The sequence below is a fragment of the Hirsutella rhossiliensis genome (genome assembly GCF_020360975.1).
Source record: "Hirsutella rhossiliensis strain HR02 chromosome Unknown scaffold00006, whole genome shotgun sequence".
Taxonomy (NCBI): Eukaryota; Fungi; Ascomycota; class Sordariomycetes; order Hypocreales; family Ophiocordycipitaceae; genus Hirsutella; species Hirsutella rhossiliensis.
The window spans coordinates 3375288-3440659 of record NW_025408672.1 but is presented as its reverse complement, the minus strand read 5'-3'; the positions used below and the strand labels follow the sequence as shown (position 1 = coordinate 3440659).

The 65372-nt window shown below is 54.1% G+C and overlaps 14 protein-coding genes across 14 annotated transcripts in view; 3 read left to right on the top strand and 11 right to left on the bottom strand.

The window, feature by feature from the left end:
* Nucleotides 1-12025: 12025 nt before the first annotated feature.
* On the bottom strand, nucleotides 12026-16548 carry HRG_06661 (endonuclease-reverse transcriptase domain-containing protein; the record flags this gene model as incomplete). Its single annotated transcript, XM_044865132.1, has 13 exons — nucleotides 12026-12074; nucleotides 12396-12778; nucleotides 12850-13010; nucleotides 13082-13249; nucleotides 13316-13417; nucleotides 13566-13692; nucleotides 13966-14191; nucleotides 14270-14502; nucleotides 14580-14983; nucleotides 15111-15407; nucleotides 15465-15949; nucleotides 16007-16295; nucleotides 16371-16548. 13 exons carry the CDS (start codon nucleotides 16546-16548, stop codon nucleotides 12026-12028), a joined length of 3102 nt encoding a protein of 1033 aa, XP_044720072.1.
* A 3049-nt stretch (nucleotides 16549-19597) lies between these two features.
* Nucleotides 19598-21312, top strand: HRG_06660 (lipase (class 3) domain-containing protein; the record flags this gene model as incomplete). Its single annotated transcript, XM_044865131.1, has 3 exons — nucleotides 19598-20603; nucleotides 20647-21089; nucleotides 21133-21312. 3 exons carry the CDS (start codon nucleotides 19598-19600, stop codon nucleotides 21310-21312), a joined length of 1629 nt encoding a protein of 542 aa, XP_044720071.1.
* A 675-nt stretch (nucleotides 21313-21987) lies between these two features.
* HRG_06659 (reverse transcriptase (RNA-dependent DNA polymerase) domain-containing protein) lies at nucleotides 21988-22459 on the bottom strand (the record flags this gene model as incomplete). Its single annotated transcript, XM_044865130.1, has 2 exons — nucleotides 21988-22216; nucleotides 22398-22459. 2 exons carry the CDS (start codon nucleotides 22457-22459, stop codon nucleotides 21988-21990), a joined length of 291 nt encoding a protein of 96 aa, XP_044720070.1.
* A 4519-nt stretch (nucleotides 22460-26978) lies between these two features.
* Nucleotides 26979-27359, top strand: HRG_06658 (MULE transposase domain-containing protein; the record flags this gene model as incomplete). The annotated part of the gene is made up of 1 exon (XM_044865129.1): nucleotides 26979-27359. The coding sequence occupies one exon, from the start codon at nucleotides 26979-26981 to the stop codon at nucleotides 27357-27359; it is 381 nt and encodes a 126-aa protein (XP_044720069.1).
* A 41-nt stretch (nucleotides 27360-27400) lies between these two features.
* HRG_06657 (hydrophobic surface binding protein A domain-containing protein) lies at nucleotides 27401-27913 on the bottom strand (the record flags this gene model as incomplete). Its single annotated transcript, XM_044865128.1, has 1 exon — nucleotides 27401-27913. The coding sequence occupies one exon, from the start codon at nucleotides 27911-27913 to the stop codon at nucleotides 27401-27403; it is 513 nt and encodes a 170-aa protein (XP_044720068.1).
* A 4571-nt stretch (nucleotides 27914-32484) lies between these two features.
* HRG_06656 (uncharacterized protein) lies at nucleotides 32485-33000 on the top strand (the record flags this gene model as incomplete). The annotated part of the gene is made up of 1 exon (XM_044865127.1): nucleotides 32485-33000. The coding sequence occupies one exon, from the start codon at nucleotides 32485-32487 to the stop codon at nucleotides 32998-33000; it is 516 nt and encodes a 171-aa protein (XP_044720067.1).
* Nucleotides 33001-34688: 1688 nt separating this feature from the next.
* On the bottom strand, nucleotides 34689-39035 carry HRG_06655 (PIF1-like helicase domain-containing protein; the record flags this gene model as incomplete). The annotated part of the gene is made up of 9 exons (XM_044865126.1): nucleotides 34689-34956; nucleotides 35133-36239; nucleotides 36487-36865; nucleotides 36909-37003; nucleotides 37076-37170; nucleotides 37371-38168; nucleotides 38249-38351; nucleotides 38404-38675; nucleotides 38796-39035. The coding sequence occupies 9 exons, from the start codon at nucleotides 39033-39035 to the stop codon at nucleotides 34689-34691; spliced, it is 3357 nt and encodes a 1118-aa protein (XP_044720066.1).
* A 2296-nt stretch (nucleotides 39036-41331) lies between these two features.
* HRG_06654 (MULE transposase domain-containing protein) lies at nucleotides 41332-41891 on the bottom strand (the record flags this gene model as incomplete). Its single annotated transcript, XM_044865125.1, has 2 exons — nucleotides 41332-41437; nucleotides 41632-41891. 2 exons carry the CDS (start codon nucleotides 41889-41891, stop codon nucleotides 41332-41334), a joined length of 366 nt encoding a protein of 121 aa, XP_044720065.1.
* Nucleotides 41892-44454: 2563 nt separating this feature from the next.
* HRG_06653 (uncharacterized protein) lies at nucleotides 44455-44829 on the bottom strand (the record flags this gene model as incomplete). Its single annotated transcript, XM_044865124.1, has 1 exon — nucleotides 44455-44829. One exon carries the CDS (start codon nucleotides 44827-44829, stop codon nucleotides 44455-44457), a length of 375 nt encoding a protein of 124 aa, XP_044720064.1.
* Nucleotides 44830-47287: 2458 nt separating this feature from the next.
* HRG_06652 (PIF1 protein) lies at nucleotides 47288-49062 on the bottom strand (the record flags this gene model as incomplete). Its single annotated transcript, XM_044865123.1, has 5 exons — nucleotides 47288-47665; nucleotides 47747-47817; nucleotides 47884-48438; nucleotides 48545-48626; nucleotides 48802-49062. 5 exons carry the CDS (start codon nucleotides 49060-49062, stop codon nucleotides 47288-47290), a joined length of 1347 nt encoding a protein of 448 aa, XP_044720063.1.
* A 1694-nt stretch (nucleotides 49063-50756) lies between these two features.
* Nucleotides 50757-54099, bottom strand: HRG_06651 (reverse transcriptase (RNA-dependent DNA polymerase) domain-containing protein; the record flags this gene model as incomplete). Its single annotated transcript, XM_044865122.1, has 9 exons — nucleotides 50757-50799; nucleotides 50870-50997; nucleotides 51079-51627; nucleotides 51688-51834; nucleotides 51928-52064; nucleotides 52204-52597; nucleotides 52664-53303; nucleotides 53747-53815; nucleotides 53912-54099. 9 exons carry the CDS (start codon nucleotides 54097-54099, stop codon nucleotides 50757-50759), a joined length of 2295 nt encoding a protein of 764 aa, XP_044720062.1.
* Nucleotides 54100-55100: 1001 nt separating this feature from the next.
* Nucleotides 55101-57274, bottom strand: HRG_06650 (reverse transcriptase (RNA-dependent DNA polymerase) domain-containing protein; the record flags this gene model as incomplete). Its single annotated transcript, XM_044865121.1, has 6 exons — nucleotides 55101-55177; nucleotides 55256-55567; nucleotides 55733-55877; nucleotides 55951-56291; nucleotides 56402-57150; nucleotides 57249-57274. 6 exons carry the CDS (start codon nucleotides 57272-57274, stop codon nucleotides 55101-55103), a joined length of 1650 nt encoding a protein of 549 aa, XP_044720061.1.
* Nucleotides 57275-62257: 4983 nt separating this feature from the next.
* On the bottom strand, nucleotides 62258-63298 carry HRG_06649 (Endonuclease/exonuclease/phosphatase; the record flags this gene model as incomplete). The annotated part of the gene is made up of 4 exons (XM_044865120.1): nucleotides 62258-62399; nucleotides 62459-62474; nucleotides 62566-62722; nucleotides 62810-63298. The coding sequence occupies 4 exons, from the start codon at nucleotides 63296-63298 to the stop codon at nucleotides 62258-62260; spliced, it is 804 nt and encodes a 267-aa protein (XP_044720060.1).
* Nucleotides 63299-64406: 1108 nt separating this feature from the next.
* HRG_06648 (endonuclease-reverse transcriptase domain-containing protein) overlaps nucleotides 64407-65372 on the bottom strand; it is a gene marked incomplete at both ends in the record, with an annotated part of 1572 nt that continues 606 nt past the window's right edge. Inside the window, one exon of the mRNA XM_044865119.1 lies at nucleotides 64407-65372. This exon is cut by the window's right edge and continues 606 nt beyond it. Within this exon, the coding sequence (XP_044720059.1) occupies nucleotides 64407-65372 (966 nt within the window).

Genomic DNA, 65372 nt, shown 5'->3' with positions numbered 1-65372 from the left:
AATGGAAATGTGGTCTGACGGCCCTGAGGAAGTCTCGTAGCCAGATTTCCTCGTTAAGAGCCTCGGGGAGTCCTCCCTCGAGCCCCTCGTTAATAGCTTTAATCCATATGTCGGACCAATTGGTCCAGTTGCGAGGCGGCTTTGCGGTCGGGGTAATAGCCTTCTCGTATTTCTGATGAAGGGTTCTCCTCACCTCCTTCTCGGACCCTTTTGCATTACTGTTCAGAAGCTCGTACCACTGCTTTAAGGACTGGTTCGCCTTGCAGCATGTTCTGTGGTATGTCTTGCATATAGTCTTGGCGACCCAGCTGCGTAGGTCTCGAATGCCTTCCTGTTGCTGCCCGAACAGGCGTAGATCTGACTGATAGATCGTATATTCGAATTGCTTCTCTCGAAGGCGACGATCTCTCTCGGCCACAGAGGCTGGCCTCGTAGTTGTTAAATGTGGCTCTCGCCGACAAACCCGACGATTCCCTTATTTGGAACCAGGTCTACAGCGCAGTCGCCGAATCCACCCCGCCTCCCCGACCGATACTCTCGTCAATCCAACAAACGCCGCTGAGTCAGAACACGAGCGGCCTCGTGAACTCGTCAGAATCCCGCCAGAATGTCGACCCGATACTGAAGTTGGAGCTCGAACATGTCTATGTCGGAGTTTCCAATTTCCACAAAGCCTTATTTGGAGACGTGCCAGACCTCGACGTGGTTTCTGAGGCAGTCTTCCGCAGCTGTACAGAAGGCGACAACCCACTCTTCAAGGACGGGTGGAGTGGATGGCCGGCAGGTGCCAAAGAGAGCGATGTGCTGACTTGGTTCGGCGGCCTAATCCCGAAGCTGGAAGAATTCGCAGGCGATCGCATTTCGCGTCCGGCGGCTCGGCGAAAGCTGCTGGCGCAGCCGAGGACACCACTAGTTGGCTCTATAGGCAAGCGCAGCATGGACATCGGTTTTGTCAATAACGACATCACATGTGATCCCAATCCTGAGGATTTGAGATATCGTTGGTCGCACATCCTCATTGCTGGCGAACTGAAAAGCAACGCTGCAACCCGAAGGCCGACATAGCATCGATTGCATGGATTGATCTCGCAAGGTATGCAAGAGAGGTATTCGCGGCTCAAGACACACGTCGATTCGTTTTGGGCTTCACCCTCTGCGGGTCGCTTATGAGGGTATGGGAGTTTGACCGGCTTGGGGGGATCGCCTCCGAACAATTCGACATCAACAAGAAGCATGGTGCGCTACAGTTTGCGACGACAATCCTGGGATTTCTGCGAATGAATAAGGAGATGCTTGGTTTTGATCCCACCATTATAACATCCGGCGGCCAGCAGTATATCGAGATCGAACGAAACGACAAAACAGAGCGTCTCATCATTGATGATGTTATGAAGCGAGCGCGGTGCATTGCCGGTCGGGCGACAACCTGTTGGAAAGCACATCGCAAAGAAGACCCCCAGACGCCGCTTGTTATCAAGGACTCCTGGCAGTACACGGACCGAGACGAAGAGGGTATACTTGTCCAAGAAGCGACTGAGAAAGGTGTTATTAATGTTGCCCGATACTACCACCACGAGACTGTACGCGTCCGCAGTGCGGATGACGACATCCAAAACAATGTTCGAAAGAGACTGGACGTCACCAAAGCTACAAATTACCGATCAGGACATGCGATGTTGCCATCAGGTACGAGCGCGTCAAGTGTGTCACGCAGAGGGCAAAGCAGCGGCGCTGGTGTGAAGCGACCGTCCAGCGAAACCGATGCCGCTCTGCCGCCTAACAAAAGATCCGGTTCAATATCTCCAGTCAAGGCAAGCACCGGAGCCCTGCCAAACCGTGTACATCGGCGACTCATTCTTCGTGACTTTGGAAAGCCAATCTACAAGGCAAAATCTCGCACGGCGCTGCTCGCTGCGCTGAGAGCTGCATTGAAGGTCACCAGTCGTTGCATGAGGCGGGCCTTCTCCACAGGGACATCTCCATCAACAACCTCATGATCAATGAAGATGATGAGAACCCTTCGTGGCAAGCTTTCTTGATTGATCTAGACCTTGCTATACGAGAACAACGACAAGGTGCCTCAGGAGCAAAAGGAATGACTGGTACGAGAGCATTTATGGCTATAGGAGCTTTATTGGGCGACCAGCACTCCTTCATGCATGACCTGGAGTCGTTTTTCTGGGTGCTCTTTTGAACATGCTAGGGTGATTGGTCGGTTTGACAAGTGGAACTACGTTGATGTGTGTGACGGTCACGGACTGAGCCAGAAGGCTGTGGACTCTATTACGAAGATTCTGCTCTGAAGAAGAGAAAGGAGAACCGAACAATACAACTGGGTGTCCTCTCCCTAAATATGCCTTCCGTACGTGTGGGCCGCTGGCCCAACAACATGTGGGTCATGTATGCAAGGGGGGTGTGACGGTGCTAGGCCGTCACAATGTGGAAGAGTTAGCAGAACTCAAGTCGGGCTTGGTGGGCAATGAACGGCATTTTCTCAACCGTATCGGCCAGTCATTTACCCCCTTATTTCGAGCCTCTGGCTCAATGGGTAAACCGGCTGCGACGGGAACTCTTTCCAGGGGATAAGCCGTGGCAGGGCCGAGAGGATCCTGGGCTATATGTTCGTGTTGGTGGAACGTTATGCCAATACACATCGGAATAAGAAGGGGGTCACACACGAAGGTTCAAGATGCATGTTCTATGTCTAAAGGGGCAGTCTGAAGGGGCTATTTATACAGGAGGTCTTAGGGACTTCTGGGGACCTCCTGAGTAATGGGCTCTACCCACGCATACGTGGCTGTGCCCACGCATAAAGGGTTGCCTTCCTTACTCAGGAAGTCCTCATGCGTTCCTGCTACATGGGCCAGGAATCCCTTCTCCGGGTCCCTCCCTAACAGGGCTACCCTGGTCCACTGACACACCCCCTTTTGTAGCAGGCTCTGACGGCCTGGTGCAAAACAGAAGAAGACAACTACTCGTCCCACAGACCCACGTAAAGTGGGTCCTCACCACCTGGCTGTGTCAACCACCTGGCTGTGTCACTTTACGGCTTCAACGCCAACTTAATTTAATAATAAAACGGCAAAAAAAGTTAAAAATTGATGCATACGATAATTGAATACTGGCCGCAATAGTCTACCTATTTTTGACCTTTGTAGCTTATAAAGCTGATCGTTGGGCTTCTTTTTCGGCTTTCTTAGCCGCCCGGGCTGCCGTCGCTCCTCGAGCTCAATCGCCCTTTTCTCCCTCTTTTGCTTCGCCAGTACCAACTTTTCTGCTTTTGCAATGCGAATATCTTCCTTTGACTTCGCAATAGCCCTCCCTTCGTCTATAGTCAGTACTCCACCGCTTTGAAGGTGGCGGTTCTTGTATTTCTTCCGGCCTTGGCGTTGCTGCTCGGCAAGCTTGGTATTGTACAGATCGACCATCGTTTGCTTTAACTCGTGGCCTTGGGAGATTGCACCTTTAACGTAGCGTTGAAGGTTATGTACGAAGACCTCCTTCTCAATATCATCAATTGGGTCAAACTCAAGGAGACGTTGGCCAACTGATTCAAACTTCCGTACGGTATGGGGTACCAAAGGGGATGAATACGGCTCTGCAGGTAGCTCTGTCGGCGGCGTCTGGTCCCGTACCCTCTCTTTGAGTCTCTCGAGGATTGGCTTTGGATTGAATGGGTGGATTCCTGTTTTTGAATGCCGAGAGGATTGTAGACTCCTTGAAGGCTTTGACGCGGATTGATTGGATCATAGCGAGGAACTCCAGCTTGGTGATTTTACTCGCACCACTGCGAATAGCAAAATCGACTGCCCGACTGTGGTAATGTTTATACGGCTGAAATACCACGACGTCAAGCGGTTGAAGGAGATGCGTAAGATGCGGAGGCAATGCAAAGAGCACAATATTATGGGCTTCAGCGTACTCGATAAGGTCAAGGGTATGGTGGGAGCCGTGGCCGTCAAGGAGCAATAGCCTCCAAGCACCTTTGCTCTTTGCATGCTTATCGAAATGTTGAATCCACGCTAGATTGAGCTGATCGTTCGTAAATCCCGTTTCCGTAACACCAATAAGGGTATCGCCATCTAGCTCCTTGATGCCGTACCACTGTTCGAGGTGGACCTTGCCGGATAGGATCAAAAACGCAGGGATGTATCGACCATCGGCAGAAATCGCTTCAACGGCTGTTGCCGACTCTCTGTTTTCCTCAATACCAAAGTATTGCGATCGCCTTGATTTCGTGACGACAACTTGGTCCAGTGTTGCTAATAATATAAACAATACGTATATTGGCAATATGGACCCCTCGCAATATTATTGTATTGTCAAGAGGTGCGTATTGTATTGCGCAATATGGCATTGGTCCATATTGTATTGTATTGCCAGTGACCCAATATATTGCCAGTAAAACAATATATCCCGTATATCCCACGTGACCCTCATTATTCAACCGTCGTTGCTGAAATATCGTCACCCTGAAAATCCTGTATCCCAAACCATGACTTCAAGCACTCCAATGCCTGAATTACATCACTCCCAAGTCGATTTCGACGGTCTGTGATGGTTATTTTTGCCCCAGAGAAGAGTCTTTCGGGCTCAGCAGACATTGCGGGAATTGACAGTATATCCACCGCCATTTTGCTCAGGTATGGGTAGTTCTTTTGCTGTGTTTCCTCCAGCCACCATGCGAGGGCGCTTGTGAACCCATAAACCCGTTCAGACTTACAATATCGCTCGTACTCGTCTGTGATAAGTGCTGGTTGTAGGTGCTTGTTTCTCCAATTCAAGAACTCGTTCGTGGTCGTCAACGGAACCTCAGATAGAAGGCGCCTCCACAGGTTTATAATCATGCCACAGGGCCCCCATCAGCTTCTTTGACGAGTCAGCCCTCCTTCTTCCAGTTTTCGTGTATGTAGTGCCATTTATGCGAAGGGTGAAGCACAATCGCAGCGACGTAGGCAGGCGATTCGTCAGTAAGACAATAGTACTTATCCATCTTCGCCCAGCCCGAGTTATACATTGGTGCCATAATCGGATCGTCGATATGTGCCTCTTTTCCTGCTTCGAATTGCGCCAATACGAAGTCCATAGCCAAGAGAACATTGTCAAGAGTTGCAAACGATGACTCAAGGGCCTTTGTCGTCATTTTAAGCTTCTCCAAGAAAGACTTGATCTTCTCGAGGATGACCCACTCCTCGGGAGAGCTCGTCTCCGGCACAATCTCCTTCCACCCATTTGTTGAAATATCCCTCGACTGCGCCTCTAAGATGCAAGGCCGCTCGTAGCATGGTGTACCACGAACTCCACCTCGTGTCATTATCTCACGCAAGCTTGCGATTATGGCTGATGGCCAGAAACTTTTGGCGACGCTGAACACTACTTTGGACGAAAACCACGAAGTTGTGGAGCTTGCCAAGGGGACCCTTTTTCCGCCACGCCTCGATCTCTTTTAGTGTCACATTATGCCCATCACGTTCGTCGTCTTTGAGCTTCTCATTATCGGTAACGAAGAGGAAAGCTTTGGCGGCAAGGTTGATAATGTGACCTTGGCAGCGGAGTCGGTGAGATTTGGGATCGTATCGAATGTCATATCGACGTAGAAGGCCTGTAAATGTTAGGGCCAGTCAGAAAAACAGTGCGCCGTACTTACCAAGGGAAGAGATCTCATCATTGTATCGTTATTGCCTGCATTGTCCATCACAAAATATCCAGGGTTGGAAGCAAACCCCAGTCATCAACCACTTCCAAAATTGCCCTTGCCAGGTGATATCCGTCGTGCTCACTGTCGATGTCTTTCAAAGCCAAGACATGGTGTTCCAACTGACTGTCTTCTGCAACGTAATGAGCAACTACGCCTAAGATGGCCAAAGAGTTGGGGGAAGTCCATAGGTCGCAGCTGATATGAATTTTTGACGTTTGCTGACTGGATGCGCTGCTTGACCTTCTCCTTCTGACCTTCGTACTGCCGCATAATCCATTTCTTGATGGTCTCGTGTGTATCTGGAAGCCAAGTATCGATATCGGCGTTGAGGTAGGCTAAGAATGCTCGGAATTCTGGGCATTCCACAAGCCTAAATGGGAGAGAACAGGACGTAATAAACCTTACGTATAAAGCTTCGAGCTGGTCTGGGTCGATCGAGTCTCCGGATTGATCGTTGAGCCGACGGCGTTTTCGGGGATGTTCTTTGGCCGTAACACGAGCTATCTCGAGAATAGTTCGTATATTCGTGACTTTGGCTGTTCGTGGCGCGCCTTTTGGGAGGCCGTGACCGTCAGGAGGAGGATCCGTAAGGTGCTTGGCTGGGGCCGCAGTTCCACCGGAACAGCAATACGTTTTGTCACAGTGTTTGCAGCGCCATTCTTCTTTCCGGTCCGCTGATTGTAGTATTTCGTCTCTATGTCCTCGTCTGGCATATGAGAAAAGACCCATGATGTTCTTGGCTTGGCCGAAGGGTTTATGGAGGCCGTGCGAGGTTGCGACGATTGGCATTCAGTGGTTTGGGTCTCATCTGGATCATGCAACCGTGGGCTGGAAATCTCCGAGTATTCGTCTGATATTGACGAATCCCGTCGCGGCGATGTTTGAACAAAAGGCAGGCGTTGTTGAGGCATCGAGATTGCTTGTAAGTCCTGGGGTGGGAAAGCGGGGTTGAGGAGGAAAACAGTGTTTGGACGGCGAGCCGCTACCCTGTAGGTCTGGATTTATACATACATTTACGCGTTTCCGTGCGCCAATAGGAAACTTTTACGTCCTGGAGGTCCGCCAGACGAAAAACAATACATAGAACATGCTTATATTTACGCGTGTTTCTTGACGCGTCATCATATTGGCGCGAATTGGGGAACGGAAAGGCGAATGACCACCAACCAATACAAACAATACAAGCCATATATTGCCGGTATGGAAGGCGCTATATTGTATCGTCACAATATGACGGCGAGCATATTGTATTGGTACAATATGAGAAATCGCGTATTGTATTGTATATACTGCAGTATACTACTTTATTGTCATATTATTAGCAACACTGCTTGAGCTGGCGATAGCCTCGTATGCGTTGCTTTATGGCCGCTGCGAGGTTGGATGCCGTGAAATCGCAAGCGGAGTCGTTCGCGTCATCGCGTGGAACCCCAAATTCCTTAGCCGCAGCGCGAAGGGACATATTGGGATTTGCCTCAATGGCTTTAATAGCCTCGGCTACGCGCCTTTCAAGCGTAAGCTCTTTATTCTTCATAATGTGCCGTTGTTGAGGTCAAGATAGAGGCTTGAAGCGGTGAAGTGACACAGCCAGGTGGTTGACACAGACAGGTGGTGAGGACCCACTTTACGTGGGTCTGTGGGACGAGTAGCGGCAGATAAACAAGTGAGGCTATTCGTTATGTTGGAAAGCCGTGATTATGCTGTTTGTATGGTGTTGAGACCATAAAGTAATGATGACTCGTGAGATCATATTCTTTAGTGTTGTGGAACTCCTAGGCTTTCTGCACACCTAGTCATCCCCCCGGCAAGAGTGCCCCTATGTCACCCCCTGAGGGGAGTCGGTCGCTCTTGCATTCCGAGTTGGCGGACGAAGGCATCGTGTTTCTGTCGGGGTAGGGCCTTCGTCATTCCGTCAGCCGGGTTCTCGCTTGACTTGATCCATTTGACACGGAGCCTTTCTTCCTGGACCGCCTGACGGAGCCAGTGCCTGTGGATGTCAACGTGCTTGAGGCTTGTTTTGAGCCTAGCACTCAATTCCGTGAGTAGCCTGATGGTCTGGAGGTTGTCACACCATAGCTCGTCGGTCCCTTCCACTTGGATGCCTAGCTCGTCAATAAGGCGACCAAATTGCATTTGTTCCTTAGCCGTACTTGTCAGGGCTAGGAGCTCTGCTTCCGTGGACGATGTGGTGACTGTAGCTTACTTCGTGGCCTTCCAGTCAATAGGGGCCCCGAGGAATAGGAACACATAGCCCTGTGATGACTTCCTCGTTTCTGGGTCGTCTGCAAAGGAAGAATCCGAGGCACAGACGAATCGGCGAGTAGATTCGGTAGCTGTAAAGCAGAGGCATCGATCCCTCGTGTGATAGAGGTATGCGAGGCACCTTCGAGCCTCACGTTGATGCCTTGGTCCCGGGTTTTAGCCAAAATTGGGCCAGCTTTCCGACTGGGAAAGCCACGTCAGGTCGTGTGTGTATAGCTGGGTGTAGGATTGAGCCGACGATCGATAGGAATTTGTGTACTTCTTCCTTGCTAGCCTTTTTCTCGTAGGGCCTCAATTCGTCTGTTGTGACGGGAATGACGGGTATCCCTATAACGTTATTGTCATCGTTAATGTGGAATTTCTGAGCCATCTTAGAGAGGTAGGAAGCCTGTGAAAGCCACAGCTTCTTTTGGGCCCTATCCCTGATGACCTCGATCCCTAGGAACCAGCGTAATTCACCCATGTGGTTAATAGTGTATTTTTCCATCAGTGCATTGTGAACGTGTTCCCAGCTAGCCTTGTGACTAGAAGGATACTGTCGTGAAAACGGGTTAACGATCTAAGTCCGAAGGTTACCTAGTCGGGCTGACTCTAGCAAAGGTGACTGAGAAGGATGAATAATGTCGTTGGTAAGCGGTGGTATCGAACCTTCTAGATGACAACGTCATCTAGGCGGCCTGGGTGGCGACATCGCCACCACAAGGCAGCCACAGGTGACAGAACTATAAGAAGTCGCTTTTTGTTAGAGAGGAGGAAGAATCTAAGGACAAGCAACTTAATCAATTCATCACTTGCACCCTCTCTTCGCGAGAGATACATCATGACGATGTCATCCACGAAGAAGAAGATGATAATCCCTTTATACACCATAACACAGGCGTCTTCCACGAGCTGTTGTGCTCCAAGGCTCTTGAAGAATCCCGTGAGCTCTTCATACCATAGTTTCGGAGCTATTCGTAGCCCGTAGATGCCTTTCAGAAGCTTTAGGCATAGCCCCGGCTCATTGAAGCCCGGTGGGAGCTGGCAAAGACTGCTTGTCGAAGCCTATTGTAAAGGAATGCGGTTTTCACATCGTATTGCTCGGTCTCAAGGTCCTCAAGGCAGCAGAGCGCCATCATAAGGCGGAACGTTCGTGCCCGGAGGGTTGCAGCGTATGTATCTTCATCGTCTTCTGGCTGCTGATCTCCACGGACCACAAGCCGGGCTTTGAAGCGTATCACATATCCTTGTGGATCAAGCTTGTAGGCAAAGACCCAACGCATGGGGATAAGGAACTGGTCTGCCGCGTCTTTCTTGAGGAATTTGACCCATGTGCAGAGCTTCTCTTGATCCCTGATTTCCGCAGTCATTCCTTCCATCCACTCAGGGGCATATGCCGAGGCCATCGCTTCCTTGTAGGAATTTGGCACTGGTGGCATATCCTCTATGTGGAGCCTGTGCTTTGAGGCATTGGCAATGACATTGTTGATGAAGGGCTTCTTCGCGCGGCGCTCTCTTTTTCCTGTGAGCATATTGCTTGAGTCCACCCCCTGAGACGTGTCCCTAGCCTTCCGAGCTCTCCGTGGCTCGGGCTCTGGCTCAGGTTCCAAGGCTAACTCCGCATCTTGTGTTATGGATCTATGACCACCCCGACGGGCTCACCCTCTGGCTCTGAGTCTGATAGCTCTGTAACCCGGTCACCCCCAGGTCGGCGAGGGCTCATTCGATTCGTCGCGAAGGGCGTTCCCAGCGTGATGACGGGTTCCTCGTCGGGCTGTCTGGTTGGAGAGCTAGAAGTGGGTGAATTCGGCTGCCTGTTCTCCCAACCGTGGTACGGGACTGGCTGCAAGTGGGCATTAGGGCTTACACCCTGTGGTGGCGGGGATGATACCGCGGCGCTCCCTTCCGTGCGGGAGGTGAGACATAGGGTTCTTGGGTAAACCTGACCTCTTTGCCCTGCCTGGTCGTTGCGGAGGTTCTGCTGATGGTCCTGGCGTGGCTGGCCTTGCCTCATGGCTTTCCTCTTCATCAGAGTGCCCATATAGCTCGACTTCGTCAGGGTCCTCATCGTCAGGGACGTCCACAGCGGCCATTTGGCGCAACACATCGTATGTGTACACACAGGCGGCTTCAGCTGTTTCTTCCCTAGCCGGGTCATACATCGCCGACTCGTCAAAGCGAACGTTCGCAGAGACTAGCAGCTTCGTTTGCCCAATCGAAGGCACCCACACGATGTATTGTTGGCTTGACTTGTAGCCCACAAGGTAGCCGATATGTGCCCTCTGTTGCATGGCCGGCTGGCTCTTGTGGGACTTCACATGTTCTAGCGCCTCTATCGTCATAGGATAGGCCACACAGCCGAAGACTCGAAGGTGTGAGATATCAGGGCGAATTTCCTTGATGTGTGCGTATAGGGGGTTGTATTCCTTCATGTAGGTCCACCAACGCTCGAAAGGGCTTCTCCATGAGTTATCCTTGCCTTCGAAAGGGGTTCTATTTAGCAGATAAACCGCTGTTTTGTAAGTTTCTGGCCAAAGCTTCTCAGGAAGGTTTGCATCAAGCATCATAACCCTTCCTTTCTCTTTGACCACAGCCCCTGACCTTTCGGCATGACCGTTCTGTGTGGGCGTTGATGGGGCTGACACAAAGACCTGTGCGCCAAGCGCTTCAACATACTCGATCATGTCGTTCGTTATCAGGGCCTTCTCCCCGTCACTAACTAGGATGATCATTTCTATCCCATAGCGTGCCTTCATCATCCTAATCAGCTTCTTGAGGGCTGATCGGACCCCTGTTTTATCCTTGACCAGGTAATAGAAGCGCATGCCCGTTGTCATGCAGGTAAAGAGGGCAAAGTGCTTGAAGCCGCTGTAGCCGGGAACTGGCCCTGGGTGTAGGTCAAAGCTGAATTGGACCCCTGCCCCTTGTGGCCGGAAAGTGGGCTCTGCTCGCGAGACTTCCCTGCGAGCCTTGCCTGTTGCACAGACTTCGCACTCGCATCCAGATGGTCCACTCAATCTTGTGCCAAGGCATTGAATCGAGAGCTTCTCAAGGGCCCCTGGACCAGGGTGCCCAAGGCGTCGATGCCACAAGTCACCCGGGCCCTCCATTCGGGGCCTTGGTTTCCGGCTTGTAAGGAAAACACTATTGCGATCCTTTCCAAGGCTCGCGATGACGTATTGGCCCTCGAAATCTTCCAGTTGCGTAAGCTGACGGCCCGTAGGCTCGTAATAGAGCGTGCCGTTGATTTGGTTCCAATAGACCTTGGCCTGAATCCCTTGTCGTGCCGAAAACACGCTTGTGGGCATCTCGGGGATGTAATAGCTATTGTCAAGGTGTAATTTAACCCCTTGGTCTAGCATAATCACTGCCGAGCCCACCCCCTGAACTTGGAGGGAATTTTCCCCAGCTCTGACTTCCTCAGTTGATCCCCAGGTGAAGGACTCCTCCTTGAACCACCTTAGGTCATTGAAGACATGAACGCTTGCCCCTGAATCGTAGATAACTTTATCAACGAGGGGCTCGCAGTTCTGTTGCATGTGGTGAACCCGGGAGACTGTATGAACCTTGCCCCCAGCGTTGCCACTGCCGTTGTTGTTTGGGATCGTGATATTGTTGTCGGATCCCTCTTTTATCTGTGGCTTCCATGCCAGAGCCTTTTCCTTCTCGTGAGGATTCTCTTTGAAGCGCTTAGTGATACGAGCCTTCTGATCTTGGGTTGGATTCCAGCCCTCAGGGGGGTCCTTGTTGAACATCACCCTGAAGGTCCAGCAATTGACCCACTAGTCATCTTTCTTGACGACGTGGCTTCCACAGGCTGGACACTTTTTCCGGGTGGTCCCGGCCCCTGTTGTTGTTGTAGGCGTTTGGCCTGCTTGATTGACGGTCTTTGTTGGCTTCCCCTTTTTCCTGATCCCAACCTCCCTTTGAAGTCTGCAATAACTGTTCGGAGCGGCGTTTCAGGGCATTTAGGCGTTGAAGCAACAAGTCATCAGACCGTACGTTCGAGGCCCATGTGACATCCCAATCCTCGAGGGCCTTGAGGAAGTCCTGCCTAACTTCCTGCACGACTATCCCACAAACCAGCTACGCAAGGGCAACTTCGTCAAGGTTCCACTGCTGGTCGGTGTCACCACTGATGAGGTGGTGGTTTCGTGACCGATTCGACAAACTCGGATGAAGACGTGCGAGAAGCCCTCAGGGCGCAGCTCATATCGAACAACACGGCAGAGAACGTCGACCAGCTGCTGAAAGAGCTGATGTACTTGTACCCGAACATGCAGTCTATCGGCATTCCTTCGCTCAAGACGTGGTCTCATATTATCCAGCCAGGTGATGCGGGCAGCCCGAATCTGGGGTCGCAATATAGGCGCATGGCAGCTATTGTCGGGGACATGACAATCGGTTGCTTGTCACAACTGTGAGCTGTCGGTCATGAAGGCCTAGAGGTACACACCTCAGGGCCATGGCGATTGCCTCGAGTCCTGCTGTGTAGGTATTCTGCTCATCACTGGAGCCAAGGGTGACGGAGTAGCTGGCCAGCACCTCGTCTGCGCTGTCACGGGAAGCATCCCGAACGACGCCTCCCAACCCGACCTTGCCTTTCCTTTGCGAGCTGGACGTCGCGATAGTGATGTCCTCCGGGTCATCCGACTTCAGCACCTCCGCTCGGTCTGCCTCATACGTTGCCTGCACTCGTTCGTCCCACGGCGCCAGTGCGAACTCGTGGATGACTTCCAGGCGTTTGGTATCTAGTCTTCCCATCGCCGAGGCGAGCTTCTGCATTGGCGACGCATACCTCCTGTTCAGCTTGAGCCTCAACGATGTCAGAGGATGCGTCTTCGGGAGCGTCCGCATCCTTATCAGAATTTCGCTGCCGCTTGAGTATGCCGTTCTCGGAACGATTGCACGCCGGCCTCGGCCTCGGCCACTACCGTTGCCACTGTGCGAAAGCCTCCCGTGACAGCCTGGGCTCCGATTCGCTGGGCCCTGCCAATCCACGCCGCTTCTTTCACCCCGCACGCGTGCGACCACACGTTTGAGGCATAGTCCATGGCTGGCGCCACCGTCGCTACGAACAGTTGCCTCGCCATCCGTGGCGAGGCCATCTTCAGTCGTTTCAAGCACATGGCCGCGGCCAGCCCTTGGCGGCTGCTCTGGCGATGTGCTCTTTGAAGCGAAGCGCCTTGTCCATGATGACTCCCAACAGCTTCACGTTGCTCTTCGGCTTGACATCGTTTCCTTTGATGATGAGAGGCAGGTCGCTGTCGCGCTCCGCGATGCGTGTGAAGTGGATGACGGATGTCTTCTCTGCTTCAAATGTGGCGCCGCTGCGCTTCTCCCAATCAAGCGCCTCATCGATAATCGATTGAATACCATCTCTGTTTGACTCTGCCGTTGGCCCCGTGACCCAGGCAGAGTAATCGTCCACGAAGGCGATGGAGCCGCCATTGTTACTGATCCGTCTTTGCACCAGGTCTGCGTTGAAGAAAGAAAAGCCACTGGCGACAGAGGATCCTGGGTAGGCCGGCCTGCGGCAGGGTTTGTTGCTCGGATGTGTGCCCGTTGACAACCACCGACGCGGTCCGTCCCGAGCAGAATGCGTCTATCCACTTGACCAGACGACTCAGGATGCCTCGGGCTTTCATCCTTTCGAGCATTCGCTCTTTGCACACTCCGTTGTATGCGCCTTTGACGTCAAAGCTGATGAGGCTGAGCACTCTGCCCGTTCTCCAGGCCTTGTAGATCCGCTCCTGTAGAAGCACAAGTGCTTGATCTGCGGACCTGCGCTTCCGTGCACCAAAGTGGTTCGCGGGCAAAAGCCCTTGAGCCTCTGCTGCATAGCTGATACGTTCCGCAACGACTGCTTCCAGGATTTTGCCAAGCGTTGACAAGAGAGAAATCGGTCGCCACGCCTTGGCCAGGTGTAATCCCTTTATCTGGTTTCCTCAGGGAATGATCTTAGCCGTTCGCCATTGATGAGGCACGACGCCCTCTCGGAGCGATGAGCTGAAGAGCGTCCACACCCGGTGCTTGACCACGTGCCAGAGCTTCTTCCACACGATCGCAGGAAGGCCATCCTCACCAGGCGCTTTCCAGGGCTTCGCCGCCATCACCTTCTCCTCAATCTCTTGCAAGGTGAGGTCTGGCATGGCTATTTCTTGTCTCTGCGGACGTTCACCCTCCGGCTCAATCCTCGTTGGCAGAGGCGGAAAGAAGGTGCTCAGGAGTTCCTCGGCTTGCTCGCCCTTGCTTTCAGTGATCGAGCCGTCGGCTCTCTTCAGCGGGGGCACCTTGTCATCCGTCATCTCCGTACCAGGCTTCAGATACTTGGCAGCCCTCCAGATGTTGCTCCCTTCGATGACGAAGTCATCCCAATGGGCCTTCTTTTGTTTCCGCAAATTGTCGTGGTACTCCTTCGCAGCCTCCTTGGCGCGCTGCTCCAGATCCGGCCGCGATTGACCGGCTCTTCGCTGCGCCCTTGCTTGATTGCGCCAATACGTGTACGTCCGACGGAGTCGCGTCAGGTCCTTTGTCCACCATCGCTTCGCGTATGGCGGCGGCTGGGCTTGAGGGTCAGATCTCGAAGCGCCTTGGTGACCACCCGCATGAGCTGATCCGCCTGCGTCTGCACCCCCACAGTCCACGGAAGAGGCCGAAGCTCGTCCTCGACCCTGGTTGCGATGGCGATCCACGGCGCGTTCTTGAGCATCTGGCGCTGCGGAAAGGTACGCTCCGGCACTCGAATGTCGAATGTCGTCTGGATCGCTCTATGGTCTGATCCGTGCTCTGTTGGATGAATCACGCAGGATGTCAACTCGTCCGCCAGTTCCGCCGATGCCAACACCAAGTCGATGGTGCTCTCCTCGTCCGACCTCTGCCACGTTTTCGTCCCTCTCGCGAGAAGGCTGCTAAGACCAAAGTCGTCCATCAGGTCAATGATGGGTTCGCCCTCCCCTTGTCTGCTCGCTGACACTTCATCTCCGCCCCAGAGGAGGTCGTGGCGGTTGAAGTCCCCCGCCAAAACCACATCGGTGCGTCTCCCTGTCCCATTGCGGAAGCGATCGATCACGTCGCGCAATAGTTCCATCGCGTTCGTCAGCGCCTCGTCGTTCTTTCCTTGCACATACACTGACACCACCATCACCTCCCTTCCCTCAAGTCGGAGTACCGCTGCTGTGAGATCGGCCGACGGCACAGGCACTTTGCTCCGCCTCAAGGTCACTTCGGATCCAGAGCATGCTGCGGATCGGCCATAGGGCGTCACGAACACACGTCGGAATCATCTTTGTCCAGTTATGGTGTCCCATAGGACTCGTCACCACCTTTCCGTCGATATTGCGCGCATGTGGCTCAGATATAGCCAGTGCGGCAAAATCCTTCAGGTCTTCGTCGTTCATCAGACTCTGCTGCACCACATCACTCTTGTGTGCATTCAGCTGTAGGATGCGGAGGGACTCAAGCATCGCTGCTCGGGTTCCTCATCCTGCACTTCCAGCTAAACGACTCATGCGGTCCGCCGCACGGGACGCATTTTGGCTCAATCGCTGTGCATTCTCGGTGGTGATGCCCAGCGTTTGCGCACTGCCGCATGTCCGCTGCTTCTTGCATGAATATGCTTTGTGACCGATCTCCTGGCAATTGAAGCATTGGATCGGTCCCGTTCTTGGCTCGAACTTATAAGTGGTGGCCGACTCTCCCGCTAGGTCAAAGTAGTCACCGTCCAGAAGCCTTTCTGCATCGCTTTTCTTGGTGACATATACTACCATGGATCCGTAGGCTTTACCAGACTCTCGTTTGCTCAGCCAGGAAATCTTGCCAATGGTCACTCTGTTTTCGGCACTCAAAGCTTCGATCGCTCCGGGCAGGATATTGCCCTCCGTGTCGAGGATTGCTGTCCGGTTGGCGTTGTCGACCCGGACCGGATACAGCTGGTCTCTCATGATTCGCGCTCCCTCCACGGCTGTCTTCTGCGCCGCCTCTTTGACCAGCTGAAGCTCGGCTTCATCTCTGCAGACGATCTTGATTCGGTCGGCATTCCGGGATTCTCTCACAACTGCTGCGCACCTCCAGGTCTCATGTCCGTTCTTCGCTCTCATCTCAACCTCGATGGCCTGTCGTATCTGCCCGATTTGCGCTTTGTTCCTGTTCGGCTCACTTACACGAGACGTGTCAATGGTACAATGGACAGAATCGTTGGCTGTCTGCTGTTTGGTTGGACCAGGTATGCTGCGTGTACTGGAGGGCGGGCTGTTTGGCAGGGCGCGCGCGACGTCCGCAAACGTTGCTCGAGGGCCGCTTGGCAAAGCCACCTCGCCCGATACATCCAGCTTTTGCATCAGCTGATCTAGTTGCTCTTTCATTCCGACCAATTCTCTCTTAAGATCCCGGTGCTCCTGTTTCATTTGCTTGTCGTGTTCTTCGCTCTTACGTCGAAACTCTTCCTTGGATTCCTGGACCTGGGCTTCCAAGCCTCGGATCAGATCTTCCTGTCCCTGGATGGTGGTGCTTTGCTTGTACACCGTGGCGCTCAGCTTCCTGATCGTGTCGCTTTGCTCGGATACTCGATGTTTCAGCTCCACCATCTCGCTTCCCATCTTCGCCAGCATCTCTAGAACCCTTTGCATCATCGATTTGGCGGTCTCCACATTGCTGCGTGACTTCACCTCGTCGCCTCTTTCGCTTTCGTTGCCCACCGATATGACTCGCGTCGTTCGGGTCGAGACACGCTTGGGAGCTCTCGCGGTCGCACTTTCCAACGATCGTAACGTATCCTGCACTCGTGCGCTGGGCGTCCTCACTCGCGTCGGACGCGTCAATGGCGACAGGCTAGTTGGATCCAGCCCCGCCCCACGTCGGCCGGAGGCGCCACTTCAGGCTCTGCCATGATGGCAATCAAGAGCCACACCTACCCCAGAGTAAAGAAATATGAAGAACTCTCAGCAAGCTGAGAGCGCGGGCGGAAGGATCTTCGCTTCGTATTCTTCGGCTGGGTCTCTCTTCGTGTTTTTTCGCACAGATCTCTTTAGTCGGTGAGCCAAAGCGAATCCCGATAAAGTGGGGGCGGGCACGAGTAGCTGCTTCTACACTGCGGTCCCCCTGCCAACCTGATCGTCAGGCCTTGGCACGTGCGCATGCCACGATAAATCGGTCCGAACTTTATCATGCGCGGGTCACATCAGGCGAAGCCAGGAATGGAGGCCTATGGGTCAGCATCGTAGGACAGCCCGGACTTGAGCTGCGGGATGCCTGTTTAGTGATTCATGCGAAAAGTTACCCACTGTAAATTGTGCTCGACTCGTTCGTTCGATGAATAGGGGACGCCAGAATTGTATCCCTTTGAGTGTGCGGAGGAGCAAGGGGGTTACGAACAGGGATCTCGGCCAATAAGACCACTGGACGATTAGAGGTACATTGTTTTACTAGCAAATTTGGCTATGGTAGAAGTCCCGGCAAGCCTGCTGGGTACATACAGCTACATACATTGCACTGGTCGCATCTCATGCGAGTCTTTTGTGCCCAACTTCTTGCGTGTATTACTACTGGCTGCGCCCAACGGCTTGCGCTGACTTATGCGTATCTCACATGTAGCTACGTATTGTGGTGCCCGTGACCACCTTGCTCCCCCTCCGCACTCAAAGGGATGCACTGCCCCCGAACTAGTGCGTTTGACTCGACCGCCTGGGCTGTACGGCTGGGGTCATAATTGGCGTCCGATAGTCTCGCGAAGAGAGCATGAACATAATGCATAAAACAGTTCTCGCAAAGGAGAGATCAAAATAGGGCATAAAAGTGGACAAATGGACTTTTCGCAGGTAGGTTCACATATGATCAGAAGGTCTGTGTAGTGCATGTGTTGATTGCTCTGCCCCCCGGTTCCCTTTTCCCGTCCAAACAGCCCCTTTGTATCCCTCCAACTTTCTCCCAAGTTGATATCCCGTTTTCAGGTATAGTATACATTCTATCAGGAAGAGGCACTTCTTGCCACTTACTGAAGGCCGCGTAAGTCATCTACGTCAGCAACATCAGCTCCATCTCCCCGATCAAATAGCTCTTCTAGCTATTAGATCGATAGTTCAGTCTCTCGAGGTCCCCGAGCCAGTAAGAGATATACCGGACTTCTTAGAAGGTCCCCGTTCGAATAGGAGATCCTCCGGACCCCTCAGTGGTCTAGGAAGAAGAAATAACAGTCTGCAGACTTCCCTTCTTACCTGGTTTCAAGCTGTATTACCTAGAGAGACCTAGAGACCTCAACTCGTTCGGACCTTCTTCTCGAGAACAGTAACATACATCATAAGCGAGCAGGCCACCCAAGCGAGCGGGCCATTCCTTATCGCACCTTAAAGACGGGGTTTTAAAATATTTTAAAAATCGAAGCTAAGATAAAAATGAATAAATCTTTTAGATAAGGCTAGTTACTCGTGCCCGCCCCCACTTTATTGGGATTCGCTTTGGCTGTGCCTTGCAGATGAAAGCTTAACTGGGTCCACTTCATAAGGTGGACCTGGCCCCGAGGCATTATATTTGATCAGGCATAAAAACCTCCTCTCCCGGCCGACCCTTCTCAGCCATAACGTACATTTTCTCTTTCACCTCTATATCAACAACCTAATTGCGGCTCAATGGTGGCCTTTACTTCCATAGGACTTACCGTCCTTTTAGCAAGCGCTTTTGTGCTAGCTAATCTGGAGTCAAATGTCGGGGTCTCCCTCTACCACCTTCTGGATGACTTTGCTCAAAGCTTGGAATATTTCGAAAGTCCTGGTCCTGTAAGCAGTCTTCGTCCCTTTTTATAACGGACGGGTTTTCTAATAGTAATGCGGTATAGTTCCTCGTGAAACTCACTGGCAGCGATGGCTCTGACCTACAGTGGACATTGGCTATTACATGCAATTCGAGTACATATGTCGACTTGACCGTCCTCGGGCCAACCTCTATCGCATCTCCTGTCAAATCATGCGAGGCACTTCAAGTCTATGCTGATAAGGACTTGAATGAAACAACCGACGAGTGTACAATACACACAGACGAAGACGGCTATTGCTTCACATGGTGCATATTCACTAACCCACCTACACCGAAAACCCCACAAGGAGAGATTTTGAAGGTTATTGGGGGCGCACGCTTAACTCTTGCGCGACCTCGAAGTCCAGTCAGCATAACTAATCCGAATCAATTATGTTCGCCACCTAACACGAAAATGGGCCTTGAAATGGTAGTTGGATTCTATTACAAATCGATCCTCTAGGGCTAGCCTCACTAACATGATTTAGGCATCAAAGCCAGGCCAAGACCTACTTTCGGATTTCAAATTCTATGCTCAACATTCTGCTGCCGCGTACTGTAACTCGGAGACGCCAATAAACACCCGAGTTAACTGCTCGGGAAGTTGCGATTTAGTCGAAAAATCTAATGTTACTGTGGTGCATAATTTTAGGTAAGTTTTCCTTATAAAAGTTGTGCTAGAACATATATATTAATAACATGCCACGCGGCTACGATAGTGGCGGGACTATTGATATGAACGGATATATCGGCATTGATCATCAGAGACAAGAAATTGTCCTGTCTTATCGCGGTTCCTGGAGTATCAAGAATTGGTTTGCTGATGCTAGATCATCATGGTCGCCTTGCGATACATTCAGTCCTCATTGCAAAATGCACACCGGCTTTGCTAAAGGCTGGGAAGAGACCTCGGATTCGATCAAAGACACCATAAACAAATATCACAAGCTGTACCCAAGCTTCCGCCTACTTGCCACAGGTCATTCCCTTGGTGGCGCGGTGGCGACTATTGCCGCTGCCTACCTACGCGCTGATGGATTATCAATCGATGTCTATTCCTACGGCTCACCACGCGTTGGCAATCCCGAATTTGCTAATTTTGTCACGAGGCAGCCTGGTAATACATATCGTATTACGCATGGTACAGATATTGTTGCCAAGGTCCCCCCTCTAATTTTCGGTTATGCACATACGTCTCCTGAGTATTGGATCAGCAACGTATCTGCTACGGATGGCGTCCATGACTATAAACAGAGCGATATTTTCGTATGCACAGGTATTGCAAATCCTGACTGCAACGTTGGCACATCGACTGTTGGGAGATATGACCATTCCGACTATTTTGGAAAGATCGACGGATGCAAGTCCACCTTTCCTGGGTTCGGCAAGCGAGCCGAATCCGTGGACGGCATTGAGCTTACAGACCAGTTGATGGACATGGTAGCGAAGGACCGGGCTATGGCGAAGCACAGCGCTGAGATGAGAAACGCGATACTAGGAGGAGGGCAGGTTCCATCGTCACCTAAACCGACAGCCGGGAATAACAGGGTAGAACCACACGCAACCAACGGTGACGATCATCAACGGCAGACGATACAGCCGGCAGCAAAGCAGCAGGCACGGAAAGCTCCCGCGTTTGTCTTCTACGGTGACACCCTATGGCCGGCCGAGGCCAAGCGACAGGGCGGATTCACCACGCCGGCTGATATCCTGGCTCAATCCGGCATTCCGGCCGCGGCATACTCCTTGCGAACACACCTCAACAGACAAAACATGGCACTCCAGCCAGAGACCTATTTCCTCTCAACCTATGAAACCTTCGGGCGGCAGCCAGGATGCGGCAGCCAAGGCAGCCAAGTGGGGTGGAGCGTCAAACCCGGTAGTTTATCTTGTCCATGCTACACCAAACATGATCCGGGCAGGGAACGAGGTCGCCACCGCCGGAGGCATCCTCTGGTCGCAGGTTTCTGCCTGGACCCAGGTGCCTCGTAGCTATGCTCTTCCCGAGGAGGTGCCGAAAACCAAGCAGGAATTGCACGAGCACTTCATCAAAGCGTATACCGAGAGACCTAAGCAAATGTTCAACAAGAACCCAGACTATAACACGACATTCGACCGGTATACTACTAACGAAAATTCGAAGCTGCTGGACTCCAAGGAACCTAAAGAAGACTTCCTGAATTTCATGAGCGGATTTGGGAGCGCCGTAGGCTTCCATGGGAAACTCCCTCTTCTTCTTCCGGCGCCGGAAACATTTGACGGTCAAAAATCTGCGGAAGCTAAGGAGATGAATACTGTGCCTGCGCCGCACGAAGAAGGAGTCTTTGCAAAGATAGGCCACTTTATCTGGAATCACCCCATTGCGGTAGCCTCTATTCCTGCAGTTCTGGCGCTTAATCTGATCCCAGGGGTGGGAGGCAGCAGATGTCGCCGAACTCGCCGCTCTAAGCGCCGATACTATCGAGGCCGCCGGGGTGATGGCTGAAAGCACAACGGTAGTCACGGAAGTTACACCACTGCTCGAAGGGGGGGTAACAGCAGGTAGTGGTGACATAGAGCTTGAGAACCTGGCATTAAATGGCGTATAATAGCAGTTATGGATAGGGGGTAGTTAATGTGAAGGAACATCATGCATGTCTCACTTGTGAAAATTGTACAACTAGCCAAAGTGAGAGCCTTCCTTACGAAGCTCTTTCTTTCCCTTTTCTCTCCTTGTAGACAATCACTTTGTCCAAGCCGCACTCGACCTCGTTCGTGCCTTGTACCGTCACAGTGCATTTGAAGCCATAGAGTCAGCTCTACGGCCAAAGGCGCCGCCTACATGCAGCAAATGCCACCAGCAAGGGCACATCATAACATCTCGCAATTGTCCTTTACGCTATAGCGACATACTGCAGCGGGCAGAGGCACGGGCGGCACAGACTGCAGAGACTGCAGCAATTGCAGGGGCTGCACAGAATTGGCTTGTAGCTGGCAGGAGCTCTTCGTCAGAGATCATTGGCGTGTCTGGGAGCTTGAGAGACTCAGGGGCGTTGTCGTTGTTTAACAGGAACTTATACGCGATCTTGTCGATATAGGCGTCTTGCGTCAGCCAAAGCGTCTTCCTTTGACGATCGCGGAGGATACGAATCCCCAAGAACCAGCGAGGTTCTCCAAGCCGAGTTAGGCTGATCTTTTTCTGTAGTCCCCGAGTAGCTTCTTCGACGACCCTTCGTCCTCCTTCCGGAATGCCCAGATGATGTCATCAACGTAGAAGAAGACGGTCACCGCTCCTTCATCATGACACACGGCTCCTGGGGAACTTTTCTGAATCCCAGTTCCTCTAGAGACGACGTAAGCATCTGTTGCCAGAGGAGCGGCGAGCGGCGTAGTCCGTAGAGAGCTTTTCTCAGGCGTAGGACTTTCCCCCTCTTCTGGAACCCCGGTGGCATCCTCATGAAGATAACTTCTTCGTCGTCGAGGGGGCATGAACAAAGCATTGACCGCATCCATCTGTTCCAATTCGAGGTCGTGTTCCGCGGCAATGGCCATCAGCGTACGAAACGACATTCCTGCGAGGGTAGTCGCCCGAGTAGGCAGGTCCCCCTTTTCTTGCTGATTGCCACAGACAACGAGGCGAGCTTTGCACTTTTGGAGATTGCCGTGCTTATCAGTCTTATAGATGAATACCCACTTGCAACCGAGGACCTGCTTTCCAGCAGCCTTCGTCCAGAAGACCTCGTCAAACGAGCCCATTTCCGCATGTGAGGCCAGGTGGTCTCTCTGAGCCTGGGTGAATTCCTCTCTATACGGGTGTTTTTCTAGTTGCTTCTGCGTCTGTGGAGGCTCGGGTAGGTCTCTCTTGTGGACTTTTGCGCTTTTCGGTCTGAACAACCTTCCTGCTGTGAAGGCTCCGTGCACCCCGTCCTCAATTTGCACCGGGACGAAGTCGGCAAAACGGTCGATGTATGACTGATCCAGCTCTGGTTGATCAAATGGTTCCAGAGCCTTCAAACGCGATTCTTTCATCAGGCCTTCAAGGTCGGCTTGAAATGCCGCTCCTCCAAGAGAGCAACCCACCCCTCAGGGTGAGCCTCCTCTTCAGGATCATCCTGAACCCGGACTCTCTTCTGAGCTTGCAACGGCTCCAGATCGACTTGGAAAGGGGCTTTTACCACCACCCCATTAGGGTCAGCGTATGGAAAGTGAACCGAAAAGACTCCATGTGGTTCTTCTTCCTCCGGGTCAGAAGCTGGTGGCGTTAGGTATGCATCTTCCAGCTCCCGCGCTCTCCCGTAGTCTTCTTTTTCCTGCTCTTCGCTTTGTTGTTGTCCCTGCTCCTCGACTTCGTTATCTTCAGCCATGCTGATGTCATCATCCTCGAAGTCCTCGATATCAGTGTCTTCATCGGTCTCTTCGTCAAGGATGGCCTGATTCGCCGTCTGGTCTTCCGGGATTTCAATCTGTTGGATCATCTCTCCGATGCTCGCAGGCAGCGGCATCCGCTCGCCTCCTCCTTCGAAGAACGTATACTCGTCAAAGACAACATCTCTCGTTGCAATGACCTTCTTCAAGAGAGGGACCCAAATTAGGAAGATATTTGTAGACTTATAACCGATGAGGTATCCGATGTGAGCTCTCGGGTCGAGCTTCCACCTCTTCCTCAATCCAAGCTGTGCATTTGCTGTCATTGCGTAGGCTCGGCAGCCGTACGCACGAAGATGTGAGCTGATTTTTCTTCCTGTGAACAAGTCAATGGGAGACTTCCAGTCGGCTTCTCCTTCGTTAGCGTTTTCAGCGGCGAATCGAGGCTCTCTTGGCGTTCGGTTTCGGAGGTAGCAGGCTGCTTCGATGATCTCTTTCCATAGTGAATGCGGTAGTCGAGAGGCAATCCTCATGACTCTCGCTCTCTCGGTAGAGATCCTCCTGACCTCTCGGCTCCACCATTCTGGTCCTGAGTGTTGGAAGCTGACATCGCCTTTGTCATCCCTTTCTTCCTCATCCAGGCTGAGATTTTCTTCGTGAAGAGCTCGCCGTCAGAGCGCACGACATTCGTCTTAAATCCAAAGCGAGCGAGCATAAAGGAGGAAAAGTCTTTCAAGACAGCTCCGTGTTCCTTTGCCTTGTAGGTCTTCATGAAGTAGGAAAGACCATTCCAGAGAAGGCGTCTGTGATAAACATCACACGGACGTAGTTCTCGTGGTCTCTCGCAAGGTCGGTCCAGTCTATCCAGATCTCGTAGCACGGCTTGTCTCTTTCCTCGTCAGGTGGACGGCGGGAGACTTGCCTTCTGACCTTCCCCTGAGCACAGTACTCGCATTCGACGGTTTTCGGCCCCTTAATCCGGACCCCTTTGTAGGCCTAGCTTGTGCAAAGCCATTGGACCAGGGTGACCAAGACGGGCGTGCCAAAGCTTGCCGTCTCCTTGAGAGGCAGGTCGAGGATCTCTTGAGCCGGCTCTTCGAGCTTTCCTTGTCTCCTTCTTCGATGCCTGGAACGCACTGTTGAAATCCGGGAATTCGGTTTCCACGGGCTGGTATTCAACAACAAACTGCTGATATTTCCTCTCGGTGATCCCGATAGTCTGGCCTTTTCGGACTAGCCTCATAGGCTCAGACAGCGTATCCCAAAAGATCTGATCGTCGTCGATAAGAGTCTGCAAAGAAACCAGGCTCGATGAGAAACCGGGACAGTAGGCAACCTTCTTTAATCGGAGTCAGGCATCGTCGTTGCGACATTGACTCGCCCGAATCCTTCGATTCGAACGAGAGAGTCACCGGCGACGATAAAGTCATTCTTGGCCTTTTTAAACGATCGGAACCGACTGAGCTTGTTGTTGATATGAAGAGATGCGCCGCAATCAAGGAGGGTTGAATTCTTAAGTGGATATTCCGATCCCTTTAGGCCAGGGGACTCAGCTGAGAACACGAAAGCTGGGTTTGCTGAGCCCACAAGCCTTCCCCTCATCCTTGGTTGCTATTTCTGCATTTTCTTTCGAATCTCTTCAATCCTCCTTTTCAGGACAGGATCGTCAGCGACTCTTTCTCGTGTCATCTTGAGATACCTTTCAGGGGGCGGATTATAGCCCTTTGGTCTGGCCTCTTCGATGACCTGCCAGCAACCCTCGAGCTCGTGTCCCTTGCGTCTGCAGGCAAGGCAGGGATCTCTTTTGGAATATGGCTCCCTTTCCAAGGGTTCTCTGTCCAGCTTCTTCTTCTTCGCTGGCGGTACTTCGTCCGCATCGTCTGCGTCTGCTGCTGCTTTGTCCGCATGAAATGCGCCTCCTCTTTTGATAGCACCTCGGGGTTTTTCTGCTTCTCTGCTTTCGGCCAGATGCTTCACATCTCGCACGACCCTCTCAACAGTCCATTGACTCTCCGTCGGAGCTTGGGCTGCAAGAACGGCGGCGACTGCGGCCGTTGCTGCAGCGGCCATCGCGGCTACAGCCTACTGCAGCTGCTGCCGGATTGTGAACAACGGGGTTAACAGGAGCAGCAGCAGGAGGACCATATCGGTCGAAGTCGAACAGTTTCCCCTGGGTAGCCTCCGATTTTGCGTCGAGTATCCTGCTTCCTTGTTCGTACTGGTAGCCTAGGGAGTTATCCAGAGGCCTAATCAATGTGGCAACGTCTCTAAGCCACTGGCCCGTTTGGGCCTCCATTAGCTTATACTTATCGGCGTCAGACATTATGTCTTCCCATTTGTCGATCCAGGAGTCTAGATCCTTTGCGTTAAATCTCTTTAGGTGGGTCGAATACTTGGTCCTTGTGAGATTCATCATATATCCCGCTTCAGGGGCCGTCGACGCTTCTAGACGTTTAAACCACTGACGAATTGGAAGGTCTTCGTCGAAGGCGTTCTGCTTCGAGGATACCACTGATTCCTGCATCGCTATGCGAGCGTTGGTAACTAGTTTAGTCTCATCTTTATACTCTTTCCTCCTGGTATCATAGTCCCGCATCGCGTCGTTAGGTATAATCTCTCTTCTGAACGGCAGAGAGGTCAGCGAGTCTAACAGCATCAGGGGCGTAGTGGCGGAATTCAGGTCGCTCAGGAGGTTCGAGGGGTTCCTCGTTGGTAAAGATCAGGCTATGGATCGTCTTGTCAGTTCGATTCCTGAGCTCCCTTCTCCATTTGTCCCAGTTGCTTGGTCCTGAGAGGATCGCTCGTGCAGGGGCGGCAGAAGACTTCGACATCTCGTTGATTTGAGAGTGGTTTTCGGTCGGAATGGAAGTTACAGGAACGTAGTTCCTCCCGGGCTCATGACTGTCACTAAAAGTAGGGCCAAATAGGCATAAAGTTAGTATTTCAGAATCGTCCGGTGCTGCTCCATTTTTCGTTCTGTCCTCTGTGTCTGTTCCTTCCTTCCTCGCCCTTTTATTCCTGGCCACAATCTCGATCTTCTCCGTCTGCCTCACACCTCCGTCAATCGTCGGGGTGGCTGCCCCACTTTTCCTAGGACACCGTCCCTGACGGCCGGGCTGACTGTCTCAGCCGACGCATCAGAAAGCAGGCCTGACGTCCTGGCTGACTGTCTCAGCAGGAGCATCAGCAAGCAGGGAACCTCTAGAGGTCCTACGAGCGGCTTCGCAACATTCTTCGATCAACAGTATCCACCTGGAGAGCGTCCAGCGAGAACGGCGATGGGAAAAGCGATGCGACAAGATGAGCCCAGTCAATTCGATCAGTGGATGCAGAGCTACGATCACTACGCGATGGAAGAAGACGATGAGCTTGGAGCTTATATGAGGCAAGGGCCAGTCCGGCGAGAGAACTTAAACCCCATCCTTTGGTGGAAGGATCACCGAGAAGAATATCCACGTCTGAGCCAGTTTGCCCTCGACGTACTGGCAGTTCCTGCCATGTCTGGCGATCCTGAGCGAACTTTTAGCGTTACAAAGTTAACAGTAAGTTCGCAAAGGCACAGCTTGAGTCCCGAGATCATAGAGGAAATACAGTGTCTGCGGAATTGGCTAGGCCATCAAGCAATCACCGTGGGCGAGGTCGTAAACTTTGGTGGGGAACTGATAGGTTGGGATGAAGAGGAGGTGTGATGCATTGTACCGGTAGGGTGATTTTATTCTCACCTCAGATATCAAGTATATCAAGTATATCAATTCAATTCAAGTTAATCAAGTTTGCGGACTATTTTATTTCAAGTAATCAAGTTACAGCCCCGAACTTGACTTACTTGAATTGAAGTCAGCGCTGGTTATTACGCGACTTTCCCGACGTCATACAGCTTGACTGTACATATAAGACCAATCGCTTTAACATGCCTCTTCTCAATATCTGTGGGACGACCTCAGAGAGGAAGACCTTCTCTATAGCCTCGATTTTCCTTAGTGGCGAAGACGAATCGCGGTACCGCTGGGCTTTCGCTACGCTGCTTGCACTGCTAGCAAAGGAGAACATTCGCCTTCCCCGCGTGATACTTACGGACCGAGACCTCGCTCTAATGAACGCTATCGTGAGCTTCAAAGAGCTCGAAGGCGTGGTCCATATACTCTGCCGCTGGCATGTCAACAAGAATGTATTGGCTAAGTGCAAACAACACTTCCCTAAGGCTGTGAGGGACGCCCAAGGTCGGGTTGTCCGCGAGCCTACATTCCAGGCGTTTCTAGACGAATGGCAGGCTCTGTCCACGTTAATCTAATGAATACTATAATAGCCCTGATATTCTACAATTCCTCTATATCAGGACTGATAAGCTTTATAACAATTCTCTAAGCTATCATTGATCTTATTAAAAAAGGCCTGGCTTGCATTCTTCTTCTCAGCCGGAACATCAGCTAAATAGATCTTGCTTAGAGCCGAGAACCCAGCTTGCGAACTCTTGAGAACGACCAAAATGGCGGGCTTGATAGGTATAATAAGTTTGTCGACTTTCGGTTTAGCAGCAATACCGCTGTTAATGGCCACGTCCACGTCTGCTGCCAGAGACTGAGAAGCGTTTTGCCTCATCTGCAATATGTCGTCTGTGGGGGGATTATAGGTGCGAGGTGCAACGACGGCAACGACGGCGGTGACGACTCCGCGTGACTGCTCGATAAGTCGTAGGATGCCAGTATAATCTCCCTTCCAGTTGATGAGCCCCTTGTCTACACCGCGCACACTCTGACTAATGCCGTTCAGAGATGTAACAATGTAGTCATCCGCCGCGAGGGTGGAGGCCACAAGAGAGATAAAGCATAGAAGCTTCAACTGCATGTTAAACTAGTAGTGAATATATGATTTGGTTGTAATGATCTAAGTGCTGAGGACGATCTAGGATATGAGGTTCTAAGTGACTGCAAAACATACGATCTCTTATACTCCGTGGCAGCCTTCAACTTCAATCAAGGCGCACCCTTTGGGCTTGGCGTTTGATGATCAATCTGTCTCTTACCAATTCGTCAAAATATGTGAACTGGCACAAGGTATCTCGACATCATATGAGTCGCAAATCAGCCACGAGACGTAAGTCAACGCCGTGTTTCAAGACCACTGCTTTTCACCACATACAAAGACACGCTATAGCCTATAACGCTATAAAACTTAACCACTCTTATGTCACTCGGCACTATCGGTACTGCATTCTTTAAGACATCATACGCGGCTTTAGTCGATCCCCTCTCTTATCATATATGCAGACCGTCCGCCGGTATATCTAATCACCGAAAATCAATATCTTTTAAGACATAACGATTGACCGATGCAGGTCCTAGACATATCATTGCCGAGCTTCGCTTCTTCCAGGCATGCATCTTGCCCCTTCCAGCAGATGGCTGGTTTTCGTTCCAGTGTTTACTCCCTAGCTAGGTCCACATTTAATGACTATGTTTCTATCTGTATCTGTTGGTGAAATGTTATGTCAATACACATCGGAATAAGGGGATCACACAGCTAGGTTCAAGATGTATGTTCTATTTCTAAAGGGTGCAGCCTGAAGGGGCTATTTATACCCGAGGTCTTTAGGGACTTCTGGGGACCCCCTGGGGCCTGAGTAAGGTGCTCTACCCACGCATAGGTGGCTGTGCTCACGCATAAAGGGGTAGTCTTCCTTACTGAGGAAGTCCTCATGCGTTCCTTCTACATAGGCCAGGAATCCCTTCATATCGAGGCTGCCCCAGTCCACCGACAGTATCGTAGCATTTCCGATTCTCTGTTGTCGCGAAATTTCGCCTCTTGCTGATCGGTTACATCGTCGTTTCTTTCGCGGCCAATCTGTCTCAACGACACGAGGCAGCGATATGGCCATTGTGCCCAATCTCCTGGCAACGCCGTGACGCGAGTATTCAATGCCCTGTTCGATCCTGAACTTCACTACGGCGAGGGCGACGATATGCCTTATAGGTAACTACTGAGCTGTCGCCACGAAGTCAGCTCCTGCATCTGCCCTAAGTCTGCACTGGCGTCTCCCAAATATGTAGTCCAGTTCATTTGGGCGATCTCTAAACTCGTCTTGTCGCGAAGCACTGTTGCGATTGAACTTACTTCTATTCAATTCTGTCTGACAGCTCTCAACATATATATACATAGTGGCACGTCCGTGCCACTATCCAGTGACTCACCACTTGTAAGTGCTGCCTAAACATGTCTTGGTCCATGTCTCATACCAAGTCAACAAGCACGTCTGAGATCTTGAGCTCGGGGTGACCATAAGGGGTATACAGCTAAGGGCCCCGACAGGCTAGATCGTAAGGCAGCCTGCAAAGAGTTCTGAGACTGCAGAAAGCTATTAGGAGACCGCATTAGGCAGCCACATAGGCTGTAGAGAGACTGCATATACGGGGGAAGCTGAAAGAGCCCTCGGCGACTAGGGAAAGTCAGTATGCAAGGGGGCTGGGAAAGGAGCCCAGCCCCTTAGATAATATGCCTATACAACTGAAAAGGGGATATCAATAGGGAACCAAGGGATATAAATAGGAGCCTAGAAGAGGGCATTGCAAGAGGACAGACAAGACGGAATACAACAGAACACACCTATTATTAAAACAATCAATGCCCACTTGCATGCTCTCTTCGTGAGACGTCTTGGGAAAAAGATGGACGTAATATTCAGCTCAGCTGCTCAAGTAATAAAATTAATAATGGAAGCTGGGTTGAGACATGACGCTGCAGAAATCTTAGCTGCCTCACTAGCTATGCTGGTAGGTAGGGTACTTCTAGACTATCTGGGACAAGCTCTGGAAGTGTAGGCATTGCATATTTGGAGAGAATAGACAAGTCTCACATGATTGGCATCACGTCCGTTTCTGCAGCGATTAATGGGAGAAGAACGGCTGTCGCGCCACATCCGAGGCTTTTGCAGCTTTGACTTACACTTAGTTAGCGCCCCAAGGGGTAAGCCAACGGGTATACGTAAGGGGCTCCAGGGACTTGTTTAAGCAGCAAACGCAGCAAGGATCCTCCCTGACTTTGAAGTTCATCGCCCGCAAATTATACCGAGTCTTCTAGCTTTGGCCATTACTCCCTTAAGCTACCAACATGGCCATCAAGACCACTGAACAGGGCCAATCAATCCTATTTTTTGGCATAGGAGACCTACGAGTGCGAAGATTCTTAATGATGCAAGTTCTCGTCATCTTATTCTTCTCTTCCTGTACAGCACTCCTATCCTCCTTGTCAGCAATGAATGCTTGGGCAATACCCCACGCAGCTACCACGGTCACCAAGCATCCATCACCTATCATGAGTCGCCGTACCAACGATACCCTAAGTTCCACTGCAAACAACCTACAGGCACCAGTTCAAGATGCTTCTGCGGGTTCTATTGCGCTATTGTGCGCCGATGTCTGGTTTGCTTTGGGTTCCATCGCCGCTATCGACGCATTCTGGATTGTGGCAACGTTCAACCGCACCTTAATAAAAAACTGGCATTATTTTGTTAGCTTACGCATGATGGCGATAGCATCCGTCGCCTCGTTTGTTTTCTATTTGACAGGGAAAGAGACTTCAGCAGGCTATATATTCCAGCATCCTGTATTCGCCTTACTCATATCTTTGGCTGTATATCTGCTTTTCGGCCTCACCCTTCAGAAGTTGCACAAGCCCCCGCCAACCACGGCTGTAAACGCGCACTTTGGCTCTATTCAAGAGTACAGTGCTAGAGTATGTGCGTCAGCATGCGGATGGTGGCCTGCGATACAGGCCACGGTGGTTATCGGAGCTCTTCCTGTGCTACTCACTGCGGTCATGCCTCAAAGATGGTCAACCATTGTGCCATTGGTGGCCATTAGCTTCGAGGTAAGAACATTGTCTCCCCGGGCCCGACTCCTTTCCTACCATAACAAATTCACTTACTGGACAGTTTGATCTAACTTCTGCGTAGTCGATTTTCCTTGCATTCAAAAAAATGGGCAGAGGCCCCGAGTACACCATGTGTGGCGGTACCTTCGTCCAAGCTGTGACGTGTACTCACTGGGGGCTTCCTCAAGCGATGGCGAACCCACGTCTGGCCCTTCCTGCATGGGTTTTCTTGGTCTTGCTAGTGGCTGGACGTCTGATATTAGATCTACACATGTACACGGTTTTTCGCAACTATCCCGAATTCTTATGGGCACACAAGCGAGTACTCTTATCGACCAAAAGTCTGGTGAGTATTTGTGTCGGCATGCTGATTATAGAATGCCTGGGATGTCCAGTGGTCTCTTACTTCAAGTTGATTGTGGTGCCTACATGGTACTCACTAAGTGTCCTGGGCGTTGCGGCGCCTGCGTCATATGGCCTTGCCGTGAGTAAGGTGAAGGTGATATTGTCGAGAAGAAGGGTCCAAGACTTGAGCTTGAAGCCTGACAGCTAGCTGAAGGTGTAGGTACGAGAGGGGAGGAGACAGGGAGGACGTGGCATGCTGACGTGGGAGAGGGAACCTATGCTTTAGTGAGTCAGCAAGGAAGAAGATGAAAGACTGAAGAGAGGGCAAGGGCCATAAATGGGAGAATGGTACAGCAGAGAGGGAGCAGAAGAATAATGAAGACATGACCCTAAAAATTATGCCCTCTGCCTTGCTCTCTGTCACAAGTAACTGGAAGATGCCATGTATGTGAGGGTTATATAGAGTCAAATTGGCCTTAACCACTGCCCAAGTCAAGGGGACAAAGGTCCCAGTTATATACACAAGAATGGTGCCCCTGTAGATAGGAGCCTCGCAAAGCCCCTAGGCCGGTGTTTTCAGCATACAACCAGCTCCTACTAGGGATAGGCTTTCTGAAAGCTTACCTAGCTAGAGCAAGAAAGACAGACTTAGAAGGGTGTAGGTATGGCTCGTCCAGACATACTGCCTGTTACGATCAAGGCCGATATGGATAACCAGAAGGGACTTGGAAGAATAGTTAATTATCGACTTCTTAAGGAAGAAGGGAAGAGGAAGAGGAACTGAAGAAAAGGAGGAAGCGGTCTATATACGTAACGGTATGTGGAAGTGGATACCGTAACACTGCCTCACACCTTATTCTTAGTTGTAAGAACTACACGAAGGAGAGAAACCAGCTAAGAAAGGCCCTAAGAGGGCAGCCGCTAACCCTTCCTATTCTCTTTACAACTGTGACGGCCTAGCACCGTCACACCCCCCTTGCATACATGACCCACATGTTGTTGGGCCAACGGCCCACACGTACGGAAGGCATATTTAGGGAGAGGACACCCAGTTGTATTGTTCGGTTCTCCTTTCTCTTCTTCAGAGCAGAATCTTCGTAATAGAGTCCACAGCCTTCTGGCTCAGTCCGTGACCGTCACACTATTCTGCTCTCAACCACGCCATCGCTGCCGAGCGATTCATAAAAACGCCACGACTTTACCCCATGCCAAGACTGCGCTCGGCCGGCCCACTTGAACAGGACACGGCCCTCCATAGATCGCAGCTCCCACGACCCGTCTTACCAAGCATCGAAGACCAAGACCAAGACCAAGAGTCCAAGACCAAGACCAAGACCAAGACCAAGATCAAGACCAAGACCAAGACCAAGACCAAGACCAAGACCAAGATCCGAGATCAAGACCGAGATCAAGACCAAAGAAACAGTTCAGGGACCATCGAATCGCACATAACCATCCAGGAAGGACAGGGACCTAAAATGGCTGACAGCACCAATCAGGAGGGCAGCAGCGGCTTGTTCACCGAATTGTCTCCCGAGCAGAGACAGCAATTAACCGACCACATCAGCCGAGAAGTGGCCCGTTTGGTCGCCCAAGTACGAGTGACCGAGCCAAGAGACAGCCAATATGGTGAAGATGAAGTCAGCACACCAGGCCAACGGGAAGGAACAGCCTTTGACGACCGCGAAGAATTCCGGCCGTCAGGATATGCGGCCCTTTAGCCTTCCGGAGATATGAGTCGATGGATGGCACCAACCCAAACTATAGAGAGGGACGGAAACGTCGGGAGAGAAACCCACCATGTTCTCCGGCGAAGGGACTCCCTTGTTTGAAAGCTGGATTAAGCAAGTAGAGGGCAAGTTCGAGGAGGACAACGATACTTTCGCCTCTGAGAAGACGCGGATCAACTTCGTGATTACGCGTCTCGAGGGCACCGCGTATAAGACCGTAGAAGGACGCCACCACTCGCTGACTCGGCCTTTCACAACATTGGCCGAACTAATCCAGGTCCTCCAGACAGCGCACACAAACCCAAACAAAGGCGCCGACGCCCGCGCCCAGCTGCGTGTCTGCAAATACGATTGGAAGAAGGACTTCAATATTTTCTTGGGAATTCAACTCCATGTACGAGGCGGCGGGGTACCAACCTTCAATGCAGAAACAGACCCTGTGGGACTCTCTTCCTGCGCCGGTCAACCAAGCGGTGGTCGAGAGGGTCTACGATACGAAAGTGCGCTACGAGGACTTCTGTGAGTCAGCACAGCACCAGGTGTTCGTGGCCCGCCACAACTTTCCGAAGCGCAAAGAAGCGCAACCACTCTAGTAGTAGTGGTAGCCGAGGGTTCGGAACAATGGCGGCAACCGTAACAATGCCCGGGGTCGCCACCGGGAACAAACTGACAACGAAGGGCTAGCCGGGAAGCTGGAGGAACCGTATCTCCGAGGAAGAGAGGAACGTCGCCGCATCAATAACCTGTGCTACCGGTGCGGAGAATCTGGGCATATCGCCCCATTCTGTCGCACCCGCAACAACAACACCCGAAAGGCAGCCACGAAGACCGTGGAGAGCAGGCGGCCCCAGTCAGCGCAGCGACAACCAACACCGCCACGGGCAAGGGCAAAGTTTGCGACCCAGACTCGAGCAGTTCGGAGTCGGAAAACGAGTAGGCCAGGACAAAGTCTCGTTCCTGGCCGACTTGGTGTCTGTGATTGGAGCGGCGGATTTGGACAGACTCATGCCTTGAGGAATGCCTTGAGGAACGAAAGGATTATGCCCCGCGCCCGGACCACCCAAACTTTTTTCCCCTCGAAATCTTTGGCCTCTGATTGGCCTCCTAAGCCCCGCCCTCCTATGCCTTGAGGAACGAGGAACGAGTGACGAATGCCTTGAGGAACGAGGAACGAGTGACGAAAGGTTCTTAGGGTTCCTCCCCGGGGAGAAAAAAAATTCGCCATCGATTTCCCCCCCGCAAATGCCGCCCTCTGATTCGCTGGCGTTCTCGCTTTTGATTCGTCGGTTGTTCTTTTCTCGCTTTTGATTCGTCGATGTTCTCGCTTTTCATTCGTTAATAAATAAAAATAAATAATGCCCTGCCCCTTTTTTTAGTTCCAGCTGCGCAGTTCGCTTCCAACGCCTCCGTAGACCATACGCCGCCGCAGACCACATAGAGGAAGGTGCCCAAGCCGGCCCGGCTTCTAACTCCGCCATAGACCACACGCCTCCACAGACCACCCCCTTCGCCCGTCCTCCTGGCCCTTAACCTACACTCCTTTTACGTCAGAAGTGTGGAAAATGCAGGGCGCCTGCGTTACCTGCGGAGCCAGTCGGCCGCCTCCTGTGTTGTCTGCCTGCTAAGCTCCTCTAGCCGGGCCTGCGCTGCCGTCATCTCCTCAGGCACCCGGTTCCCCACTAGGTCCCGCTCCGCACCTCTGATACGAGCATGATGCCGTCGAGCGTCGGGCACCGCGACAGCTGCACGTATAGGCTATACGGGTCGCACGACGACGGCACCGCCCTCCCCTCGACCGTCGTCATCCTCGCCCCCCGCAGCTCCAGCGCCACGCGCTCTAGCGTCCCGCCCTGCACCTTATAGTCGGTGCAGGCGAAGGCCGCCGCGCACGGCAGGCCCCTGGCTGACGTCGTTGCGCTGCCATGGCCGCTTCCGCTGCGCTGTGATCTTGACGCTGATGGGCGTTAGCAGGATCGTCCCGGCAGGCATCCCGACGAAGTGGAAGTCCTTGGTCGTCTCCGAGGCCAGCACGATGCCCGCCGGCGGCCGAAGTGCATGATGAGCTCCGCCGAGACGCGGTGGCCGGGAAGGCGCGGTCGGGGATGACGTCCACCGCCGTGTACCCGGCCCCGTTCACAAGCTTCAGCCCCTGGTGCGTGTTCTGGTTCACGACGACCGGCATGCCTGGCACGAAGAGGAAGACGGCCGGCACCGGGGTCGCGCTGTCGTCGCCCTGGCCTAGCATTAGCACCGCCTCCTCTTCCGTCGGCACGCCGTCCCTCCACTTATGCTCGGAGAGGAAGACGCGCGCCGCCGTCCGCCGCCCCTCCCGGAACGCGAGCGCCGCCTCTAGGTTGAGGTTCCAGCGGTTCCGGTTGAGCGGCGTCACCACCGTCAGGCCCGTCTCCCACGGGATCCGCCTGCCCGGCCGGTAGCATCTCGAGTTGAGCAGCTCTAGGTCCGACCGGTCCTGCTCGCCCCGGCGGATCCGCCCGAGCAGCCGCCGCAGCTCCGGGTCGCCGGCGGCCCGCATCTGCTCGTCTAGCATGACGACCGTCGTGAAGCGCCGCCACAGCGCGTGCGCCTTGTCGTGCTGCCGCCGCTGCTCGGCCGCGAACGCCCCGTCCTCGTCCCACGCCACCGCCGCGCTCGGCAGCAGGATCGACCGTTCCTGCACCGGCCGGAACTGGTGGAAGTCGCCGCAGAGGATCACTACCGGGATGCCGCCGAAGTCCCGCGCCGACCCCCGCAGCCGGCAGAGCTGCTCGTTGGCGGCGTGCAGCGTCCGCGCCCCGAGCATGCTGACCTCGTCGATCACCAGCACCTCCTTCTCCTGCCAGTCCATCCGCGACCGGCCGTCGACGAAGCGCTCGCCCTGGCCCGCCAGCCGTACGCCGTCAATGTCCCTCGTCGCCCCTCCGCCCGGCCGCCCTGGCCGACCGTAGGCCGCAGGCCGAGTGCAGCGTGATGCCGTTGATCCGCGCTGCCGCCGTCCCCGACGTCGCCGTAACCAGTACCCGGCTCGATAGGTCCTCCGGGCGAGCAGCTCGACGAGCGCCTCGATGACGCGCGACTTGCCGGTGCCGCCCTCGCCGCCGATGAATAGGCAGAGCTGGCCACCACCGTCGCCGCCTGCGTCGTCGCCCTGCCGGATTCGGTCGAGTTGCCGGCACACGATTAGGAGGGCGATGGCCTGCTTCTCGTTGAGCGTGAGCTGGCCCGCCAGCTCCCTGCCGGCGGCGACGAACGAGCTCGACGGGCCGAGCCGCACGCGCATCCCCGCCGCCGTGCCTGCGTCTGCGTCGCCGTCGGCCGCCGTTACGTCGATGTCGTCCTCGCCGAAGCCCCCCATCACCCCGCGAAGGGCCGCGCCGCGTCGGCCCCGACGCCCGCCGCCGCCCCGCCGCCCTGGATGCCCTGGATCGCCCGCTCCCGCTCCCGCGCCGCGCTCCTCTGCTGCGACTTGATGGCCCGCACCTCTTCTTGCCGCGGCAGTGCCGCCCCGACAGCGCCGAGCCCGGTAGGTTCACCCGCCTGCCTGCCCTCTCGTCCGCCACCACCGTCGCCGCGAGCTCGGCCGCCGACCCGAGCGCCGACTGCTGGAACCGGCAGAGCTGCTGCGTCATCGCTAGCAGCTCCGTTGACTGCGCCGTGACTTGTCCCGCGCTGGCGGCGTTCCGGACGACGTCGATGAGCCGGGCCGCGTCGCCCGCCCGCCGGCGCGGTATGCCTCCTCGCCCCCTTCGGCCGCCCCTGCCTTCGTCGTCGGCCTGCGGCGCCGTCATACCGCCCTCCTCGGCCGTGGCGGCCCACTGCTGGCGTCGCGCTTCGCGTCCTCCGCCGACCGCCGGAGGAGCTGCACGTTGTCTGCGAGCCGCGCGACCCTCGGCGCCAGCGACTCCGCGCCCGTGCCCAGATGTTGTTAATGTCGCCTGCCTCCTCGCCGAGGAAGGACTCCCACGGCACGAATAGGGCCAGGTGCTGCACCGCCGCCCTAGATGCTGTTAGCCGATGCCCCTAGCTGCTCTGCCTTCCTCTTAGGCGCCCCCCGTCTTATAGTACGCACCTCCGGTGGCACGACTCGTCGTCTTCCTCGCTGAACTCCTTGCTGAGGTATCCGTCGACGCATACAGTCGCCCCGCAACCCGGCCGCCTAAGCGCCTGCACCCAGCCCTTCCCCGACGCCCAGCTCTCCGCGAAGGGTACCTCACCCCAGCCCGCCATACCGTCGGCGCCGCTGCCGTTTTGCTTTAACCTTACAAGCGATGCGTAGTCATAAAGGCAGAGGCCCCGCAGGAGCTCGCCCCGGTGCCGGTAGGCCTCGACGAGAGGATCCTCAGGCCAGCCTCCTCGACGACGACCGTCTCGTCCGGCGCGTCGCCCGTCGCCTCGGCGCCGCTCGCCCGTCGGAGGTGCCGCCACCGGCGGAAGACGGCCCAGTAGAGCTGGTTTGCGTTTATATACGCCCACGCTGAGCCGCTGCTAAACTCCGCCGGGTACCCTAGGAGGTGCGCGATCACCTCGACCTGCGACAGCGGCCGCTCCGTAAAGACTCGATTCGCCGCCTTAAGCAGGAACGTTCTCGTCTTATTTCCCCCTACGGGGTCCGCCGCCGTCGCTACCCCTTCGGCCCCGCCCTCCCGGCCGGCGTCGCGGTCGGCGCCACTTCTGTTGCCCTCTCCCGTCGGCTCTAGCACAGGAAGGAACTCGGCCGCGGCGGCCACACGCTTCCACACCGGGTCCTCTACCTTCGTCGCATAGTTAGTAATATAGTAGATTAGGGCCATGGTCTTGCGCTGCGTCGCGATGAACGAGATGTCGTGGTTGTGTCGTAGCCCCACTGCCATCGCCCTGTTCCACCGGTTCACCATGCTATGCGTCCGCCGGATCTCGAGCACCCCGTCCGCCGTCAGCGCCGTCCTCTCCACCAACCTCCACGGCGCCTTAAACCGGCAGAGGTCCCCCTTCCGCGCCCCCACGCCGAGCGAGTATTTTACGCAGGTCGCGCTATGCGTATGGATCTGCGTCGCGCCCGCGCAGAAGTTGGCCTCCTCGTCGAAGGTGTCCGTGAAGCGCGCGACGTCGTCGAGCCGCGACGATATGTCCGCCGTGGCCGACCGCTCTGCCTGCATGGCACAGTAACCTTCTGCGTCTAGCTCCTGCGGCCTCGGTTCAGCTTAGGCCCCTCAGCCTGACCCAGATAGGGGCATCGGGGTTTGTGTTAAGGCGGCCGCCTTACCTCAGAGAAGACGCTATCTACGTAGCGGACGATGCGCTCCCGGTACGCCGCCTGCTCCTCCGCGTCCGGGCCGGCGAGCGCGTCGCCAATGCCCGCGTTGCCCCTTAGCCAGAGGAGCCCGTGGATGTGGAGGCGCCTCGCTCGTTGGTCTCTACCGCCCGTAGTATGCGCCGACGTGGCCGAACACCGACTCCTCCCCGACGTTGACGTAGTGCTCGAAGAAGAGCGTCATCTCCCGGTGGAAGAAGACGGCCGAGCTCATCGGGTCCGATATGGCCAGCCGCGTCCGCTTATACGCGGTCCCTAGGTCACTTAGGAAGGCCTCGGCCTCGTCGGGGTCGCGGCCGCGGTGCGCCGCTAGCCGTAACTTTACTAGGTTCGTAATGTCGTTCGGGTTCAGCGTGAACCAGATAGCCGGCACCCGTACCTAACGATGAGGATAGTATCTTCTTCCGCATACTAAGGCGGCTCTCCTCGACATTGGCTGCCGGTAGCCGAACACGGAGAGGGACCGGAGGGCTCTTTACCCCGTCGTCGCTAGTCTTACCTGTGGCCTCGAGCTCGGCCTGGCCGCCTCGAGCCTCTGCGCCGTTAACGACTTTAGTAGGCCCTCGACCCTTGCGAAGTTCTTCCTCGCTACGCCTAGCATGCTGGCCTGGCGGTTCTTAGACCGCACGCCCATGTTAAAGACAAGGAAGGCGAAGATAGGGTGCGTCGCGAACCGGCCGCCGTGACGCCGCAGCACGACGTCGGCCCATGCCTGGAGCTTCATGTTCCGCGTCGACATAAGGCCCTCTGCAACCCGCTCCGCCTGGGCGCCCTGGTTCCCGACGCTAGGGCCGCGCTCTCTCCCGCGGCGTCCTCGTCGGCGAGCCTCGGCCCGCCTAAGCCAAGGGAACAGGGTCGGAAGGCCTTTGCAAAGAAGGAGGCGTCCGCCGAGTCGGCGAAATCCTCGCCGCGTCGCACCTGTATGTACGGCTCGCCGTCGCCGCCGTCGCCCGCCGCCCCTCTGGCCGCCGTCCCTACCCACGTCCTCGGGCTGGCGCGCGCTCCCTCGGGCCCGACCGCGTCGCGGGCGAAGCGAATCTTCTCGGCGTCGGCCACATCTGGCGCCCCATCTAACGGGAGTAATCAAACATACACTCCAGATTTTCAAACATACACTCCCGACCTAAGCCCCATTTGGAAGAAGACCCCGCCACCAAAATTTGGCGCGCGCTTTCCCAACGCCGCTGCCGCGGCTGCCTGCCTAGATATATTGTCGCATATCACGCCCGTGTCAGTTCCTGAAACCTTATGCTCGATCACTGCCACTGCTGCGCCGCGGCTTCGCCGCAATGATCAGGGTATATATTGTTGCACGAATGTGTGCATCGATCCTTTTCCTTTCCTTTGTTCTTTAGATAATTCTCATCAATTGACTGATGCCACAAAGATCAACCGCTGTCACGTGCGAGGTGTGGGACACTATTGTCTGACATATATGGATTCTATCTGCAATTATTACCAACGCCGGAAGATGCATCCCTTAGAGTCATTCAATTGAAGCTATCAATAAGCCCGGCCCGATCGATCTTCCGATATATATACAATATGCATATAATGGCGGAAGGTCTTTGCCTACCTCTGTGACTGTGACTGTGACTGTGAGGAAGGATCCGTCCGACGCGGCGGAGGGCGAGGCACGTAAGGAACGAATTTGTGACCGGCCTGCCTGCTAGTTTTGTATGGTGCCGTGTCCCTCTGATCCCCTAGCTGCTGGAAATGCTCCGTAGCCGTCTCGTGAGACTGTGCCGGCGGCTGTGCCCACATGAAGCCGTCGTGATGTGCCTGTGACGAGGAGGCGGTTCTTGCCACTGTGACGGCGCCGGCGCCTGTACGTATACAGGCAGAATTGGTGTAGGCGGTGGCATCACATAGTCTCCTGTGACGGCGGCGCCGGCTGTGGAAGTGAGGGCATCGTCGTTTGGTATCCCTGTGACACCAGCGGCACCTGTGGAAGTGAGGGCACCTGTGATAACAGCACCGGCGTTGCTGCTGCTTGTGACTTGATGAAATCACCGATCTGCTGGGCAAGATCGTCAACCCGGCTGCTCACGGAAGCAAGTGTATTCGACCTCTTGTTCATGATAGTGGTGCCTGTGCCCTTCCTCTTCTTCTTTTGCGTCTCTGGTGGCCGTGATACGAGCTCTGGGTTGGCTCTATGCTCCTCTTGCTCCCAAGCACTAAGGATCCGGCCCGTAGATGCCTCTAGTGGAGGATACCTCGCGTCTACTGTTTCCACGCCGGCGAGGCTGGACAACGTCAGGATCGGCTTCGTGGTCTGCATCGATATATTGCTGTTGTTCAGGCTGCTAGTAAATTAGTATAGTACTTATGGCTGGAGCAAGATACTTACAGTCACGCCGTAAACCCGCCAGTGGTTATCAATAAGATGCAATGGTATAAGGGCGGCCGCGTCAGCCTGGATCAAATCGCGGATTGTATGCCGGCAGGGCAGCCCCCATTGCATCGTGAAAGCACCCGTACAAATCGTAGGCATGCCTCGATTATCGGCAAGCTCAGCCGGGCTAGCCTAACTTGCCTGAAGATCTGTTTCATCGGCTGCCAGCCAATTTTTCGGTGCAGTGACTTCGCAATCGTCTGCTTGGCCCATTCAACTCTAGCTCTTGCAAACTCGGATTGAAGCTTCTCGCGATGCTTCTTTTGCCGATGGGTAACGAGCCCTCTGATGTGCTCTTGTAGCTGATGGAGGTCAATGAAGCGGTTGCGTAATCGTGACTTCAACTCGTGATGTGTGCTCTCCACACGGGAAGTTACCGTAATGTTATAATTTCGGTACTGTTGGATAGCGTAGGTGGAAAACTGGGCACGCCATGGCCAGTAGGTTGTACGGAGGTAATTAACGAGAGCTATAAGAGGAGCTATTTAGTAAAGGTTAGAGTAGGAGGGTAGTTAGGGCTAGGGTTACCTGGCTGATCCGAAAACTCTATACAGAGTAGATCCACTGATCTCTGCACTCCTCAGCCGTGCGAGCCCTAAAGACTGAAACCCAGGCATCACGGATACCGTCAGCTGTGTGCTCAAAAGTCCGCCTTGGAGCCGGGGTAGTATTGGGTTTCCATCGTCATCTTCACGATCATCTTGTTGCTCAACGCACTGATCTGCCAGTTGTGAGGCATGTTGAATCTGGTAATCAGTGGCACGGTCGATAGGTCGGTCCTCGTCAATGGCATTATCTGCCTGTATAGGGTCGTCGAGAGCTGCTGCAGCGAGGCGAGTCTCCTGTTCTGGCCTATCTCCGCCAATCTCGGTGCCATCGAGGATCCTTCCACTTCTTCTTGATGTGAAGGATCACGTTCTTCATCATATGCCAAACGCACACTTGTTGTTGCGTTGATGGGAAGATAGAGTCAAGGGCGTTCTTCAGGGCGGTATCAAAGTCGGTAATCACAACGCCCGGGTCCGGAATATCAGCCTGCCGACCAGCCTCACGCAACTGTGAGAGGATCCATTGGAACGCGCCTTCGTCTTCCTTGGCAGTGAGGCCAAAGCCTACACTGAAGCTCTTGTGTAGCCCTGTTGTGCCAATGATCTGTAGAAGCGGCATGTTAAAGCGGTTGACCTTATACGTATTATCCATGATAAGGAGCTCGGGGTTACGCTTCCAGTCAGCAATACAGTCATCGTATGTCCAGAAAAACCTCCAAACCTTCCCATTAGGGCCACGGTCAACTGCATAGTAGCTGATTTCCCCTTTGCTTTAGCATCTTTGAGTACATCGAGGAAGGCTTGTGTAGATGTAGAGGCGCCGTAACGGAAGGCACGAAGTTGCAGCTGGATGAAGTGTATATCAGAATCGGTAATAAGGAGCTCAGGATATTCCTGTCGGATAGCATCCACGATATCCCTGCTCTTGTTATTGACGTTCTTGCTAAGCCCTCGACGAGGCTATGAAGACGCTCGATGCCGAATTTGCGTTGGCTTCGTTGACGGACGATGGGGTTAGCAATTGGCTCAAATAGAGGTTCGTGGTTATGAGAGCCGTGCTTGATGGTGACTTTGAATGCATTGCAACGTCGGTAGAAGCGGATGTAACAGCGAAAGTCACATCCCGACTTCTTGGATGACGTCTTGTATATACCCTCTGCCTCGTCCCAGGGCCTATACTGACCACTGTATTCACAGCGGATATTGGCTTCCTTGCGCCTAGGCTTGCCGGTATTCTTGCTATTTGCAACGACTACGACGTAGCCAAGGAGCTCTTGCGTAGCTTTGAGTGTTTCAAGCGCCTCATCATACGTATCGAAAGACATCTCCGTGATAGCCTCGGTGCTACTGTTGGTATTGCTTTCGGTCGAATTCATCGGGACGATTGACTAGACGTGACTATTGCGGTAGGCGGCGGCGGCGTTGCTGTTGTGTTGAGTCAAGTGGTGATAGCTTCAATTGTTGATGATTGCGAAAATGCAGATGGCGGCCAAAAAGGCAGGTGGCTGGGCGGGTGGGCGGCGGCGATGGTCACGGCAAGCCAGGGCGTTGGGAAAGCGCGCGCCAAATTTTGGTGGCGGGGTCTTCTTCCAAATGGGGCTTAGGTCGGGAGTGTATGTTTGAAAATCAGGAGTGTATGTTTGATTACTCATCTAACGGGAACATGCCGGAAGACGTTACCTCATTGATTACGTCCCCGTCCTCTTCGGGCCTAGCGCCGTCCCTGTCGTCGTCCTCGCACGTGAGCCCGACGTCGCGGCTCCCCTCGGCGGGGTCCTGGCCCTGCCTTAGCATCGCGAGGACCTCCTCGATCTCGGCCGCGCCTCCGTCGTCCATGGCCCGCTCCGACGGCGGCACCACCTGCGCCGTCTGCGTCCTCTCCCGCGCCGACGGCTCGTTTCGCTCCAGCCGCTCGCACACCACCGGCGGCACCGTGCGGCGGCGCCCCAGCTGGCTATCTCCGCCGCGTCGATCTCGACCTCGCCGTAGAGCGGGTTGTTCTCCTTGAGCCAGGCCAGCGCCCTCTCGACCGCCGACCGCCTTACCGACAGCAGGCCTGATAGGTCCCGCGGCCCGGGCCTCTCAGCGCCCTGCCACGAGACGTGGATCTCGTCCATGACCCGGACCAGCGGGTGCGGGAGCACCTGGCAGCCAGGCCCTGCACGTCGTTCGGGAACACCGTGATATGGCCCTTGACGTGCCTCGGGTACCTCACGCTCTGCCTCTGGCCGCCGGGGATGCTATACTTCGTCACGAAGCCGTAGCACGAGTTGAGCGAGATGAGCTTCTCCTCGAGCGGCGTGAGGTCCTTTAGCTCGTCGGGGTACGCGTGCTCGCAGCCGAGCCGCCCATGGAGGTGCATGGCCGGCGACGCCCCCTCACGCCCGGCCCATCGCGCGCACTCTGCGCAGACCGCCACCGGCCTGCCCTCCGGGAAGCAGGCACCCGAACGGGGACCGCCCGCCCCGCAACACCGCTCCGCGACCACCCCTCCCATCTCCCACGCCATCTCCCTCAGCTCCCCCTTGGCCCGCTTCCGGTAGCATAGCGTGCAGGTCGCGATCGGCAGCGTGCCAGCGTCGTGGAACGCCCGGTAGAACTTCCGCACCGTCCTCACCTGCCTCTCGCGCGGCACCGGCGCACACCACGTCTGCTCGTTGGCCAGCCTCTCGCCCGCCTCGAACTCCTCGTCGAGGTGCCGCAGCGCGCTGGCTAGGTCCTCGGCCTGCAGCTCCCTTGGTCTCGGCACCCTTTCACCGACCCGGGCGCGTTTCCGCTCGGCCTGCCCACTACTAAGATGGCGTTTCCTCTTCTGCTCTTCCCTCGCCTGCCGTCTTATCGCCGATCTACCTGCGTCCGGTTAGCTATCACCGCTACACGCCTTTACCTCGCTCTACGACCGTACCTGCCGAGGCGCTATCTCTGCCGCCAACAAGCAGCCCGGCTGCGTCCGGTTGTGGCGGGGATCTCGGCCCTGCTGGCCGGCCGGGACTGGATGGCTCGCGGCGAGTGCTGGCTTCCGATCGAGACTACGGCCGAGCTAGTCCCGCTTGACGGCGGCGAAGGGCCGGCGGCCCCAAGTCGGTTGTGGCCGAATATCCCGCGGAACGTCCGAACTTCTCGTCGGCGGCGGCGAAGGCCCGGCGGCCTCCACCGTCGGCAGAGGCCGGATTTCCCTCGGTGCGCGCTGGCTTTTCCCTGAGGCCGAGACGGCGCTAGGCCCGCCTTGCGGCAGCCGGCGCCCTGCCGCCGTCGGTGTCGACAGAGCCTGGATATCCCGCGGCGCGTCCGAACTTCTCGTCGGCGGCGAAGGGCCGGCGGCCCTCCATGTCGGCTGTGGCCGAATGTCCCGCGGAACGTCCGAACTTCTCGTCGGCGGCGGCGGGACCGGCGGCCTCTACTGTCGGCAGAGGCCGGATTTCTCTTGGTGCGCGCTGGCTTTTCCTGAGGCCGAGACGGCGCTGGGCACGCCTTGCGGCAGCCAGTGCCCTGCCGCCCTCGGTGTCGGCGGCAGCCAAGTTGCCGCCGCGCTTGGTGTCGGCCGAGGCTGGATATCCCGCGGCATGACTCGGCCTGCGCTGATCCTCCATCTCCCTAGTCCTGGCGGTCTTCCCCGCCCTCGCCTCGGAGGCGCCTCCTTGACGCCTCTTCTTGCTCTCCGAGGGCGCCGCTAGCAAGTGCCGGCGCTGCTGTGGTCGGCTGGAACTCTGGTCCTGTGTACGGCGCTGCGCAGGCTTCTGGCGCCGGGCTTGCCCCGTCCCCCGCTCCGGACTGGTCCCTTCCGTTGGCTGGCTTCATTGCGACACCGGTCTACCAAAGCCCCACGGACGTCTTGTCTTCCTCTTTGCACCTGCCCTCTTTGGCCCTGCCTACTTATGGTGCCACTAGCCCTGGCGTAAATCCTCGTAAGTGTAATAACAGCGTATAAATCCTTGCCTCGATTATTCGCCCTGCACTTATCTTGCTGACTGGCACCCCTCTTGCGCATATAGGATCCTCTAAAAAGTCTATATATCTTACTCGTAGCTCTCTACTATGTCTATATGCGTGCTGCTGCTCTTTGCATTATACCGGCGCCGCCTTTCTATTAAGCCCGCCCGCCATTGCCTGCTGCTATATGCGATAGGCTAGACGGCCTCGGCCGATCCTTATATGTACGTCGCCGCGACGGCTTCTTCTTGCCTATGCTTTGCATGCTACGCTTTTCCTTCTTGTCATCCAGCTCTTATCAGTCAAAGCTTCCGTATGCCCCTAGACACTTGCCCGCTGAAGTTTAAAACCATGTCTTACACGTGTTGCGAATAGGGCTGCCTGCTTCTCCTCGAATATAGCTTCGCGCGTCCTGCTTGTCTTAAAACTCTCAACATCTTACTAGACCGCCTTTTAAAGTTCTCCTTTTCTTATTGCACTCTCCTCTATACGCATCTTATAACCCTCTTTTACAAAGGCTCCTTATATAACCTACCACTAACGCCATGTTGCGTCTTTGTTTAGAATCCTTTGACTTCTCTTACACACCATCGCCACTGGCCCTTCTCTTTACACTAAACTTCCCACCCGGCCCTTGCCGATACGCCCATGAAGAGGGCGCGCTTGCTGCAGCAGCAGAATTCGCCGCCTTCCTCGTCTTCGGACACCGTCAGCTCCGCCGCCCTCCTCCTCTCCCCGCCGGCCGCTTCTTCGTCTCGACCGAGCGGCGTCCCGCCCGTTCCCGCTCCGGCAGCCAAGCCGGGTTCCCCTCTTGACTCTATTGTCGCGAGCACCTCCGACCCGCCCGCTCGACCTATCCGCTATCGCATGCAGAAATGAGCTGCCTACTATAAACCTATCGCTCTCTTACGCCTCTTGCCTTTACTAAAATAAACCGTTCTCCCTCTCGAGATGCTATTCCTAACGAAACTTATCGCTGCAAAATTACCATTACTCTACACATTACAACGTTTATCTCTTTTTAACCTCCTCGCCCCCGCCATCTCTCCACAAACCCGGCAGACCTTCCCCTCTGTGCTCTGCGCATCCTGCCCTTGCATTTGCGTCGCGCCCTTGTTTCCGCCCGCCTGCCCCGCCTCTGCCATCTTGTCCTGCATTTCCTGCCTCGTCCTAATTTCGCATCCTTCTTTGCCGCAGAACGACGACACGACCACGAGCACAAACGGCCTCTCTGCGTGTAGGTACGATATCGGGCTCTGTAGAATCTCCTTTGCGAGTCCGCCGCAGCTCTCGCAGCGCACCCCTGCTGCCTTCCGACACGCTGCCTCGTGCTCCCGTAGGATCGGCCTTATCCACTGTAGGAACAGTGCACTGGCTGCGTGGTTCGGCCTCGCCTGGCTACCTGCGTCACGAGCGTCTTCGGGATGCTATGCTTGTACTTCAGCTCCGTGGCCCCGAATTCGCACCAGAACTCCACGGAAACGTTGCAAGTGGCCATGCTGTAGTTGTTTTCCTAACTGCTCGATCGGTAGCTAGGGTAGACGCTTCTGCTCTTGTTCTCCTATTCGTGCCTTGGCGCCCTCTTATGCTCCCTTCCTCTCGCTTACCCCGCAATCGTCATCACCGCTTTACTTGCCTTCTTGCTTTTTCTGCCTCTTCCCCGCGGCGGGATGGTGCCCGAATGGCCGCTTTCTTTACCTACCTTTTTTGCATGTTTTAGTTCCTAGCGCTACCGCCTGCTTGCGTTCTTTCTCTCACCCTGTCTTTGTCTTGTTTGTCTCTCCAATCTTCGGCCTTCGTTCCTCAAGGCTCTTTGCGCAACCCATGAAGGGTTGCCTTACCTGTGTCCTTCCTTGTTGATGTCCCCCATGCCTTGAGGAACGAGAAGCTCTTCTGGACGCGAAAAAAAAACCCAAAACTTCAAAACTCATTCACCCTCGAAAACCTCGGCTTCTAATTGGCCCAAGATTTCCTTCTTTCGTCTTAGCCCCTCCTTGCAAGCTTCCTTCTTTTATTGGTTGTTTGGTTGTGTTGCTTTAGCACTTTGGCCGAGGTCCGAACCGCGACCTCTCCCGCATCCCTACTTAATACGAGCACGATGCTGTCGAGCGTCCGGCATCACCATGGCTGCACATATATGCCCCTGGAGCTTAAAGAGTCGACGTCTAGCCATCCCGAGGCCTCGCGAACAGTCTTGTCGCTCAGCTCACCCGGTCTCGCTTGTGCGGCGGTCATCTCCTCTGGAACTCTATTGCCCACCAAATCTCTATCCCGCACTTTAGAGACGAGCATGATGCCATCCAACGTCGGGCAGCGGGACAGCTGCACGTACAGGCTGTACGGGTCGCACTGCGAGGATACGGCGCGTCCATCGATGTTTGACGTCCGCGTCCCCCGCAGCTCCAGAGCTACACGCTCGAGCGTCCTGCCCTGCACTTTATAGTCTGTGCACGCGAAGGCCGCCGTACAGGGCAGACCCTTTCGGCTGACGTCGTTCTGCTGCCACGGCCTCTTTCGCTGGCATTGTATCTTGACGGTCATGGGCGTCAACAAGATCGTTCCTGGCGGCATCCCGACGGAGTGAATGTCTTTCGTTGTCTCGGACTCCAGCATTATCCCCGCCGGCGGCCCGAAATGGACCGTCATGTCTGCCGAGATGCGATGCCCCGGGTACGACTTGTCGAGGATAACCTCCAGCGCCGTGTAGCTGGCACCGTTCACCAGCTTTAGCCCCTGATGGGTGTTGTGGTTCACGACGACCGGCATCCCCGGCACGAACATGAAGACGGCCGGCACCGGTATTGCGCTATCGTCGCCCTGGTTCAGCATCATGATGGCCTCCTCCTCCGTCGGCAAGCCCTCCTTCCATTTATGGCCGGATATGAAGATGCGCAGCGTCGACCGGTGCTGGATCTGGAACGCCAAGCTGGCCTCCATGTTGAGGTTCCACCGGTTCCTATTCAGCGGCGTCACCACAGTGATGCCTGATGCCCACGGGATCCGCCTACCTTCCTGGTAGCATCTTGAGTTGAGGAGGTCCAGATCCGTGCGGTCCTGCGCGCCCAGTCGGATTCGCTTTAACAGCCTCTGCAGCTCTGGGTCGCCAGCGGCGCGCACTTGCTCGTCGAGCATGACGACGGTCGTGAACCTCTTCCACAGCGCGTGCGCCTTGTCGTGCTGGTGCCGTTGCTCGGCCTTGAAAGAGTTGTCCATGTCCCACGAGACGGCCGTGCTGGGAGGAGGATCGACCGCTCTTGGACCGGGCGGAACTGGTGGAAGTCTCCGCAGAAGAGGACAATGGGGATCCTCCAAAATCCTGGTGCGACCCGCGCAGCCGGCAGAGCTGCTCGTTGACCGCGTGGAGCGTCCGCGCACCGAGCATGCTAACCTCGTCGACGACAAGCACGTCCTTCTCCTGCCAGTCCATCCGGGATTGCCCGTGGACGAACCGCTCCGCCTGGTTCGGCATTCGCAACCCGTCGAGATCCTGGCCATATTTGCGACTGCCGCGAGATCTTTGGAGAACCCGCAGGCGGGTGGATCGTGATGCCATTGATCCGTGCTGCTGCCGTCCCTGACGTCGCCGTTATTATCAGGCGATTCGATTGATCCTTGGACGCGAAGAGTTCGACGAGCGCCTCGATGACTCGCGACTTGCCCGTTCCGCCCTCTCCGCCGACGAATTGGCATAGCTGACACCCGTTGCCTTTCTCCCTGCGCCGTATGAGGTCAAGCTGACGGCATATGATTAGGAAGGCAATCGCCTGCTTCTTGTTCAGCGTGAACCTCGCTACCAGGGCCTTACCCGCCTCGATAAAGGAGGTTGAGGCGCCGAGCCGGATCTCCATTCCCGCGCTGGCCTCTACCGTTTCCTCGAGGTCCGCCGCCGTCATCAGGATATCGTCATCCCCAAAACCCGTGAGCACGCTGCGCACCGCCGCCCGAATCGTTGGCCGTGTTTATTATAAAAGGCCTAGCAAATTCTTTGTACTGATATGAGCTTACCTGTTTATTTCCAAGATATATTCCTCGATAGTATTTATTCTCGCTCTCTGAGTATCTTGTTCTCTCCCACGATGCTCTTCCTGTGAAAGGCCTCTAGTGAGTTGATACAACTAACTAGTCCCTATGCTGTTTACTGTCAAGATAGAAAAGAAAGAAAGAAAGAAAGAGAATCTACTACATAAGAGCATAACGGCATTTTATAGCTTCGAGCCAATGAAGGTTCTAGAAGCTAGGCGGCGCAGCCGCCGTTAAAGCGGCTTGCCCGTTACATTACCTCCCTCCCGTCCAACGTTTCCTCTTCCTTGGGATCGTGGCAATCTGTGTCAAGATGACTTGAGAAGGTGACACTCTTTTTATGTTTCTTCCATTGCTTCCATGCATCAGTGTGTCGAATAGTGGGAAGGGGCTCCCACGTAGGCTGCGAGTAATCATGCCATTTTACGAGCACCTTCTTATGCGTACCTTCCATTCTTTCATCCAGAATCCTTTCGACGAGGTACATTTCTTGGCCGTCCACCAGCACCGGCTGGGCACTCTCTTGATCGATTTTCTGCGAAGGCAATGGGTCTCCGGGTACTGGCCGGAGTAGATCGACGTGAAAGACTGGATGGATACGTCCAGGCACATCCAACCTATAGTCATGTGGGCTGACTTCGGCGAGCACTTGATATTTGGCATGTAACCAATCGAGCTTCTTGCAGGGTCGCGATGTTTTGACATTTCTCAAGTTGAGGTATACCCAATCCCCAGGCTTGTATCTCGGTGCGGCTGTCCTGTGCTTGTTGGCTTGCGCTTGCTGTATTTCCTGGGCCATAGCTATCGCTGCTTGCGCAAACTCCGTGGCATCCTGTAGTCTCTGAATAAAATTCTCCGCTGCAGCTTCTTCCTGTGTTGTGTCTTCCGTGCTTCGATGCTCAACTAACTGGATTGGCTCATTGTGGTAGCCGTGCATGAAGAAGAACGGACTCAGTCCGGTGGAGGTTGCTTCCCGCTCGTTAATTGTCGCCATCGCGACTGGAAGCAAGTCCAACCAGTTCTCCTGCAGATAGTTTGTCCATATCCGAAGAATCCTCTCTACCTCTTGGTTCATTCGTTCTGTTGCACCGTCGGTTTGTGGATGGTACTGTGATGGGTTCTAATAGTGTAAATTACAGCTATGTAGTCCTCGTGCGTTTTACATTCGAGCTGAGGAAAGAAGAAGGAAAGGAAAATAGAAGGACAGAAATCCTCCAACAAAATAGACTAAGCCGTTACTGGAGCAACAGTGCTTAGACCGACAAGGCACTGCCTTGTCCAGCAGGGCCTAGCCCGTTACAGGTACGCCGTTGACAACCGCTGCTCGATCCCTAGCAGCTGACAGAAGTGTTTCCACATACCACTGACAAACTGGGGACCCCGATCACTGGTAATAGCCGTTGGGATGCCATGGACAGGGTAGTGTCGTTCGAAGAGTCTTCTTGCAACCGCTTCTGAAGAAATATCGTGTAATCCTTCGAGTTCGACGCCTTTGGTGAGTCGGTCCGTGACCACCATGCAGTTCGTCGCGCCATCTTTCCCCGACGGTGGGAGGTCAGTAATAAAGTCAATGGTAATTTCGCTCCATATGCGTTGCGGAATAGGAGCGGCTTTAGGAGTCCTTTCTTTGTATCCCTCCAGATGGTGTTTCGTCCGCAAACCTCGCAGTTGCGCACAAACCGACGTACATCGCTAGCGGCACCCGGCCAGAAGAAGCGTCTCGACAGAGTCGAGTACGTGAGGTCCCTTCCAGGATGTCCGGTGATATGAGAGTCGTGAGTTTCCTGGATGATCTTCGTACGTAGCGGCTCCGAACCGGGTATCCAGACGCGTTCTCTAAAGCACAGCAGGCCCCTATTGTCTAACGAGCATTCTGAAATGCTGACAACCTTCTCCTTCTGTAATCCTGTTGGCAAACTCTTCGCTCCATCTGCTACCAGCTTCGTGAGTTCTTGATAGAGCTTGTCTTCTTGGCGTGCGGCGTGCCACAGCTGCTGTAACTCCTCATCTTCAAATATCCTGATCTCTTTTCCGAAGTTGATTTCCTGGGCACCCTCGGTGTTGGTAGACAATGTCGATATTGGGACCCTTCTAAGGTGGTCGTCTTGGAATAGCCTCATAATGCGTCCCTTTAGTCGTTCATCGGAGTAGTTGGCCGGCATATCCTGGTCCCGTCGAGAGAGCGCGTCAGGCAATCCGCCCTTGCGGCCCGGCCTCCATTCGAGCTTGAATTGGAACTTGGACAGGAACTCCGACCACCGCACTTGTCTCTCTGTCAACCTCCTTTCCGAGTAGAAGTATCTCAGGTTCTTGTGGTCCGTTAGGATCTTGAAGTGCTCTACTGCCCGTAGCTCTGGTTCCCACTGCTCCAAACATCTGAGAATGGCGAGTAGCTCCTTGTCATGGATAGCGTAGTTCGCTTCGGCTGCCGAATGTTTCTTCGAGAAGTATGCGACAGGTCGTACCAGTCCATCGTTATCATCTCTCTGCAGGAGCACGCCTCCCGACGCGAATCCTGAAGCGTCCGCTTCCACGATAGTCTCCCTTTCTGGATGGAAGTGTGCAAGGATCGGGGCCGTGATCAACAGGTCCTTGAGCCTCTCGAAGGCTTCTTCGCACAATCCATCCCAACGGAATGGCACGTCCTTCTTCGTTAGCCGCGTTAGCGGCTCCGCTATCACCGAGAACTCTGGCATAAACACCCTGTAGAAGTTCGCGAATCCGATAAAACTCCTCACGGATTTAATATTCGTCGGGGTTGCCCATCCCTTCACAGCCTCAACCTTCTCTGGGTCGACTCGGATCCCACACTCCGCCTCGATGATGAACCCAAGGTATTTCACAGCCTTGACTTCGAATTCGCTCTTGTTGATGTCTGTGAGGGAACGATCATGTGACTTTCATACTTTATGAAATGTCTCACTTTGATTCATGTAAATAGCGAAAGTCAGAGTCTTCCTTAGGAACCTCCTTCTCTCTTCGTAGACAATCACTTTACCCAAGTCGCACCCGACCTTGTTCGTGCACTTGTACCGTCACAATGTCCAGTTGCAGCCCAGCGTCCATCAGTCGTTGGAGGACCTTGCCGACTTTGTCGCGGTGGTCTTGCAGGCTTCCAGAGGAGAAGATCAGGACATCGTCGATATACGCTGACACAAAATCATCGAGGTAATCCTGGAGCACGCTGTTAATATACCGCTGAAAGGCTGCTGGTGCGCCTGTCAGGCCGAATGGAACTATCAGCCATTCGAAGGATCCATAGCGCGTTCTGAAGGCTGTCTTTTCTTCGTCGCCAGGGGCGACCCTGATCTTATGGAACGCTGCTATAACATCTACCTTGGTGAACCACCTTGCCTTGGCTATCGTTCGCAAGGTCTCGCTCAGTAAAGGCAAGGGATAGCGGTCCCTCTTCGTTATGTGATTCAAACCTCTGTAATCCACGCAGAAGCGGATGCCTCCGCCGGGCTTCTTCACCATAAGGACTGGTGCTGCGGCTGGCGAACTGCTGACTCTAATAAATCCCTTGTCGAGTAGTTCTGTGAGGGTCTTTCGTAGCACCAATAGCTCCTCGCGGGACATGCTGTAAAGCGGTCCCCAGGGTAGGGGCTTCTCTCGGCCATGCTCGTCTTTCAGCACTTCGATCTTCAGGTCCACACCTGGCCGATGAGGGGGCAGCTGGTCGGCCAGTTGCTGAGAGAAAGCTCGAGACCACTTGTGGTACTGTGGTGGCAGCTTCTCCATTACGTCAGTCTTCGGTTTCGGTCTTAGGGCCTTGTCAATATCCGCCATTGTGACCGAGTGAACTCCAATGCCGCCTTTGCGTTTGTCACGGCGTGCTTCTGCTAAAAAGGTTGCGGCCATGACATTAGAGACGTCTAGCTGAGGAGGCTGGTAACGTCGTCGGTCTCGTACTTGGACTCCATTGGACCCGATCTCGAGATATCCTTCCTTCGCATGGATGTGAACATCCTGGTCTTCCATCCATCGTTTACCCAGGATCATATCCCAGTTCAGATCGTCGATGACGTACATGAAAACACGATGCTGCTGATGTCCATCGAGGTCGATCGACACATACGTGATCTTGTCGATTTTGACCTCCTTGCCGTCTCCGCTGCATTCTCCAAGATGCGCGGCTGGACGCGTATATGTGGCAACTGGAGAGAGTGAAATGTGCGCTTGCTAACCGCGCCGTAGCAGAGGCAGCCATAGTCGACAAGAGATGGCACAAAGTCTGTGCCGTTCACCCTGACGTCTGCTATGAACGGTTCTCCGTCCATTTTTGCTTTTCCGCTCACATCCCATTCTCTCACAGCCGCCGCGTGTCCCTAGTCTGAATCTTCATCGCTATGAGAAGAAGCATCGTCTTCGGCGATCTCGGCTTTAGTGACCGCTGGTCGTGAAGGGGTCACGGCATTGACCTGAGTGCGTCGGGTCGTGTTTGCGGGTCGGATAGGCGCAGCCAATGGACAGCGCTCGATTCTGCAGTTGTCTCTTCCACAACGGAGGCAACGCCCTTCACGGTAACGGGCGTCCATCTCGGCCTGGTCGACCCACTGGGCACGCTTGCCCAACAGCGCTTGGTCTTCTGGTCGCTTGGATTGGTAGCCATATGTGTTCTTATCACTGCGGGTGCGCGCAGCGTTCACTTTCGCGGATGCTTGTAGAGTTGGCTCCCATTCCATCATATCCTCTCGTCTAACTTCGGTTTTCTGGGCAGACTGTTTCTGGGCAGACTGGCCTCCATGGTTCTGGTAGTTGTCATAGTTGTCCGAACTCTTTGTGTTGCCTCGGGGCCTTTTCCACTGACCCAACAGTTCCATCTGGCTGCTCAGCGAATCGCACCTCCTCGCCAGCCCAACATAGCTGCTGATGGCAGAGGGGTCAGAGCCTATGAGGGCTGCTTTCATTTTGTCGTTTAGTGCCTCCTGGAGGTAGGAAATCTTGCTGTCGTCTGGCCAATACTCGGCGTTGGCATTGGCGATCTCCCTCTCAAAGCGGGGGTAAAGGACGTGAATGGTTCATTCTCTCCTTGCTTAATCGAATGCAGATTGCGTGTAGCTCTCTGCTTGCGATCCCTCTCCCGTACAGCAATTCGAGACGGTTGAGTAGTTCAGCAACATTGAACGTTCTCTTCTCGGTTTGCATCTCCACAAATGTGGTCACGTTGTCTTTAGCCTTGCCTTCTAGGCTCATGAAGATGTACATAAAGTGGCCTTCTGCATCTCCAAGGGCTTCTTTATCGACTCGTAGCTTTCCTTCGGTTTCTAGTTTCCAGCTTCGCCACTGGGCCTTGTCGCCGCCGAATTTAGGGATGTATCGCACGGAGGATGAGCTGAGCAAGCATGAAGATCGGGGACTGAACAACTCTTGATTCTCTATCTAAGTGATGGTAAGAAGTTGGCTTCTTATACTTGTGACGTTGGGTTGAGTGGCGATGTCGCCACCCAGGCAGCCTAGATGACGATGTCGTCTAGAAGGTTCGAATCCATCACTAATATGGCATTACAAACTGCCACGACCTAAAATATAGGCTAACTGTGCGAATAGGGGAATCAGACTGTTGGAGGCTGATATACTCTGTGTGACATACCCCCCCAGGTTGTGCTGGCTGGTGGGCAGTGCAAACTGAAGAACCTATACCTCTAGAAGTGAAGAGATATCAATGAGGCCAAGTTGTTTGACGAAGTGAGTGAATTTTTGGCCTGGCAGAACCTTCGTAAGGCCGTCTGCAAGCATTTGCGAAGTGGGTGTATAAACAAGGTCGTAGTAGCCCTGCTCGTATGACTGCCTTGCCCAACAGGAGTGGATGTCAACGTGACGAAGGGCTGTGCGAAGGCGAGGGATATCTTGTGTGACAAGACGAATTGTCTGAAGGTTATCACACTGGATTGTAGGTTTCCCGTCAAGCTTAAGAAAGCTGCTGAAAGAGACGGAAAGTGGCAATGGTTTCCTTAGCTGTGTGCGTAAGGGCGAGAAGCTCAGCTTCTGTAGACGAAGTAGTGACTGTGTCCTGTTTTCCGGCTTTCCAGGCGATAGGGCCACCGAAGAGGGTAAGGATTGAACCCTGTGATGATTTGCGAGTGTCTTTATCATCAGCAAAAGCGGCGTCGGATGCGCTTTGGAAGTCGCTGTAATGATGTGCTTGGAGCGGAGTGACGAGGTCTCCATTGAGGCTAGAGCAGCCTGAAAACTGAATTGCGAGGTGCCTAGTGGCGTGTAGGTACTCGATCAGGTGATCCGCGAGCTTTTGGTGTTGCTCGGAAGGGTTGTTGAGAGATTCAGCTAATTTTGATGCCGGTTTGGCTATGTCCATGCGCGTGATGCAGGCGGCATAGTTTAGCGATCCAACTTTGCTCTGGTATAACTGAATTTGGTCTAGGGAAGCCTGCCCTTTGTGCGGCTGGACTTCGTTGCAAGGGAAAGGGGATCCCTTAAAGTGGTCTAGTCTGTTGAGACTGAAGCGTTGAACCATGCGTTCAATGTAGGAATCTTGGCAGAGCCATAGCTTCCTATTAGGTCGGTCGCGAAGGACACGGATACCTAGAAACCACTGCAATTCCCCTTGATCAGTCATAGCGTATTTCCTCTTGAGGGCTGCAACCATATGATCAGCTGCATCCTCGTTATCCTTGCGATAGAGGAAGACGATATCGTCAACGAAGAAGAAGACTGTGAGCCAGTCGTTCTGGAAAATGCAGGGCTCGTCAGGACACTGCGAAAGGCCGAGCTCTTTGAATGCTGCAGTAAGCTCTTTCTGCCAAAGTAGAGGAACGCCGTAAGCCGTAGAGTGCCCGGAGTAGGCGTAAGACCCAGCCTTGTCTATAGTATCCGTCTGGGAATAACACATAGATCTCCTCATCATCGTCTAAGAGGGCGTTGGCAAAGGCGTTGACTGCATCGAGCTGTCGGGATTCGAGGTCAAATTTGGCTGTGATGGCCATAAGAACGCGGAATGATTTTCCGGCAAGGGTGGCAGCGTAGGTGTCTTTGTCACCCAGCTTTTGAAGGTCTCCCCGTACGCATAAGCGGGCTTTGAACTTGATAAGGAAGCCATGCTTGTCAAATTTGTACTTGAACACCCAGGTCAGGGGGCAACGGCCTGCCTGTTGCTTGGTCTCGCGGAACAGCCTCGAAGGTTCCTCTCTTTTTGGAGGGATTTCCATTCAGCGTGGGCTGCTTCCTTGAATTGAGGGCCAAAGCGGTGTGTACTCAGTTCCTTGTACGATGTGGGTTCTGGCGGGAGAGATCGAGAATGAAGCTTTTCCTCTCGTCCGAGAAAGAAGGAGCTGTGAAAGTGGTTTTGGGAACTAGCAAAGCTGCCGAAGTTCCGTGGCTTGGGCGGACGTGATGAACGTCGAAGTTGCTGATCGCTCTGAGCGGGATCAGGTGTCGGGTACGGGTTATCCGCATCGTGAAACTCATCCTGGTCTTCTGAATTTTCGTGTTCAGAGTGTTCCAGTTGAACCTGGATGGTGCTGGTGTCTTCTTGACCCGATGTAGTCGAAGAAGGGGTGTCCGGTTGAGGATCATGCTCTTCCATACGAGTGGGAATTTCCTCGTATTCCGATTCGTCTTCGATGTGTGCTGGAAGCTGTACTTCCAAGCATTGAGGGATAGGCTTCTGTGGCTCTACCTTTCCTTCGTAGAACTCGTGTTCGTTAAAGGTCACATCTCGAACTCGTCGGACTTCGGATGACGAAGGGATCCAAATCCTGAAAATGTTAGTGGAGTCGTATCCCACTAGATAACCGATTTCCGTGTGAGGGTCGGTCTTGAGGTCCTTTTTCTGTTTGTTCTGAAGGGCCTGGGTCGTCAAAGGGTAGGCTCGGCAGCCGTACGCTTTGAGAAAAGTGATGTCAGGCTGGAGCTGTTGATAGCCTGTGTCGCGGTTGTTGTTTTGCAGCCATTGGTTAAGCAGCTGGAAAGGAGTCTGGAAGTTCCGGTTCTGCAAGGGCGATCTGTTATGCAGGAACACAGCGGCTGTCCATGTCTCAGGCCAAAGATCAGATGGAAGATTGGCGTCAATCCTCATCGTTCTTGCCTGGGTAGCTATTACCCCCCCAGATCGTTCTGCAGGACCATTCTGAGCGGGAGTGTAAGGGGCAGTTGGCTCATCGGTGATCCCCTTGTCACTGATCCACGCCTCGTAGTCTGACTGAAGAGCACGATCATTGTCTCGGTGGATAACACAAATCTGTAGGTTCCATTGGCGTTGTATCATCGCCTCAAGGTTCCTAAGAGCGGTCATGACGGAGTCTTGCGTCGCGTCATTGAGAGTGTAGATGAACAACATGCAGGTAAATTCATCCTTTGCAAGAAGAACAGCTTCTTTGCCGTTAAAAGACGTGTTCATAGAGAAGATATCGATGTAAATTCTCCAGAAAGGTCGAGGTGCTTTGTTTTGAGAAGGTCGGCGTGAAACAACCTTCTTTCCCTTTGCAAGGGAACAGGCCTCGCAGTCAACGGTAACTGGGCCTTTTATCTTTGATCCTGTTGTGTTCGCAACAAGATGTTCGAGAGCTTGAGCGTTGAGGTGCCCAAGACGCTTATGCCAAAGTGTGGCGTCAGCAGTTTGTATCGGTCGTTGAGCCGACGAAGAAGTGAAGTTAGAGGCGTGAGAATCCTCCTGAATCGGGTTATACTCGATAACCGGTTGACGGAATAGTCGTCGAGTGTGAAATGCCATCTGATCGTCTTTATAGACGAGTCCAGACGTTGGGTTCCAGTTGTATCCCTTTGCTAGAAAGCGGTCAAGAGATGCAATGTTGGTGTGAAAGTTTGGCACGAAGGCGACTTCGTTGAGTTGGAAGAGCCCGTCTTCCAGCCTCATACGGACTGTGCCGTAGCCAAGGATTTGAAGTTGACTATCGCCTGAGAAGAGCTCTTCGGGCTCTTCTAGAGCAGAGTAGTTAAGAAAGCGGGATCGATCGTTGCAGATATGCGTGTCGGATCCAGAGTCGAGGATGAAGGAGTCACGCAGAGGGTACACTCCCTTTCCTAAAGAAAAGCTGGCAGTTCTAGGTACGCTTTGGGCGTCCTCTAGGAGCTGCAAAGATGGTGCTTCTGAAGTTGGTCTTCGTTGCACAGGCGACACAGCCGTACGCTCCTGGGATCGGCCCCGAGAAGGTCCTCTGTGTGAAAAGTACCGTTGGCCGGCGAAAGCTGCTCCTTTGACGGATGCAGATGTGTCAGAGCCATCAGGGGTGTCTGATTTCTCCTTTTGCTTGCTACTTTGGATAGCATTGATTTTTGTTTTTAGTCCAGGATTTGAGTCAAGAATCTTCTTTATTTTCCGTTCAACCTTCTGATTAGGTGTCCACCCATCAGGCCGAATTGACTCAATGAGGTAGTAGCATCGTGGGAAGTAGTGGTAACTTCCACAGACGCATGACGGAATTCCTTCAGAATTCTTTGTTGGCCTCCAGGTGGTGTTGTCCTGGGACTCTTGTTTCTTTTCTTCCTTGCCTTGGAAAGAGGCTCCAAAAGATCCCTTGTGGCTGTTGGTAGCAACCTTGATGCGGTGGGCGCGTTCGAAGATCTCGCTGATCTTGATGCCGTCAGGGAATTCTGCTTGCCATCCTGGCTTTCCTAAGGCGGCTTCGTCTTCCATCTTATTGACCCAGTAGTCGGTGAAAGAAGGGTTGATAGACGAAACAGCTTGGAGGAAGTCTTGAGTAGGGCGTTGGTCCTGGGTGTCAGGTAACCCTAGTTGTCTTGCCTCAGTAAGGACTTTTTGCCATTGAGTGACCCAAGTATCGATCTTGGTCCTATTAGGCGAAGAAAGTGTTGAACGATAACGTTGAAGAACTTCCCGTTCGAGTGCCCAGTCTGTAGGCGCGACTCGAGACTGTAGGAGTGATAGTTGCTTCGCAACGTCATGTTCTTCGGCGATGGTACTGTAGTAGTTGCCGATAGTCTTGACAATGTGTTGTTGAAGGCTGGCGAGGGCCTTCACTTGATCTCTGTAACCCTGTAGCTTTGTGCGGTACTGGGTATGAAGGAATTCGAGGCGTCGGAATTCCTCTGATGAAAGGTCGATTAGATCAGATGCTGTGGCATTGATCTGATGAAAAGTCGGTTCAGCTGGTTGCTGAAGGACCGGTTTGACCCCTTTTGCGGTAGGGTCAATGAATTCCCAAAGACTGTGGGAAGAGGAGAATTTCTTGATGATAGAAATCCATTGCTTCCAGTCACAAGGGCCGTTGAGGACGGTGCCCTTGGAAGAGCTGTCGATTTCATTTGTCAAACTCATTGTGGAAGCTATTCGTGATTGCAGCGGAAGGAACCAGAATAAGATACCCAGTCAGTGGCAGACCGGGCTCATAACTATCGCACGGAGGATGAGCTGAGCAAGCATGAAGATCGGGGACTGAACAACTCTTGATTCTCTATCTAAGTGATGGTAAGAAGTTGGCTTCTTATACTTGTGACGTTGGGTTGAGTGGCGATGTCGCCACCCAGGCAGCCTAGATGACGATGTCGTCTAGAAGGTTCGAATCCATCACTAATATGGCATTACAAACTGCCACGACCTAAAATATAGGCTAACTGTGCGAATAGGGGAATCAGACTGTTGGAGGCTGATATACTCTGTGTGACAGGATGTCTCGTAATTTGGGGCGCTTGGTTGGGTGAGGGTTGTGATTGGCGCCCACATGGGTGTCCTCGATGGGGACAGCCGGGGTGACAGATGGCATTGGCTCTAGGAGTTCAGACGAACGGGCTTGCTGGTGTTGTTGGAGTTCCAGGGCAATAAAACGTTCTTCAAACAGGGTATTTCTTCGGGAATTCTCTTCTCTCAGACTTCGTATCTCGGCAACCAGGGCGCTGAGGACGTCCGGCTGCATGTTGTTGTTATCTTCGGCCATCGCGACTTCGCTGAATGCTAATGGCTCCGATGGGACTCGGTTACTTTGGTGTCTTCAGTGTCTTCAGTGTCTTCAGTGTCTTCGGTGATCTTGATAGTATGTGAAAGGCCTCTAGTGAGTTGATACAACTAACTAGTCCCTATGCTGTTTACTATCAAGATAGAAAAGAAAGAAAGAAAGAAAGAGAATCTACTACATAAGAGCATAACGGCATTTTATAGCTTCGAGCCAATGGAAGGTTCTAGAAGCTAGGCGGCGCAGCCGCCGTTAAAGCGGCTTGCCCGTTACACTTCCATCTTAAAGGCTTCTTCTTTGTCCTACTCTTAGAGCAAGCCTCTGCGCTTGGACATGATGTCCTCAACGGCAGTAAGTTACCTTTGGTGGCGAAACTGCGTAAATTAACCGCCATCTTAGATATGTACGGCGGCGATGGAAATGTTGTTCCCAGCAGCCACCCTATCTCTGAAGAGAACACTATTAGTTTTCAAGATCCAGTGACCCCGCCAATACACACCAAGAGAGGGGGAGGGGGAGGCCTCTTGGTCGGATCGAGGCTATTTTCCGGTTCAACTACTTGCACCACCTATGTATGTATGTATGTATGTGTATTTCACCCGGAGGATTTCTCCTATAATTAGGGCCTAGACGTAAAAGCTACTGACATTTCAATACATTAATGCGTAACACCTTAAGCCCCACGGGTCAGCATACGCTACACCAACCTCGCCGCTACTCGCTCCGTGACAGGCCTGCTTGAAGGCCAATTTCTCCAAGTGTTCAGCGTCCTACCTTCAGCAGCTGAAGCGCGGTCTGTCGAAATCGAAGTCGAATACCTGTGTGTTAGTATTGTTGAAGGTTAGTGCCATAATCGATCCTAAGTGGATTCTCACTTCCGCTGCTTAGCCCGAAGGGCCAGACGCTGCCTGCGTCTCATCCCCAGGGTTCCGCGCCCGACAGTTCCGGCTGTACGATTCGTGTGGTCCACCGCAGGGCACGCACTTTGGCACTGTCTCCTTGCATTCTCTGTGGTGATGTTCTGCTTTCGCGCATCTGCCACATCTTTGCGGCTTCTTGCATGAAAACGCCTTGTGTCCCATCTCTTGACAGTTGAAGCACTGAATCGGTCCTACGCGGCGTTCAAAAACATTGGTGCAGGCGGACTCTCCCGCAACATCGAACCACACGCCGTCCAGAAGTCTTTGCGCGTCACTCTCTTTAGTGACATAGATCACCATTGACCCGTACGCTTTGGCTTTCTCTCTGTTGCTAAGCCAGGTGATCTTGGCAATCGTGACGTAATTCTCGGCTCCGAGCGCCTCAGCTGCGCCCGGCAGAACGTTGCCTTCGGCGTCCAGCACTGCGGTACGCTTGGTGTTGTCGACTTTGACAGGGTAAAGCTGATCTCTCAGTACCCTGGCTCCCGAAGTTACCGTCTTCTGCGCTGTGCACCACCTATTCGGACTGTTCCTGGTGTTTCTTTTATCAGAGATGCTGCGTACGTAGCTACGGGAGTGGATCGTGCGAATGCGGCACAAGTGGGCGGGAAAACCAATGTCATTAATACAGACATGTTTTGCGAGTCCCGATCGGCAAGGACAGGCTGCGGCGCCGAAGACCGCCGAGCCTCGGGGGGTGTGATCAAAGACAAGGCGCGTGCAATCAGACTTGCAAACAGATAGATCAAATCCAGATATATTCAAATCAAATCAGATATATCCAAATCAGATCAAATCAAATCGCCTCTCAGGTTATTCAAATCAAATCAAATTGACCTGCAACATATTCAGATCAAATCAGATCGCAGAGGTCGGATTTATTTGGATATTTAGTTTAGTTTAGTTTAGTTTAGTGTATTTTCCGTCCAGCAACTTTTGGTCGCTCAGGTCTCCGCAGGGGAGCACAGGACGTGCTGAGCTAGCAGGTGTCTACATGCTACATATCGTACACTTCACCCACTATCCAGCATTTCAGCGGCTCAACGGCGCTCATGACAAACCTGTTGCCCGTCAGCGGGACGTCCAGGCATGAAGAGAAAGCTGTCCCGTGGTCAGATCAGCCAATTTGCTTCTGGGGCCTTGCAGCCCTTGATGACCTCGGCGATCGCATGGTCGCGAGACCTTGACGCCGCCGAGATCGGAGCAGGTAACAGAAAGGATTGAGAGGAAAAGGTAGGGTGAGAGAGGAGAATGATGACCGTCTAGTGGCGTGGGCAGATCCCTCCGAAGAAGGAGCTCGCTTTCGCCAGCCTGACGAATTTGTCAAAGTCCTTGCCGATTGCGCGGTTGATGGCTGCAGGCGGCGAAGGTGCAAGCCGCATACGATGCCGTGGCGCAACCTTTCTGCAGTAAAAGATGTGTGCTGGCTCTTTTCGTCTTCCGCACGAGCACGTCAGTCGCGCATTGTCGTGACCAAACCTTTCGTGGTAGTCAGCAAAATCCCCATCGTGGGTTCTTGCTGCAAGCAAGTTATGAAGCAGGGGCCGAGAGAGCGCCAATTCTGACGGACAGCTGGTTGTGGCTTTAAGCCTCAGGTCTCTGTATCGCTCCGGCGCAGAGGCTTCCCACCAGGCCTTGAAAGCCTCTTCCGGCTGCTGTCGGGCAATCTTTCGCAGGTGCGCTAGCGTCGGGACGTTATCAGCGGGTTCTGGCAGTGATGCTCCCGCCTTTGCCAGAGCATCAGCCTCCTCGTTGCCTGGGATGTCAGCATGGCCGGGGATCCAATGGACCTCCACAGCTCCGTATTTTCGCGCCAAAGATTGAAACTCAAGGAAGACCTCTTGCGAGGAGTCGCTCGGCGTGCCCCGTAAGCATGTTGCGGTCGCGAGGTTGTCGAGGCAGACAAAGATGCGGTCAGTTTCTGGAAGGCTCACCGCAGCCTTCAACCCCTCCAACGCACCTTTCGCCTCAGCGTCGAAAACCTCGGCGGGCCCAAGACGGCCCTTGTCGCGCAAGACGGTGGATCCGTCCCGATGAACAACATAGCCATATCCGGCGTGGCCTTCGGCAGAACGGGACCCGTCGGAATAGACGACCAGAGTTCGGGGCGATAGTGCCTGGAGCCAATCGCGAAATTTCTTCGCCGTCTCATTTTTCGATGCACTCTGCAGAGGCGCAGTCTGCTCTTCGACAAATCCGCGCTGCAGCAAGGCAGGCCTTGGGCAGCTTGGTAGCAATTCGTCGGAGCGCCGCAGCCTAGTCCGGAAGGGTTTTGGCTGCTTTTGGTACTTCAGCTTGATCATTTCATTCAGTATAGGGCTTTTGGCCTCGACGTGCGCTTCACGAGCGGATGAGCTTCGTCCAGGGTTTGAGACGCGCAGCAAATGCAGTCCGGCGCGCCTCGAGCAGCAGAGGGACCGGCGGTATCCCTGCCTCCCGGTGCAGAACATTCGTTGGTGTAGTTCTCCACACTGGCAGGATAGCCCGAAGAGATGTGTAGAGTGCCTTGCTCATCTTCTTTACGAGGTGTCCGATCCTGGACGGTCCTTCCTTGCCCGGCTTGGTCCAGCGCGGGCGCGTAGAACCAGGATACCAGACCTCCGCCGCGTAGAGCAGCACTGGAATGACGCAAGCGCAGACCGCTCGTCGCACAGCGCTCGGTAGAGGACCATGCCTGGTGTTTGTCAGTCTCCTGAGATGGAAGGCGACTGCTTGCGCTTTGGCCGTCCATTTCTCGACATGAGTCTTGAAAGACAGAGTGCTGTCGAGCCAGACGCCAAGCCAACGCATCGCCCGGCCCGGCCGTTTCTCAAATTCGCCATGGAGCACTGGCGGCGCCGTCTTGGGCGTCGTTCGAGAGAAGTGCATCACTTCTGTCTTCTCAGGGTCGAAGGAGATCCGTTGGCGGCGCCCCACGATACAAGCTCACGCACATGATGAGATGCTTCGGCGGACGTCTCATCCAGGCTATCGCCGACGCAAAGGATGGCAGTGTCGTCCGCATAGCCGAAACGCCCTTTTGAGCTGCCCAAGCGGTAGATTGGTTCCGTATACAGTAGGAAGAGGATCGGCGAGACTGGCGATCCCTGTGGCAGCCCGCACTGAGAGGCGATGAATTCGTTGCGATATCTTGATAGCGGATGCGTGCCGACCTGTCTTGCATAAACGAGCCGACCCATCGCGCGAGGTTCGGTGGCCACCCTTGCTCCCGTAGGCGAAGGATCAATCTGTTGCGGAGGACTGTGTCGAAGGCGCCCTGAATGTCCAAAGTCACCAATGTTGCAACCTGCTTGCAGGCAAATGCCTCCTCGATGTCATGAATCAAGGCAGCAACGAGATCCACGGCCGATCTCTTCGGGAGCGCGCCGGCTTGTTGTGGGTGTAGTACGCCGAAATGGACCGAGGCCCACGCTAGACGCCGTGCGATGAGCCGCTCGAGGCCCTTGCCGAGACAGGACAAAAGGAGATGGGGCGCCAAGCGCGGGGTGAGAGATCCCTGCGCCCCGGCTTGGCAATCATGACCACTTCTGCTTCTCGGAAGGGCTTCGGATGGTGGCCAATCCTGAGGCAGCCTTGATATAGCTGGTGGACGAGACTTCCGATCGCATGCCAGACAGCGCGGAGCATCCGCACCGTAATATTGTCGGGACCAGGGGACGTATTCCCGGTGCGTAGCGTGGCGTCGCGGGTCTCCTCCGGAGAGACTCGGTCGGTGAAGGGTATCGTCCTATCTGTGTTCACGGAGATCCACGGATCTGGGATGTCGTCGTTCGCCGTGCGCCGTTCCAGAGTGGCTTGACGCAAGGCGGTGGCCTTTTCCAGCTGCGTCTCATACACTCGGTCGTCAATTTGCAGGGGAGGAGCTTGAAACGGACCTGGAGACTTCAGCCAGCGGACCGCCCTGAAGACGGAGGCGCTATCGGTGAAGCTGTCAATCAAGTTACGCCAGTAAAGGCGCTTGGCCCGGCGCACCACGCTATGGAGCTCCCTCTTGGCTAGCTGTACTTCTCGGTCGAAGCCGAGAGAGTGAACTCTCCTCCACGCGCGGTAATTGGCCGCCGCCTTTGCGCATTCTTCAGTCCACCACCGCGCACCATGCGTAGTCTTACGGGCAGGTCGACCGGCAGCTCTGGCTGCACAACCAAGAAGGTTCACGAGCGCCGACGCAAAGCTGTCGAGCTCGGAAGGAGATGCCGTGGTGATCGGGATGAAGGCGGCACCGGCCTCCACTAATTCAATGAATCGCTTCAATTCCTCGTCGGAGTTGAGATGGATCTTTCCTATTGGAAGGGGTGCCAGAACTTGTCCTGGCAGCGTGATACTAAGGGTAAAATGATCGGAGCCGGTTGCTAGATGATCCTCGACAACAGCGTCGGC